Raw genomic sequence first — 72,089 nt, forward strand, 5'->3', positions numbered from 1 at the left:
ACTTGTTTTTTACCATTGTTTCCTCTGCTGTTATGCAGTTTTGTGGATTGCACTTTCTCTGGTTTAATGTTTTGCATTTCTTTGCACTAAGTCTTAGCTTCTATGTCTAAGACCATTCATAGAGTCTTGCCAAGTCTCATTTTTTTCATTTCTGCTCTTTTCTGTATTTCAAACATTTTGCATTGCTGTATGTTATGTGCAATCAGGCACTTTTATTTTATATTATTTTATTTTTATTTTTTTTACTTGTTGTGTCTTTCGGCTTTTCCCGGTTAGGGGTTGCCACAGCGGAACTCCGGTCCGCTAATGATTGGTAGTTGATTTTTACGTGCTGAGTTACCAGCCCTGATGCACAACCTTCAATGAAGGTATGCCCATTCATGCATGTCTCCACGCAGAAGACGCTCTAGCTGAGAATCGAACCAGACAGCGTCTTACTGTGAGGCGACAACGCTACCGCAGCACCACCACCGCAGGTGCTTATTCCCTTCATCTAAACTTTTTCTGTTTACACATATAAAGTGTATCCTAGTTTGTAGCCTGTAAAGTCTGTTTGCTCACTAACCTAGTGGATGACCCCATGCTGTACACCTTGCTCACATATATCAGTTGTAGACTATGGCCATTTCCATATCTAATATTGTGGTTATTCATTCAAAGAACTATTTTGCATTTCTTTAGCATAACTTTCCAGTTGTGACAATGTGGTGCTTTGGCTACAGTGTCTAACTTCTTTCCATTCACTCTAGAATTCTTTATTCTTTAGTTTGTTTGTTCTTCTCTCGGCTTTTCCCGGTTAGGGGTTGCCACAGCGGAACTCCAGTCCGCTAATGATTGGCAGTAGATTTTTACAGTGTCGAGGTGCCAGTCCGACGCCCAACCTTCAACGAAGGCACACCCATTCACGCATGTCTTTCGAACACCACTTGACCATGGGGAGGACATGCAGATTCCACACAGAAGGCGCTCCAGCCGAGAATCGAACGGGAGAACCTCTTGCTGTGAGGTGACAATGCTACCGCTGCACCACCACGGCTTATAATTCTTAATTCTTTAGTGATGCCATGATTTTCTTTATAAATTAGATCAAATGGACAGGTCAGTAGCATGTAGTTTGTGTACTGTATCCATTCAGCTGAAAGGGAATGACACTCGCCGTCTTAGAGTCTTCAGGAACACTAATCTATTTCAGTAATTTGTTAGAAATCGTAGCGGTATTACCAGCTCTATCTCTCAGTTCTTCAAAGACTTTTAGGATAAATTCCATTGGGACTTGCTACATTGGGAACATTCATTTCTTGAGATCTTTGAGGAACATTTTTTTTGAATGATGTAGGATCTCCTTATTATCATGACATTACTGCTACTTAGATTTGGTGAGTTATTATTTTCTTTCTTTGTCAGTATTGAACAGAAATGTGATTATAGTAGCTTTGTTATTTTATTATCATTCTTATTTGCCATCAGACAATTTGATTAGTTTTACTTTTGCTTTTTCATTTTCTGACCTCTTCATTCTCGACGCAAATGGCTATATTTTCCTCTATTTACATAGGTTCATAGGTTCAGAGGTGTGTACTAGACTACTGGCCCTGGAGCCTTTACAAGCCTAGCCCATTGGATTACCCTGGCATTGTGACACCTGACCTCAGTTCCTAGTGCCTCTGTCAAGTAGAGCCACTGGAATTATCCCCGGGGTGAATTTTCTATTTCCCATCCACTCATGACGATTTCTCTTGAAGAAGGTCAGCGAGGTGCTCTGCTTGACATGTATGAGAAGTCTATTCCATAGCATGGGCAGTCTATGGTTTATGAACCTGTCCATCCAGCATGTTCTGTTGATTGTGGTAATGAGATTGAGGTCTCTGGATTGTGTGGTGCAGAGGGATTGAGACTTCTTTAGATGTAGCATTTCTAACAGCGCTGGGTCAGACATGGCTTTGTAAGTCAAGCAGAGATCACCTCTAAGTAGACGATATGAGACAGAGAATAGTTGGAGTTTTTTGAGTCTGTCCATGTAGGACAAGTGTTTAAGGCCTAGGATCCTCTTTGTGAGGTACTTTTGTGGCCTCTCCAGCTGTTGCAGGTGTCAAGTGAGGTACATGCCAAATGGGGCATTGTACTCGATGATTGGCCTAATGAAAGAAGAATAGAGAGAGACAATGACCTCTTTCTTCCTGGATGAAAAACCCTTAGTAATGAAATGTGCCACTTAGAAGAACTGTCTGACCACAGTGGCAATGTGGTGATCAGAAGAGAGGCTGCTGTCAACCTGTGTTCATTCCCAGATCTCTTATAATGCCTTCTGTGTTCAGTGGACTACCATCGATGTGGTAATTCATGGGAACCATGTTTTTTCCAAAGGGGATTACGACACATTTTTTGTCATTGAGCTTAAGGCCATGGTTCTGACACCAGTCGTAGGTCTCATTGAGGCCTTTCTGTAGGATGTCAACATCACTTGGGGAGTTAATAATAGCTCCCAACTTGCAATCGTCTGTGAACTTTGTCAGCTAGAATCCCTTCGTGTTGGCCTGGACTTCAGAGAAGTAGATACCAAACAGGAGAGGACCCAGGACCGAACCCTGTGGGGCTCCACTCGTGACTGGTCGGCAGTCTGACTTGGAGTCAGCTACTTTCACATTGTGGGTTCTATCTGTGAGCCAGTTTGCAACCCACCTAGTGATATAGGGGTTGATGCCTAGCTTAGTGAGTTTTTCTATGATTCTTGAGTGGGGAATGGTATCAAAGGCCTTGGCCAGGTCAAGGTTGGCTGTATGAACCACCTTGCCTTCATCCACAGCTCTAGTGACTGACTCAAAGAAGTCGACTAAGTTGAGCAGGCATGATCTATTCTTCACAAAACCAAACTGTGTGAGATCCAGAGTTTGGAGATTCCCTATATCCTTGTTTATTGGGTCCATAAAGATGCGTTCCATTGCTTTGCATATCAGACTCATCAGGCTAATGGGTCTATAGTTCCCAGGGTCTGTAGTCGCTCCTCCTTTGTGGAGAGGGATGACTGTAGCAGTGTGCCGTTTGATAGAGACAAAGCCTGACGTGAGGCTGTGCTTGAACAGGGAACACAGGTAAAGTGCCAGTTCACTCTATAGTTCATGTAGAACACAGCCAGGGATATTGTCAGGTCCCATAGAAGCTGTATTCTTGGCCTTGGACAGTGCTGTTTTAACCTGTGCAGCAGTAATACATGGTGCCTTGCAATCTACTGGTATTGTGATTGGTCCTGTGGGGGGGTAAAGTTGGCACTAAATTTGTCGGCTAGTATATTGGCAATATATGTTGGCTTAGTATAGGTGGCACCATTGTGCAGTAGCTCAGAGCAAATCTGGGTATTGCCGTGGAGATTCTTTACATAACTATGGAAGGCCTTGTGGTTATCTTTACTATCTGCTGCAATTTTGTTTTCATAGCTAGCTTTAGAGAATTTGATGAGGAATCTCAGCTTTTTGTTGAGTCTGATAAGGGAGTTTTTTCAGTCTTGGGACTTCACCTTATTCCACATCAGTTTCCTCCTTCTGTTGTAGAGTTTATTTATGGCAGGGGCCTACCAGATTGGCTTCCTCTTTTTGGAGAAGAGCATTGTGGTTCTTTCGGGTATGGCGAGATCCATGCATTTGTGTACTTGTCCGTACAGTGCATTGGTGTATGATTCAGTGGTCATGCAACTATTCTCCATTTGCATGCGTGCCGTGAAGTTACCACCTCTGTTTTTAGAAGCCCAACGTTAGCTTTGGAGAAGTTTTTCATGGTGGTTTCCTTTGCGGGGGGTGGGAGGGATGTGGATTTCCAAGGTGATTAGTTTGTGGTCAGATCTAACCAGTGAGGAGTTGACTATTGGTGTAGAGCAATGGTTGCCCATGTTAGTAATGACCAGGTCAAGGATGTTGCTACCTCTAGTGGGGATAAGAATGAGCTGGACCAGGGCATTGGAATTGATGAATTCCAGGAAATGTTGGGCAAGTTTATTGGTACATGAGTAGTTTTCCCAGTTAATGGAGGGTTAGTTGAAGTCACCCAGTGAGAGTGTTAGGTTGGACCTTAATATTGTACAGGGTGCTTAGGAACGTGGAGTGTGAGTCTTGCATCATGGTTGGGGACCTATAGCAGGCTGCTACCTGAATCGCTGTCTTACCCAATGTTAGCTGCACCTGAAGTATCTCTGATGCATTATGTTGGGCTACCAGTCTGGAGGTGCGCGCATCCTTTATGAATATGGAAACACCATCACCTTTGGAGCTTCGGTCCAAGTTCTGAGGCTGAAAGGTGTAGAATGAGTTATAGGCTGGCAGTGCAGGGATGCTTTTTGCTGCCTTGAACCAGGTCTCTGTTACAGCACAAATGTCGATGTTCTCCATTTTAAGGAGTGCTTCAAGTGAGTGCATTTTGAGATTTAGACTTCCAGCGTTGAGCAGCATCACCCTCAGATTGCATTTGTCTGTAGCTGTTATGGTGGTAACATCTCTGCTTTTCTGATTCTTTTGCCTTACTTTTTGTGTATTTTTTTGATCTGGTTTGCCACCTTGTTTGAGAACCATAGTGTTACCATTATACTTTGGTTTTCATATCTGTTTCACATGTTGACATGCTAGTAATATGATGTCCTTTTGGTTTCCTGCAATAGCTTCTTGACTGTTTGCTAGTTCTTTTTGAATCACTATCTTATTTTGTAAAAGCCTGCTCTGTTGAAGTCCTTAATCATTGCTGCTATGTTGCAGTCAAGCTGTTTGTGAATTACACTGGAGATTGATTATTTATAAATGGTAGCCCATATCCAGATCAAGAATTCTGTCTCCCTTCCAATTAGAAAACTGTAGGTTTTGGATCACTGCATCTTTGGAAGGTCATAATGTTAGCTCACTGAGACTTTCTCCTATCAAGGTATCGAGAATTGACTTAGTCTTGAGTATGGCTGCATTAAATGTATTCAACTGAATACCTCCATATCATCTTTGTTATCTTAAGAATACCACATAAATAACATAAATAAAGAAATGATGTAAACCACCCAATGTTACAGGCACCTTTGCATAAAAATATTCCAAAGTATCCACGAAGTAAACACAAAGTCCATGAACTGCAAAGGTGAGGCTTCAAAACAGCAGCTTCGGCTTAGTAAAAATATACTCCAAAACAGCAACTTCAGCTTGGAATAATGTATACTTAAAATTCTCCAACAACAAAAGAAAGATCTGAATTCCACTCGGCTGCAACACAATTTATTAGTACACAAGCGCTTTCACAAACAGCTTCTTCAGGTGTATAACAACCATTAAAATACACACACCTTATATAACACTTAAAATCAGTCACATGACTCGAATTAACCATTTTTAAAGGCATATATACACATTACAAGTGTTACTTTCTTAATCCACTCTTGCACATTCTAAAACTTATATAGTATAAAAAGGTATATGTTAAAAAATACTTAAAGTTCTAAAAAGTTCAACATTCACCTGTTCAGAGGTCTCTTTTTTAATATTGGTCTTATAGGAACAGAATCATTCAGTCCATGCCCTGAACTAGCCCTTAACCTAATAATCCATTCAGCTTCTTTTTCCTCAGTCCTTGCTTTTATATCACCCCCTCTTATATCAGTGAATGTTTTACATAAGACTACGAATTTAAAAATATGTTGTACATTGGTAACTGACACATGCTTCGCTAGTGCATTAAAACTACTCCTTTTCTTAATGTGATATAGATGTTCTCTTATCCTATCTTTTAATAGACGATCTGTTTTCCCTACATAAAATTTGTGACATGCCTGGCAAATAGCCAGATATACTACATGTGCTGTATCACATTTCGCATAGGTTCACAGATAAAACATCTCCCCTGTGTCAGGGTGTTTAAATTGTGAATCATTGCAAATAAAACTACAAAAGTTGCACTTGCCACATGGTCTAGTGCCCTTTTCATTTTCTCTACCTTTCAGTTCTCTGTCTATACAGAGCCTTCTTTTTAAATTCTTCTTATTTTTAAAGCTAAATTGTGGATTTGTGCCTACTAACTCTTTCATTTTACAATCTGATGTTAATATATTCCAATGTTCATTTATAATATTAGTGTACAGCCCAACATCTCTTGAATAATTTAAACACATCCTTACATTCTTGTGAGTCACTTTCTCTTTCCCATTCACTAATTGTTTTGAGAAATATGGTTTAGCCTTATTCTCTCTTTTTATTCATCACTTCTTCCATGTTTTTAATTACCATTCTGTTATCATAGCCTCTATCTAATAATTCTTTCCCTGTCAAAATTAGTTGTTTCTCATATTCTTCAGTTTTTACACTTAATCTTGACGCCCTTAGGAACTGGTTTTGTGCTACATTTCTGAATATAAAATTGGGATGCATACTATCTCTACTTAATAATTTGTTTGCATGGCAGGTCTTTCTGTACATTCTTGTGCTAATCTTGCCTGTACTATCTTTCTCTACATAAACATCCAAAAAACTGATACCATCAGTAGAACAATTCATGGTAAAGTTAAGAAATTCTGTAGAGTTATTAATGAATTCTAAGAATTCATATAACTGGCTTTCCGTCCCTCTCCATAAAAGAAAGAGATCATCTACAAATCTCCTATAAAACATAATAATTTTATCAAATTTTCCTTTTATAACATTTTCCATTTCCCATTTGGACATAACGGTATTGGCATAACTGTTAGCACAAGGAGTGCCCATTGCCACTCCATTATTTTGCCAATACATATCTTCCCTAAATACAAAAATGTTATTTTCAAGCACTATTTTTAACAGTCTTTGTAATATTCTTATGATTCTACTTCCAAATTCCTTATTCATCTCTAATAGATGTATCACATTTCTAATACCAACTGGATTAGGTATAACTGTAAACAGTGATACTAAACCTAATGGGACGAAAAAGTACTGTTCTGATACATTTGTTTCATTGGTAAATTCATATAAATCTCTGAGAAAATGCTCTGTATCTTTCAAGATATACTTTGATTTGTATATCAGGGCCTTCAACCTTTTCTCAATGAATATTGAAGCCGGTTCAGTACACCAATTTTTTCCGGCTACTATTGGTCTCATTGGGGGTCTGATGGAATTTTTATGAAGTTTAGGCAACCCCTGAATCTTCAGAATAGTTGGAAACAACTAATTTTGACAGGGAAAGAATTATTAGATAGAGGCTATGATAACAGAATGGTAATTAAAAACATGGAAGAAGTGATGAATAAAAGAGAGAATAAGGCTAAACCATATTTCTCAAAACAATTAGTGAATGGGAAAGAGAAAGTGACTCACAAGAATGCAAGGATGTGTTTAAATTATTTAAGAGATGTTGGGCTGTACACTAATATTATAAATGAACATTGGAATATGCTAACATCAGATTGTAAAATGAAAGAGTTAGCAGGCACAAAGCCACAATTTAGCTTTAAAAATGAGAAGAATTTAAAAAGAAGGCTCTGTATAGACAGAGAACTGAAAGGTAGAGAAAATGAAAAGGGCACTAGACCATGCGGCAAGTTTTATTTGCAATGATTCACAATTTAAACACCCTGACACAGGGGAGACGTTTTATCTGCGAACCTATGAGAAATGTGATACAGCACATGTAGTATATCTGGCTATTTGCCAGGCATGTCACAAATTTTATGTAGGGAAAACAGATTGTCTATTAAAAGATAGGATAAGAGAACATCTATATCACATTAAAAAAAGGAGTAGTTTTAATGCATTAGCGAAGCATGTGTCAGTTACCAATGTACAACATATTTTTAAATTCGTAGTCTTATGTAGAACATTCACTGATATAAGAGGGGGTGATATAAAAGCAAGGACTGAGGAAAAAGAAGCTGAATGGATTATTAGGTTAAGGGCTAGTTCAGGGCATGGACTGAATGATTCCGTTCTTATAAGACCAATATTAAAAAAGAGACCTCTGAACAGGTGAATGTTGAACTTTTTAGAACATTAAGTATGTTTTTAACATATACCTTTTTATACTATATAAGTTTTAGAATGTGTAAGAGTGGATTAAGAAAGTAACACTTGTAATGTGTATATATGCCTTTAAAAATGGTTAATTCGAGTCATGTGACTGATTTTAAGTGTTTTATAAGATGTGTGTATTTTATTGGTTGTTATATACCTGAAGAAGCTGTTTGTGAAAGTGCTTGTGTACCAATAAATTGTGTTGCAGCCGAGTGGAATTCAGATCTTTCTTTTGTTGTTGGAGAATTTTAAGTATACATTATTCTAAGCTGAAGTTGCTGTTTTGGAGTATATTTTTTACTAAGCTGAAGCTGCTGTTTTGAAGCCTCACCTTTGCAGTTCATGGACTTTGTGTTTACTTCATAAATAAAGAAATAGTGATTTCTTACATATTCTTCCTAGTAAGGAAGTGGTCTGTATACAGCCCATATACAGAATGTGCTACCATTCCCAGCTTCTAAAACAGCACACAACACCATCCACTTCCCTGTATGTTTTGCCACTTTGATCACTTTCACTGTATAGAGACCTGTATCAGTGGCAGCTGCTGACTTCAAAGCAATTGCAGGGGGAAGTTCACAAGCTAAAAAAGCAACAAAACCACAAACTGAAGTAAAAGCCACAAAAGATCAATGGCTTACAAACCCTGATCTGTTCAGAACAGCAAGATGCAGATCTCCAAAAAATGCTGTATAATAGGTAGGACCATTAAAAACCTCTTTAATAAAAATTGTTTAAAAGAAGATAAGCGCTTTTGTTTTGTTTCACTGCAAAACTTCATCAGATAAATCCATGGAAGTAGGGCCAAGAATGTATGTAAGACATCACTCCTTAGCAGCCAATCAAAGTGTCAAAATTGAGCCAGCATCCCTTAAAGCCAGACTTGTATTATCTTTGTAAAGCTTTTAATTTTAACAGACTGGAAGTAGAAATACATTCATTAATGCCTGGCCAAACATCAGCTGCCAAATACTTCTCTTCTTTATAGAAATAAATGCCACGGGCTTCATCTAGCCCCTTGGTGGATCTGCTTGACAACCACAAAATAAAAATAATGGTCATGGAATTCTGTTACATGTTTAGCCAGGGTGTTCGTGATTTTACCTTTCATATATCATAAAGATGCTCATGCAGCCTTTCTTTTAAGACACATTCAGTCTTTCTAATATAAAATTATGTCAATATCTGACAAAGAGCAGTATAAACCACACTTATGCTGTTACAATCATATTTTCCTCTAACCTGAACATGATGTTTTTTTATCCAAAAAGAGTCATCCACTTGAATCCACTTACAGAAAGGGCATTGCTCACATTTAGTCATTCTACAGATGTTACTGATTACATTGTAGGACTGAAAATCTTCCACACAGAGAAGTTTCTTACACTGTTAAGTATTGTACCTTCCAACATATTTTTTAAGTTCTTCCCTCTTCTGAAAACCACCAAAGGGAGTTCTGGAAGTAGTTGTAGAAGTTCCCTGTTTTCTTTAAATAAATCCTAATTCTTCTTAAGTATCCATCGTATAGTCTGGTGGTCTTGGTTAAAGTCGGTAATAAAGGTGGTCCACAGACTGGCAGTTCCATTGTTGTCTTCTTCTCCAGTTTCAGTGATAACAGCACCATTGTTATTGAATATTGGGATGTATTGATACATTTTCCTTTTTGTCACAACTTCCTCCTCAATGTCAGTTAAAATCTCTTTTGGGTAACCCCTTGCCAAAAACATGCTTTCCAAAGTAGCACACTCTTCCCAAAAGGTGGGGGAGGCAAACTGAAATGGAGTGGGGATATATTATGGCAGGTAAGTGACTGTTTAACTGTGTTCAAACTACAGTTGAGATCAGACACTTTCCTCCCCAGTCTGCCTTGGTATCCATTCATTATTGTGACTTTATGGACAGTATACAGCTCGGATTTCTGCCTGTGATCAAATACAAGTATTAGACTGTGGTGGTGGTGCTGCGGTAGCGTTGTCACCTCACAATAAGACGTTGTCCTGTTCGATTCTCAGCTAGAGCGTCTTCTGTGTGGAGACATGCGTGAATGGGTGTACCTTTGTTGAAGGTTGTTCGTCAGGGCTGGCAACTTGGCACGTAAAAATCTACTGCCAATCATTAGTGGACTGGAGTTCCGCTGTGGCGACCCCTAACCGGGAAAAGCCAAAAGACACAAACAATCAAATACGAGTATTAATAGTCACATAAATGTATTTTAGCTTATTTTACACAAACGCATGCACACTAACTTTGCCAAGCTGGATCAATGGTTGTTTAAAATGATAGCCAGGGTCAGTCACACAGACTGCAGCAGTATCCAGTCATTACAATTACTTTATTCTATATACCACAGATGTCTGGTTGTGTTTAAATATAATAATAGTCACAGTAATGTATTTTAGTTTGTTTTATTGGCTCTGTGAAGTCTGATCAACAACTATTTAAAAAGGCAGCCTAGGTCAGTCACTTTCATTCACAAGCTGCCTCCATGCTTACTAGTTACAAACCTTTTATTGACTGAGTAGATCTCAAAACTATGATTGTGATCAAATGAAGCAATACATACAAACATAATGGTCACAGTAATTTATTTCAGCTCACTGAGATCAGACATATCCAGTGTACTAGTGTGACCCTCTGCAACACCCCCCACACACATAAACACATGCACAAACTTGTCCACCAGCTACTTTACTGACTCTGTATACTTCAGATGTCTGATTGTGATCAAACGAATGAATAAATGGAAAAATAATGACATTATTATATTTTAGCTTATTGTATTAGATGCATGCAGTGCAGTAGTGTAATCTACTGCAAACCCTCAAAACACACACACATACACAATATTAATTGTATTAAAAATACACACACACACACACACACACACACACACACATGCACACACACACTGTATCAAAAATAAACTTGCCTTACCATCCTACAGCATTCTACAGAGTGGCTGGCAAGAAATTGTGGATACAGTACTGTTTCATAAAAAATACTTATTTAATTAAAAAAAGTTTTCTCCCACTTCTACACTTGCAAAGTTCCGTCTCTTAGCAATGCAGTTTTTATTCAGGCTGCCTCAGGCATGTGTTGCAGCCTGAACTACTAGGAAAGGCTGATCACTGTTTCACATAGCAGCCCAAACAGCTCCCACTGAAACATCATTTGCAACCCCTGAAATGGTAGGAGGAATTTCAATAAGGCATAATCACCTTATTCTCTATAACTGCATACACATAAGGGCTGTGTTACTTTAAAAATAGCTTGGCTGAGTTATCTGACATTTTTATAGAACTTGGAACTCCATGCATGCATATGTGCATGCGCTGGAGTTCTGAGTCCCAGACAGGAAAGTTGGCTGTTGTTAAAAGAAAAAAAGCAAGCTTTTAAGATTAAATGTTAACACAAATAAAAACTGCAACATTTTTTTTATTTGGATGAGCCATAACCCTGCAGTCCAGTACCATGAGATGTATGTTTTCTGGTCTATCACTCCTATAGATTTATAACCTTGTAAGTTTACATGTCCCCCATCTAACTGAAATTTACAACATTACATAGATGTGTTCTGATGCCGAGGGACTGAAATAAGTATGTAGGATAAATACAGCTGTATGTGTGGCCATATGACAGTAACACTATGATTTAAAACAGATAAATTAGACAGAAGATGGAATGTGTATCACTTTAACATACTGGCTTTCAAGTTATTAAAAATTATGCTATAAACATCTTGTTGGCATAAAAATGTGGCACTTAAAAATCAGAAAATGTTATCTTAGAGGGAATGGCTGTTCATAACTTTCATAATATCTGCTTGATAGCACAGGGAAACAGACTATCTAGTCTGACTTTTAAGGGCATTCTGCATTCTACCTCCTCTCCACCCATATCTTCTACTCATCCCTTCAACACCTCTCACTTTTTCGCCAGAATGTCTGGGTGGATTTCCTTTCCAACACCTATTTTGGTAGTCTGCTATAATGGGTCTGCAACTGTCTCTGTGAAGAAGTGCTTTCGCAGATTCACTGAATAGCTAGTCCTATGATCTATAGCCTATGACCCTCCTCTTCCCCCATCTGTTCCTCCTGCTCTGGACAACCCCATTCACATCTCATTGACTTGATCTTGTGCATCCATATGTCACCCTGTCTCTCTTGATCTCAAGTGAGAGGAACTCTAGATTCTCTAGTCTTCTAATCATAGCCCTTTCTGGCCATCCCACAGATCATTGTGTTGACTTTCCTCTGAATTTCTTAAAGCAGCCTGAAGTCTTTTTCCTTGTATGGCCTCCAAAACTGCATACACAATCATGGTGTAGCCTAACCTCATGGTCACATTACCACTTTGCTCCTGGGGTCTGTCCTTCTGAAGATGCATTTGTTCATTTTGTTAGCTGCTTCTACCAGCCTCTCACTGTACTCCCAGTAGCTCAGTCCAAGTGTAATAAATATCCACAAATGTTTTTTTTTTGTTTTTCCTTTTACATTGACATCATTCTGCCTCACAGCTGATGTTTCACACAATGGTTGCTGTGACCCAGGTATTATACTCTGTATTTGTCTGCATTGAGCCTCTGCTGACACCTTTCAGTCCACTTGGTCACTCTTTCCAAATCCTTCTTTATACCCATCACCTATTATTGTATCGATTTTTGTGTCATCAGCAAAAAGATAAATGCATCAATCTTCTCTTTTCCTTCAGATACAGCTGAAATGAACATGCTCAAGGGTACTGGACAGGACAACCCCCTGCAGAACCCCATTAGTCACATTCCTTAATTTGCCATTGTCCAATTCAGTACAATCTTGTGTGTCTTACCATTCAGTTTCCCTAGTCTTTATCCTACCCCAAATCCTTCCATTTTTTTTTCATCTGTCTGTGAGGCATCAAGTGAAAGAGCTTGGTAAAGTCCAGATACACCATGTCTACAAGGTACTGTCGTGTGGAGCTCTGCTGTAATCCAGTCATAGGTTCATAGGTAGGTACTAGGCTATTGGCCCTAGGGCCTAAATAAGCCTAGCCAAAAAGTTACCCTGGCTTTCGCCACCCAAGAAAATTATTTTCCTGTGCCCCTGTCAAGTAAAGCCACAGAAGTGATCCCTGAGGTGAATTTCCTATTTCTCATCCATATAACTGAATCCGGTTAAACTGGCAGCTCCTTCTGCCAAAAAGAAAAAATTACAGTTATATTAATGGAGACTGTTGTCGTCTAGGAAACAACCAGCCTCTCCGTCAGGATTCTCTGTATGACTTTTTCTACCTCTGTTTTTAGGCTAGCAGACCTGTAGTTCTCTGAACTTTTCCTGCACCCCTTATCTAAGTGGGTACCATATTACTGTATTTCAGCTCCCAGGCACATTCACAGTGTTCTTTTAAAAACTTTTATAACTCGGTATCTATATTGTTCTTGAACTGTTTTCACCCTGCCTTATAACATAAAATAACATAACATATTAACTTCACATTAATATAACATAACATAAATGTGGGGAAGGGACAGAAGGTAAGGAATTGAGATATGGAGGTTTACAGACATTGTTGACTGCATTACAGCAAATACCTAAAGTTGCAGAGAAGTCACATTTAAGTGATGGAATTGTTACTAAAGCACATAACACTATTTCATCTAACTTGCAGAGAGCTTGTAAGCACTATTGCAGTTGTATATTTATACCATATTCTCTTCTAACTGCATCCTTGGTGAATGTGGAATTGAGATAAAAACTGGATACATACATACACGTATGCATAATGATGTGTCACCCTAGTGTGAAGTAGAGATAGTGTAAGTGGTATGGCAAGGACTGCAAAGATACATTGTTACTCATAATGTTGCATTTCTGACTTTTGAGGATTTTTTTACATAGCTATAGATAGCTAAATCTATGTACAAAAATAAATAAACAGATATAGCCACACATACATATTTGTGCATAGATAGATATGAAGCACACTGTTCTTCAGGAAGATGTGGCTGAGTACAGAACAAGGTATGTCAGAGAATCTCAATCAGGCAGGTAAGCTTCCCATACCAGTTATAGGCAGTGGCTGCCTCTAAGTGTTATTAAGACAACTGCTCATGAGGAAGTAGTTTCCCAGCCTTTGGGATTAGACAGAGTTATAGAGGTCTCAAGGGATCTACAAATGCAGTCTGGAGGATATAGGTTCATAGATTCGTATTAGGCTAACTGCCCTTGTGGGCGATTTTAAGCTTAGCCAATTAATCCCATGTGAGAATCAAACCCTGCACCTTGTGTCTGTAATCTTAGCCATTATGCCAACATCCCTCTGGTTGTAAAAAAGAGTGTGAGAACTGGAAGTTATTCCTAAGAACTAAAAGGAGTAAGAACTATTTGGAATTACCCTGCCTGCTCGTGCTAGAGAGAGAGAAAAATAGAATTATCATGCTTGTGTTATAAGAAGTAAAAATTAGTACTTGTTCTAAGTACTGCTGCTTTTACAAACCAAACATTGGGAAAAGCCCTGTATCAAAAATATTGAATTTGTGTTTATTGAGCAAAAGCCAATGAATTTTGAAAAGATCCTATTTGTGGACTAACACATATGAGCACTTGCTGAAACACACTTTTTGACTGTATCCCCATTTGAGCTTGAAAGTATTGTTTTTCATTGATCACCAATAAATAAATGTTAACTTAAACTGAAAGCTTGTTACCAGGGACTACTGAAAATGCACATTATTGCACACATGCAAGCACGCACACATATATAGGGTCTATATTGAATCAGCGAATGCTTAAAAAAGCAAACGCTGATTCATCGACCCTATGTAAGCGAAAGCTTACAATCCCGAAACACCCGGAACAGCGATTTTTCCCAGGGAAAAAAATCGCTGGGCCGGTTTTGGGGGTGTTTGCCATTTCCTCCACTGTGGTGCGATCTCGGAGTTGGTATCTTTAAGTAGAGGGGTGTTGCCCCCCACATTATATATTGTTTTAAGATTTTTTTTTTTTTTTTTGTGGAACAGCGATTTTTTTCCCTGGGAAAAAAAATCGCTGTTCCAAGTGTTCAGGATTGTAAGCTTTTGCTTAAACAGGGTCGCTGAATCAGCATTCGCTGATTCAATATAGACCCATATATATATATATATATATATATATATATATATATATATATATATAAGCAAACTAACAAACTAAAGGGTAAAATCGACACACAGACAAACCACTCAGTAAAAACTGCAAGAAAGACCCAGATGAGCTGCGGTTTTCCCTTAAACCTCCTGTAATGAAGGCCCATAGGATATATGCAAATGACCCCTTAAGGACATTAAGTGTTTCAGCTTCTTGGCTTTTAAATGCCAATGGCTTTTTTACTGTCTACAGCAAGTGGGATTTGACATTATTATCCTGAATGTAACCATAAAAACTTAAAAAGTTAAAAAAAGGCATTGGCATTCAGAAACCATGTAACTGAAACACCTGATGTCTTTAAGAGGTAATTTGCATATATGCCATTCTAGGATGTTTAAGGTATTTCACAGTGAAAACTCTAGTTTGGCTGGGTTTTTTCTTGCAGTTTTTTATATAAACAAGAAAACAACAAACAGCAAAAGCAGCGAACATAAAAAACCTAATTCACATAGCAGCAAACTGCCAAAAGAATGAATACTAAAACGTTAAAGTAAAACAAAACATCCTAGATCACCTTATGTCAAAGAACACTGTTTTAGCAAAAGGGCAAGTCCCCTACCCACCCTACGTATGGGGGGGGGGGATAATCCCCCTACACTCCCACAGTTGAATATAGCAACTTCACAGTTGCATCACTTTTGGGTAGGGTTACCACCTGTCCCACTTTGCGAGGGACAGTCTTTGGGCAGTTGTGTCCTGACAAAAAATATTAAAAATGGCAAATGTCCTGAGATTGTAGGACATAATTATGTCCCATATTTTATGTAATAGTTGCATAAAATAGTTATTTCTATATCTAAAATACCTAAATGTTACAAGAAACAGAATAAGCAACTAAACTGCTACAAGAATAAGCTTTTATTTAGGCAAAAAAGTTAAGTTCTATCCTTTGTACTGACCATGGGTATGTGTCGGACTGTAAAATCTGATGTGTGTCCCGAAAATGTCACACTTTGGCCATTTGAAAAGGTGGCAACCCTACTTTTGGGAAAGGGATGAATCTTCCCAAAAATGGAAATCACTGCTAATGCAGACTTAAAAACCAGACCAGCAATGATTCCCCATCACGAATACAGCACACTGCACATAAATAATTATTCCAAAAAACAATGATGCCACTGCAAACCTCTACTACACAACTATGTGCTAATAAAATAAAAATGAAAATGCAATAAACGAAGTGGCTAAAAGATAAATTTAATAACAGGTTAGCGCTTTCACATCAATGATGCTTCCTCAGACCTCTATATATACATATATATATATATATATATATATATATATATGTATATATATATATATATATATATACACACACACACACACACACACACACACACACACACACACACACACACACACACAAATTCATCAATTAGCCAATAATATAATCCAGCCCTTAAAGTCAACTCACATTGCTTACTAAAACTATAAAATAAATACACACACACATATATATATATATATATATATATATATATATATATATATATATATATACACATATCGCAATGGTAAAACCAGCATTCTAAAATTATACATATGTATAAATATGCACCTATTAAATAAACTAAGAATATATATAAAGAGAAATACACTTCATCTTAAAGGTCTAGCTTTTAAATATGGCTTAATATATGCCCTATCATTAAAACCAGTGAATCTATCAGCTTGCAGTTCCAGTATCCACTTCAATTCATATTGTTCTGTCAAATTTTTCCAAGTCCCCTAGTCTTGGGCTTAAATTTAAGCATTCTTATCACTATAAAACTAAATGCATGGGTGTAACTAAACATAGCTGAATGCTTAGCAAGTGCACTTCTTTCTACATCCTGGTTTCTAATTGCTGCTAAATGTTCTATAATACGTTCCTTTAGCATCCTGTTAGTCATGCCCACATAGAATGAACTGCACAAGTTACAAGTAGTTAAATAAATTATGTTTTTCGTTGTGCAATTAGCTGATACTCTAAATTCATATTTCTTATTAGTTTGGGGATGTATACATTCATTATTTAATGCTAATAATGTGCATATACTGCAACTTCCACATTTCTGTAGCCCTTTCATTTCCATGTCATTGTAATTATTTGCATGACATAATAATCTTTTCAACTTCTTTTTATTCCTATAGGTAAATTGTGGTTTATTTTTAATTACTTGATTTATCTCTGTATCTGCTTGTAGTATGAACAAATTATTGTTAATAATTCATCTTACACAATCAACATTGCTAGGGTATTCCAATGTTAACTTTACTTCATTATTATCATACTGTGCTCTAGATGTGTTTTGGTGGTTTAATAAAGGTCCATACATATACGGTCTGGCTCTATCTTCCCTTAATATTTGTACTTCCTGTATCCCTTTACATATTTCCTTATTGCTATATCTGCGTTCAGATAATTCCTCACCAAATTTATTTATAGGTTCATAGGTTGGTACTAGGCTATCGGCCCTAGGGCCTATACAAGCCTAGCCATAACAATTCCCTGGCTATTTCTTCCCACACTATTTACTTCCCTGGATCCCTGTCTAGCAGGGTGACTGACATGATCCCTGGGGTGAATTTCCTTTCTCCCATCCAGTCGTCAAGGTTCCTTTTGAAGAGGGCCAAAGAAGTGTTCTGCCTAACATGTATGGGCAGTCTATTCCAGAGTCTGGGGAGTCTCTGGGTCAGGAACCTGTCCCTCCAGCATGTTTTGTTTATTGTGATGACAAGGTTTAGATCCCTGGAGCATGTGGCTCTGAGAGATTGGGGTTTCTTTAAGTGTAGCATGTCCAACAGCTCTGGGTTTGACATGGCCTTGTATGTTAAGCAGAGATCGCCTTTGAGTAGACGATATGCGACAGAGTATAGCTGGAGTTTTTTAAGGCGGTCAGCATAGGGCATCTGCTTTAGGCCTGTGATTCTTTTAGTGAGGTATTTCTGCAGCCTTTCCAGTTGTTGCAGATGTCTTGACAGGTACATACCAAATGGGATGTTGTATTCTATAATGGGTCTAATGATGGATGAGTACAGTGGGACAATAACCTCCTTTTTTTCTGGATGAAAGGCCCTTAGTGATGAGGTGTGCCACATAGAAGGATTTCCTGACAGTTGTGGTGATGTGGTTATTGAAGGTGAGATCACTGTCCACCTGTGTCCCTATGTCTCTTATCACACTTTCGGTGTTTAGTGTACTGCCACCTATGTGGTAATTCACGGGTACATGTTTTTTCCCAAAGGGGATAACTATACATTTCTTGGCATTGAGCTTGAGCCCATGGCTCTGGCACCAAGCATCTGTTTCTGTAAGGGCCTTTTGTAGAGTATCGACATAATTTGGGGATTCAGTAATGGCTCCCAATTTGCAGTCATCTGAAAACTTTGTTAGCCAGAGTCCCTTAATGTTGGCCTGTACTTCAGAGAAGTAGAGGCCCAAAAAGAGAGGTCCCAGGAGTGAACCCTGAGGTACTCCACTTGTCACTTGTCTGGAGCTGGATTTGGAGTCAGCTACTTTTACAGTGTGGGTTCTGTCAGTAAGCCAGTTGGCAACCCATTGAGTGACGTAGGGATTAATGCCCAGCTTAGTAAGTTTATCTATGATTCCAGGGTGGGGGATGGTGTCAAAGGCCGTGGCGAGGTCCAGATAGACTGTGTGGACTGCCTTACCCTCATCCACAGCTCTGGAGACTGATTCAAAGAAGTCAATCAGGTTCTGGAGACAAGATCGACCCTTCACAAACACAAACTGGGTGGGGTCCAGTATTTTAAGGTTGCCAATGTCTTTGTTTATAAGTTCCATGATAATACGTTCCATGGCTTTGCAGATCAAGCTCGTCAGACTGATGGGGTGGTAGTTCTCAGGATCCAAGGTGGATCCCTCCTTGTGGAGTGGGATAACTGTAGCTGTGCGCCACTCAGTAGGCATGAAGCCTGAGGTGAGGGTATGATTAAACATGACACTTAGGTGAGGTGCCAGTTCATTTTGTAGTTCATGTAGTACACAGCCCGGGGTGTCATCTGGTCCCATAGATGCTGTATTCTTAGCTTTGCAGAGTGCGTTTTTTACCTGTGTGGCCATTATTACCGGAATTTGGCAATCCTCTGGTACTGAGATGGGCCATTTAGGGGGTGAGAGTGGGGTGAAGTTGGCACTCAATCGATCTGCCAGGATATTGGCAATATCCTTGGGATCAGTATATTTAATGCCATTCTGTTGTAGCTCAGAGCAGATCTGAGCATTGCCATTTAGATTTCTTGACATAGTTATAGAATGCCTTGTGGTTGTCTTTGGAATCTTTGGCAATTTTATTTTCGTAACTAGCTTTGGAGAATTTTATGAGGGATCTCATCTTCTTACTGAGGCTGGTAAGGGAGTTTTTTGCATCCTGGGATTTTCCTCTTTTCTGCAACAGTTTCTTCCTTTTGTTGTAAAGTTTGTTTATGGCAGGGGACCACCAGATTGGCTTCCTTAGCATCTTGGTTCTATTTGGGATGGCATGATTAAATTTAACTTCATCATTATTTAGTCTTGAAATTCTCATGCCTTGCCCTTTGATTATATTTTTATATATGTGAGCAGGATGCACGCTATCTCTTTACAATATGTTGTTCTTACGACATGATTTCCTATGTAATTCTGTTGAAAAATATTCTTCCACATTCTTCTTTATGGTTATGTCAAGAAATTATATTTGTGTACTCAAGATTACATGAGTAAAACTCAAAAATTCAGTTGTGCTGTTAATATTGGCAAACAACTGGTGCCGAAAAACTAAAACTAAATGCCAAGAAATGCATTATAGTATCCTCTGGGAAGTCATCCATCCCTGGTAATTATCATATTGACGACATACCCCTTAGAGTTGACCCAGTAGTCAGCGACTTAGGGACACAAATGGATAGTAATCTAGCCTTTGATCATCACGTGTCTACATTGGTGAGGAAACCATTCTATGTTGCACAACTTATAAACAAAGGTATGGCATTTAAGTCCAAAGAAATCATTGTTCCACTGTATTCAGCATTCATCAGACCTATCATTGAGTACAGTGCCCCCTTTGGTATGTACCTAATTAGGCATATCCAACAATTAGAACATCCTCATAGGTTCCTCACTAAAAGATCACAGGGTGTAAGTGATATGCCGTATGCAGACCGCCTCAAGGCCGTATCCCTGTATTCTGTCTCCTACAGGCTTTTGAGGGAAGATCAATGCCTGGCATACAAGACATTGTCAGACCACACTCTGATGGACCTCCTGCATATCCACAAAACAAACAGTACCAGAATTACCCGTTCTAAAGACTTACACCTTGCCTGTGATATAAATAGGACCTGCTGGAGAGATAGGTATGTATCCCAGAGACTATCCTGTCTATGGAACAGGCTCCACATCCATGAGAAGCAAAGTTCCACCCTAACCTAATTCAAGTGCAGCTTGGACAATTGGATGGGAAAACAGAAATTCATCCTTGTTTTGGCACCTATGTCTCTAATGCAAACGGGTAACCTGTAAATGGCTTGTTTAACAGGCCCATGGTTACACTTATCAAGGGTATCAGAACTTGTCAGAGATTTGGGATGCATGGCTAGGCTTAAAAAGGCCCTTGTGGTCATTAGCCTAGTAAACACCTCTGAACCTATGAACCTGAAAACCTGAAAAAGATAAATGTGTATATCAGAAAATGAATGAATGATCTAGAAATATTACATGTAGTTATACATGTATATACACATTTGTACTTTTAATTACTCAAAAAAACAGTAAAAGTTAATATATTTTTATATTTTTTACGTCTTTCTTTTTTAACAAAAGACTATGTAAATTGATCCTTCACAGATCCTTTTTAAACATGACCTGGATCTCAACTGCAAATGTAACACATATTGACAGTTTAGCATTGTTAGCAGCATAGCAGGTTGTTTTGGAAGAACAGGAAAAAAGTGTATGTAATGCACACAGACACAAAGAGAATGTACTACATGAAGAGAATAGTCAAAGGTTAGGACTGAACCCTGACATTCAAGGCCAGGAGACAGAAGCCTTGACTACTGTACAATAGCTACCTAGAATAACAGAGCAAATCACCATCATCATCATAATCATTTTCTAAACCACTTTACTTGGTGAAGGTCATGTGGGAGCAAGCTGGGCAGTGTAGACCAGACTTCCCCTATCCCCAGCAGCAGCCTCCAGCTCACGTTGTAGAATATCCAGGTGTTCCCAGAAAAGCTAAGAGATTTAATTCTGCCAACCTATCCTGGATCCAGGACTGCCTGTCAGTAGCCTGCAGCTGGTACATCTCACATGGAGCGTGCCTTACAGGGTTAGCACACTACCTCAGCTGATTCACCATGAAAGTACAGTGAATGTAACCTAAGGTCTTCCATGATTGCTCAGTTCATCACTCTGGTATGGACAGATAGCCCAGCTAACCTGCAAAGAAACCTCGTCTGCTGCCTTTGTACACATCCTTTGGATTTTTATTACTCAAAGCTCTGGACCATAGGTTAGGTTGGGGATATAGACTGCAAAACTAAGAGCACCATCCTCACACCACATATTTAAACCAAAACATATAAATAAGAGTATTTAGTTTATCAAAAACACTACAAAAATCATGTTCAAGCCAACTCTTAACAGCAGTCACTGTTCAGTATTTCAGTGAAATAATCGCACACTGAATGACTTCATTATCTTTATTCAATGAAATATGACCATCTCTGAGGTCACCGTTACAGATAAAAGTGGAAATATGACCATCTCTGAGGTCACCGTTACAGATAAAAGTGGAAATATGGCCATCTCTGAGGTCACCGTTACAGATAAAAGTGGAAATATGACCATCTCTGAGGTCACCGTTACAGATAAAAGTGGAACAGAAAAAGTAAGATGCACTTCTTCCCACCCAGTGTTATTTACAGCAGTATTTTGTCATCACTTTCTTATATAAAATCCCAAAAATCATCCAAACAATTTGCATCTCCTGGCTCTTATTCAGTGAACTGTGATTGATGATTCAGTATCATTTCAGTCTGTGTAATGTCATTGCAGTGTGTTTTACTCTGATTAGTGTTTAGTAGGATGTTTTTCTCCGTGTGTGTGTGTGTGTGTGTGTGTGTGTGTGTGTGTGTGTGTGTGTGTGTGTGTGTATCTGGAAGTACTAACTTCATTTTATTATTGTATACCCTATTCATGGTCACATAAGTACTATTTCCTAAATAAATAAACTGCTTCTATATGTTTTTAAAAGTTTTGCACAGTGTAGGAGTCTAGGTCTGTTTTGAATAATGTGGATCCCTTATATGAAAAACGGTTATGACTGTTGCACTCATTTCTGTAGCACATTTACACGATTAAGACAGTTATAGTTTTCGGATGCAATGATGATTTATTTTATTTTTATATAACTGTGTACATATGTGCTTGTTAAGTTAGTGAACTGATCCATTGTGACCCCTTTTTGAAGAGGGCCATTTAAACACAGTTGAAGAAAAACACTTCCATTAGCAAAGCTGAAGTATTCTGATAAAAAGCCTTATAGTTTTGACATGAGCTGCACTAACCTTTTTGAGTGCTGCTGTTACTGAGTTTATTTTATCCAAAACTGAAAACTGGACCAAATCAGATGAACAAAACAGCCTCTAAAATGAACCAAGGACACAGAAACCAAAGTTAGTGCTTTCGTCCACTTTCTGAAGAAATTCATAAGAATAAAGTAGACAAAAGCGCTAACTTTGGTGTCCGTGTCCTTGGCTCATTTTGGAGGCTGTTTTGTTCATCTGAGTTTATTTTGTGTCAATATATTATCATTATTATTTATTTGATATTTATTGCTTATTTATTGCTTAGGTGAAACTAACTTGATATAAATATCTGTTTCATGGGTTATCTGCCAGTTCTGTGACTTGCTAGAACTCATGTTGCATGCTTGTGAAATCTTTTAGGTCTAAAATCTAAACCTGCAATGTGTAGATCACTTGAAGCTTGTTTTCTTCAACAGTTGAGTGCTTTAAAATAGTTGATCTTCAACAATGTAAGAGTCTGTGTAAAGGTGTGCTTAAATATTTGTGATTCTGAGTGTGATGATGCACTATTTTGAACTTGAAGTACTACTTCTGAGGAGCTGTGAAACTGTTCTTTTTGTTTTCAGTACCAAGTTCCGCACTACTGTTACGGTTCAGCTTTCCTAAATAGACATATCTTCAGCTAACAAAGGCCTATTCAACACCCTGGCATGCTTTTGTTAAATGAAAGAAAGAAAGAACCGTCAGATTCTGTTGGCTGAAGCTAGTAATGGAACTTGGCAGCAGATAAAATTCCAATAGCATCAGCTTGCAGCCCACAGTTAACATTTGTTTTGATACTGACAACCAAAATGCACTTTCCAAATTGAAGTAGAATCATTTCCATCCTAGTCTGATTAAGTCAATAGCTCCTCCATTAGAAACTTATACTGAGTTCTCCCCAAATGTTCATATTAGAAGAGTTTTCACTTTTTAGATGTGGTAACTTATCCTATCATAGTCTGAAGTAAATTTGATGTGTGTGTGTGTGTGTGTGTGTGTGTGTGTGTGTGTGTGTGTGTGTGTGTGTGTGTGTGTGTGTGTATGTGTGTGTGTGCGTGTGTGCGTGTGTGTGTGTGTGTGTGTGTGTGTGTGTGTGTGTATACACACACACACACACACATATATATATATATATATATATACATACAAATATGCACACACACACATATATATATATATTTATATCTATACACACACACACATATATATATATATATATATATATATATATATATATATATATATATATATATATAATTAGTTTGTTTATTGTAATTATCATTTCCTCAGCAGTTGTGACATATTTCAAAACTTGCAGGTTAACATGCAGTGGAGAATTACTTGAAAAATTTGGAAAAAAAAGAGCATCTAGTAGTTTATGGATTCTCATGCATTTTCTGTTGACATTCCTCTACGTGAATATTTCAGGAAGCTGGAATCATATAAGGAAGTGTTTCATAAAGTTGGGATCCTCTTTAAAATTTTCATAACAATGAAGTCCATTGTGACACATGGCCTCTTGATTGCTTCTGTCTCACTCTCTCTCACACACCTACCTACCTACCTACCCATAATGTAGTATAAAAAATTCCATTCCTAATTATTTAGTTAATAGTAGATGACAAACTAGGTAAAGTGTCTAGACTGTAACCATGACAACCACAGAGTAACAAAAGCATAAATCATAACAATAAATGTAAATGTGTTCTTTTAAGTCTTCTTCTTCTTTCGGCTTTTCCCGGTTAGGGGTCGCCACAGCGGATCACCTGTCCGCTCATGATTGGCAGTGGAGTTTTATGGTGTTGAGTTGCCAGCCCGGCGCCCAACCTTCCACAGAAGGCACACGCACGCACTCACACCTAAGGCCAACTTAGAGTGTCCAAGCCACCTACAGCATGTAATGTGTTCTTTTTAGTACTGGGCAAATATTAGGGATGACACATGCAAGTGTAAGATTTACCCCCTGATTGTGTGTTCTGAAGACACCCCCCTCCTCCAAGCAAAATCTATGGGAATCCCTTTCAGGTCAGGTTTCCAAAGTGAGAAATATTTTGAATGCACACTAACCTATATACTATAAAGCTGGTATTTTCTGGATGCGGTATAGTATCTTAATGAGCACGTTTTTCATCTTCAATTAACAGCTAAGGGCAGAAGCTACCAGTTTTCAGGCACTTTATGAGAAAGTTATATAAATTGTGCACACTACCTCTCAACTGTCCAGATTTTTGCCTCCTATTTTGGTCTGTTCAAAAAAAATGTGGTTTTCTGGCAAATTACTGGGATGATTTGAGGACTGAAGTCATTAAATAATGACATGCATTTGAGTTTCAGACTTCAAATCCTTCAGAAAATGCATGTTAACACAAATCCTGTTGTTCTAGCAAGTTCCCATGTTTATAAGAACAATATTTAAAATATGTCCACATTCTTGGACCTCTGTCTGCCCCCCCAGCATGTCAGGCTTTGTCCAGATTTCTAGCAGTAAGAAGTTGAGAGGTATGCGCACTTAATGAATTATGGTTACCATTAAGTATTGATGCAGGATGTGTGCTTGCATCTATGCATATGTTGTTGGCTGCTCATTTTGTAATACTTGGGACAGTGAATCACAAGCAGCACCACTGCAGACCTGGGTTCATTTAGAGAAGCCTAATGGAACAGCTATTACTAATGTAGACAACATTGGACGTGTAACAGGAAAGAGTGGTGGCTGGAGAAGACTGAGAATTCAAGGTAAGATGCGGTTACCCTCAATATTTTTATCCACGCAGTTTCCGAAGCGTTATCAGACAGAGCACATAACTGACGAAGAAAGTGCGACACAAGGGGTAGTTTACTTATTTGGTTGAGAGTACCGTCCGAGTCTTTATAATGATATTTATGTACACGTATTGCTTTTCAAAGACATTGGTTCGTGTCCATAATTTTCATGGCTAGGTATATAATATTGTCATTTTCTAGATATACGTTCTTTTTGTTGAAACTCTTACCCAAATAATTTCTTGTATGTGTTCATTGTATATTGTAGTTAATTTACATTGCATGTATTGATGCATTCCAAAATGTTAAATATCCCACCACATACTAGTCTTTTAAGCCCTTACTTTTTCACTCTGCTAAAGTGTTTGTATCCTTACTGCGAGAACAAACGCGGTTTAGATTTTTAAGGAAACTTGTGAATGCAATGTCAGCGCAGACGAACGGCATCTATTTAGCACTTTTACTACATGACACAGCCCGCACTTTTGATCCCATTATTAGTATGTTCAATGACTGTCTACACCGCCCCCCCCCCCAAAAAAAAATTCTGGCTGTTCTTAATTACTGGTACCCATTACCAGAGGGGTTAAAGAACAGCAGGAAAGTGAATCTAATCAATACTGAATGACAAGCAACCCTTCTGGCACCACCCCGTATTGTGTTACTTTGACTAGAAGAAGTCTGCGTGTCAAATGTGTCTGTATGCCCAAGCAAAAGTCCCTGAGAACAAAAATAATGTAACATTATCATGCACAAAAAAAAAAAAAAACTACTGACCCCAATACAGTTTAAACACGTACAAGCATAAAATGTAAGTTTTTCCTTTAAACATGTCTGTTAAATGTTCGACTTAAAGCTTATACCATTATGCTCTTTTAAGTAGCCGGTAATTGTGAACTTCAGACCCCCCCCCCCCCATCTTCTGTTTTCCTTCACATGTCCACTTTGCTTTCACACGCTAGTATTTCCATAGAACTTCTGAGTGGACAAATAAAGTAGATTAGGTAAACCAGAAAGGACCAAACTATGTAGGCTGATGAGTTACATAACTCTCAACCTCTTCGCACAAGAAATCTGGACAAAGCCTAAGTAACGGGGAGACAAATGCCCGAAAAATAGAGACATATTTTAAATATTCCTCTTATCTAATTAAAACATTGCTAGAATAACAGATCTTGTGTTGGCATACATTTTCTAAATCATATTAAAGTCTGAAACTTAAATGTAAGCCATTACTTAGTGACTTCAATCCTCAAGTGATCCGCCAGAAAACCACACATTTTATATAGAACAGATAAAAATATGCGCCAAAAGTCGACATTCTGCTAAAATCTGGACTATTGAGAGGTATAGTTACTTCAAGATAAAGAAGTGTTCTAGATGTGTACTTGTGCATTTTTCTGTTCTTAATTGATAAGACCCAGTCCCCCTACCCCAAAGTCCCAGATTGTCTTGACAAGTAAAGACAGGTGATAAGCCTTCAGAACAGTTTATTTTGTGAAGCGTGGTATCCCGTGGGGACACAAAGAAATTTACAATAAAAACATAAGAAAGGCGCCGTTTTGCTGAGGGGGGCAATGTCAAAAACACATTCTTTGCCTTTTTTGGCTGTAATAATTGCCAAGGACTTTGTTGAGAAACTCCGGTCCAGATTTTGTGACAGGCTGTGCATCCATGAAGGCGGGGAAAGTGATCTAAGCGACTTATAAGCAGGGAGAAAAGCTGTTACCACTTCATCCATTCATAAGGTGATACCTGATTTCACAACATATCCGTGCAACTTTCTGGAGTTCTAATCTACATTTTTCTTTTCATTTGAAAATAAGATGTTTTGTTAAGTGCTGCAGTTTTGCCAGAATAAGGATACAGCTGACTTCAAACATTACTGGGCTTCACTTGCCACCCTTCTGATAAGGAAAACATTTCAGCAGGTCAACCTTTGCCCGCTTCATCGGGACTGCAGGGTACGAACCTACAACTTTAGGGTCATCCAGAGGGAACAGTTTCGCAGCCTCATCTCAGAGTTAGGGAGATCGGGTAGGTGCTTCGTGTTTTGGAACAGCTCTGTGCATTAATTTTTGAGCCTCTTGTTGTGCCGTTGTCCTCTTTGGCGTTTTGATATGGTTTTACAGAACTTTTAATGGAAACTTTTAAACCAGGAATTTTGGAATTCTCTCCATCAACTAATCGGCATTGCAGCGCATAGCACTAGGGAACAGTTTGGACCAAATGGTGAGAATGTCTAGTGTTACTACAAAAAGTAGGATTTCGTGTGTGTATTTTATCTAGCTATCGAGACATTCACACGTATACAGACACACACACACACACACACACACACACACACACACACACATTGAGGATTGATATTAGAAAATAATGACAGACATTTGAGTTTCAGACTTAAAACCCTTTAGAAAATTCATGCGAATGCAAAACCTGTTATTCTGTCAAATTTCTAAGTTTGTATGAGCAATATTTAAAAATTGTACCTATGTCTGGGCCTTTGTCCCCATTTATTAATAGCTTTGAGTAGATCTCTTGCGCTAAGAGGTTTAGGGCTATCACACACACACACACACACACACACACACACACACACGTACGTTTTGGCGGAAACACTTTTTTGTGTGGTTATGTGGATAACTGTAGTAAACATTTGTTGGGTAATGCATCTAAGTGTAGACGTCAATCACCAGGAAAAATAGACTATGCCTTTGGGACATGGTGTCAAGTTCTGTCAGAATTCAAAGGTGTGTCGTACTCCAGAAGAAGCTATTGACATTCATTTAGAGATGGTTTTATCTGTAGGGTTGTCACCTTTTCAGATGCTCAAAGTGGGACAATTATGGTACAAACATCAGATTTTGCAGGTCAAAACATACCCACGACCAGTACAAAGGACAGAACTTCACTTTTTTGCCTAAATAAAAGCTTATTCTTGTAGCATTTTAGTTGCTTGTTTTGTGTCTTATAACATTTATGTGTTTCAGATACAGAGCAACTGTTTTATGCAACTGTTACATAAAATATAGGAAATACTTTTGCCGTAATATTTCAGGACATTTGCCATTTACACATTTTTTTTTGCAGGACACAATTGCCCAAAGAGGGACTGTCCCTCGCAAAGTTGGACAGGTGGTAACCCTATTTTATCTGTGAACTGACTGCTACGTTGTTGGCATTCCTTTGGAGATGATGATGATTCCAAATGTTTTTTTTTATTAGTGAACCGACTGTTACGTTATTACGTCATACACCCATCCTGTATAGCTAGCGTAGTGTTTGGATAAGTTAATTATCACCAGATTAACAAAGGAACAAAACAACTAAAATTAAGTGGATTAGTGGATGAACCGACACCAACAGCCCACATAACTTACAAAACAATTTAAATGGTCAAGGTGCTATCTTTAAATTATGGCTGTGTGTGTGTGCGTGTGCAACTGTAAGTAAGAGAATAGTGGTAGCATGTGCAAATTAAAAGTATATTTCAAAGATGTGAAAATATTTTCGTACAGTCTGTCTTACTGTGGATAATACTTTTTCGTGAGGAATTAATTTTCATAACTGTACTCAGCTCTCAGTCGTCCATCCAGAATGTGGGATACTGACTACCTCCTAAAGTATGGGATAAAAATGTGGCACAATGACGACCACAGAAAATGACTACCTCCACGTGGAAAGAAAAATGTAGCAAACTGACTACCTTTTGCAGTGCCGGACAAAAGCGTGGTATACTGATTACCTCACACAACGTGGGACAAATTGTGGCACATTGACTACCTCACAAAACGTGGAACAAAAATGTGGCACACTTACTACCTCACAATCGTGGGACAAAAATGTGACACACTGACTACCTCATACTACGAGGGACAAATATGGAATACCTACCAACAACTTCAAACAGGAATCTCGTAACATGATTAAAATTGCTATTTTAATTCTTTGGATATTTAGTTAAAGAAAATCTTAATGAAGATGTGAGATACCCTTTCAACGTGGAGCAGACTGTAACGTAAACGAGTTTTAGTCTCAAAAATGAGGAAGGTTCCTATTATGTGATACATTTATGAGGCATGCCTGTACTTTTTGAAAGTTGCGAGTGACGGGCACAAAGTACCCTGGCTTCAAGTTAACGATTTTCTAGTTTTACTTATAAAACAGACACATACTGGTCATTGGCAGATGGGCGCAATAGCAGATGCATCAGCCCTCAGAAAGGCAAATGCGTGGTCCGCGTATAACTAAATGGGAATCAGGGTTATCGTGCTGTGTGTACAGTCTTTCCCCATCTGTTAGGTGTACATCCCTTGTGCTGGAACTTTGCACTTGTGCTGGGACAGCCGCAATGGAGTCATTCGGGAGTAGTTTTCGACCTTTTTAATTCAGTGTCAAGCTCTAAAGTAAAAGTATACCGTTGGGTGAACGCATTTGCAATAGATATGATTTTTACACTCGAGGTGAGATTTTTGCACTCCCTGTTATACTAATGAAATGACCGTGCCTGATTGGTCGATAGGTTGTGGGGTTATAATGGTTTAACCACATGAGTTACGTATTCACGTGTAACGTTTAGAGCTGTGTTGGGAGTTTATTGTTTCCTGGTTTGTTTGGACAGCATATTAGTATTGTATTGTTTTGCTCGCATGGGTTTTCGTTAGGTGCACCAGTATGGTCCCACGTTCTAAAGATGTGCCTCTGCGTCACCTGCCTGCACATGAACATACTTTTCATCTGTTATTATTCAGGTGTATCTATGATTTTGCCCTTAGAGTTAGCTTTGCTCCTCCCAGATTTCCAAAGTTCGTCATTAAGTCAGACATGTTTATGAGTGCATACTCTATTAAATACATAAACCAAGTCTATGCAAATGATATCTACTGCTAACTATACAGGACTATTATAGAGATAGCTGCTATAGTGAAAAAATAAGAAAGCGCTCCTTTCTCTGACCATCTGCTGTAATTTTTAAAGGCCGGCGCTATGCTTTTCATACATTCGAACCTCTACGCACAAAAAACCTGAACAAAGTCAAAAATAATGGGTGACAAAGGCTCAACACAGGGACATATTTCAAATTGTGCTCTTAGGAATTAAAAGAAAAACAGAATGAAAAGGTTTTGTGTTAACTGTTTTTCCATGAAGGATATGAAGTTGGATACTCAAACGTCTGTTACCATTTAATGACTTCAGTCTCCAACGATTTGACAGAAAACCTCAAACTGTATGAGGAAGAGACCAAAAATATGAGGCAAAAAATGTGGGCATTCTGCGAAAACCTGGACATTTAAGAGACATGAATGCTCCGTGGCTCAGAAGTTTGCGTGGAGCACGTGTTTCTGCAATATGCTGGCGTCATATACAATACAGTTTCAGCTTCTTTGCTTTGCACCTAACGTGTGACTGGCCTGGCTTGGAAGGATGAATGAAGATGTATCCATTTATTCGTCAATTCCTCTTTTCTTTCTTTTTTGGCTTATTCTTGAAACGTGTAAAGAGGGATGCTTTCTGTTAACTTTTTTTACATGACTCTTAACCAGTGCTCTTCAAGGTGTGGAACACTGCCTTTCATAATGAAATAAATAAACAAAATGAGGAAACTTACAACTTCAGTTAGGAAGCTCGCATGATAGTTGAATATGTTTACTTAAAGTGTTATTGTTATGAATTAACGTAACTCTACTATTTACCCACGGACATCAATTAAAAATCATAACACTGAATGTGTGACAGGCCCTCACTGTGTGGAACATGGACATAAAGACTCAAAATGAGGAACATTCCTCATAATGAGGTACAAACTCTTACCCCGGAGACCCTATTAACCCAACATTCTTCGGAAGTCTCCTCACTACATCACTGCTCCCTTGCATACTCGAGTGCTGTTTCTGGATGTTACATTTTGAGTAGTTTTGTAATGACTATTTTCTTATGGCTGCTCACCAGAACACACAACTGAAGGATGTGTTCCTCAATGATTTTTTTTTCTGGTGAAGTAGTTCAGTCATTAACTCTCCCACCCACTGTGTGTGTCATAAAACGGAAGTGTTTAATGCATACTTTTTAGAATGAACTTCTCAAATTTGGCAAATATCCAAACTGAATTTTTTTTTCTCCTGACAGAAGCAATGCATTCTGTCAAGTTACCTTACATATGTATAACAAGTCTTCTTTCGGCTTTTCCTGGTTAGCGGTCGCCGCTCGACGTACACATTAAGTATTTATCGACGTATTGCTGTAAGACAGAGCATTTGGAGAAATTGCCATGTTATCTACAGTGTTTGTCGGCTTTTCCCAGTTAGGGGTCACCACAGCGGACCTACGGTCCGCTAATGACTGGCAATATGTTTTTACGTGCTGGCTTGCCGGGTCTAACGCACAGCCTCCAACGAAGGAACGCCCATTCACCCATGACACACACACAATACGCTCTAAGTGAGAATCGAACGGGCAACGTCTAACTGGGAGGCGTCAACGCTACCGCAGCGCCACCACCGCAGTCCGCGCATTTTATCTACAATACGTTGGTAAAATGAATGGCTGCTGCTCTGTGGGGAAATTAACTTCTTGTATTGATACTTGGAATAAAGTAATAAATTCGGCACTCTGACATAGGGGAAATCATGGTTAAGAGAGCTGATGTGCATTTGTTCCCATCTGAGAAATACTGTTGCCTTCTATTGTGTGCTGTTATTTATATTGAGGAATACAGCAAATATAGTAATACATCATCATTGCTGCCTTGTTATTGCCTAAAATTGTTTACAACCAATAAAGTTCTCTTAAAAAGAGAAAGTGCATTAATCTCATCCAATTGCTAACACTATTAGCTCTTCACGTTTTGACCTTATCCAAATAAGGAGCCATAAGAAAAACTGGGCACCCTTTTTTCATTCTTTGTTATCTCAGTATTCAGTACTTAGCAATAGTACATTTTATGGTTCAAGCTTCATTTGCGTGGAAATTGACAACTATACAATAAGTGTGCATGCTTTTTAGTGGATGCATCCTTAATGCTGGCTGTATGAACCTCCACCTTGCAAACAGTTTCTTACTTACTGACTCAGTGAATGCAAATCACAATTTATTTAAAATTTTTATGACTGAAGTCATCCCCAGCTGGAATGTGTGAAAAAAAGATTCTCAGTATTGTTTCTATTTGGTCTTTTTTTTTTTTGAGCTTTGTTCTAATTTAGTTAAATGACCTTATTCCAACTGCCAGATTATGAATTGGAGGTTCTTATTCGGCAACATCATTTTGTAAACCCGTTGTTTTACTACGTTTGGCTGTAAACAAAGTTCTATCTCTTACAAAGTAAAACAAAAAGGAAAACAATCTGCTCACCTGTACGTGTTTTATATCTAAAACATGTACTTTTTGTAAGCAAAATAGTTGTACTGCTGGTTTAGTTATTAGCTAAGTGTTAAAGCAAACATGTTAATTTGTACTCTGAAAACAAAAAAATGGTATGTGGTACAAAGTTAGCAAGAAGCGTGTTAAGTTTTTTGGACTGAAATAGAATGGTCCTGAAATGCTTCCACCACTGAATTCCTTGTGCAAAAAAAAAAAAAGTCTGACCTGAAATAAAACTAGTAACTTTAGCAGGAATGGATGATATGTTGCTAGGTTGAATACATGGTCCATTTCTTTGAAAACTGCACAAATTAACACTGTGTGGTTAAAATTATAGCAATTTTATTGGGCCAAAAAATTTGCTGACATCTGTGAAGGTCACTATATTTTTTGCTAAATGATCTAAACAGAGGGTTAAAATGTGTGCCTCAGGCAATCTAACCTTTGATGTAAGGTGCTTACGAGCAATCAAAACATGATTGCTCAAAAACAGATTTCTCATTTGCAACTGTTTTCTCTTCTATATGGAGCTCCACTCCTGACTAACCTACAATCTTCCCTCAAAACACAACTTTCCTCATGCTACAATAAAATAGCTAAATTCGCTAATGGCCACAAAGCATCTACTCACCATTGTTCTTCTCTCCACAAACTAGTATGGTTAGAAGTACCCAACCGACTCATCTATTCCCAACTCACTCTTGCCCACAAGCTCATCTTTAAACCCTTCCTTTGTTCATCTCTTTCCCCTGCTTTTAAAATGCACCTCCCCAACAGAGAACTCAAAACCAATAACCAGAACCTACTTGAACTATAACATACCATTATGTCTCCCAGGTAAAAATCTCCTATCCTATAGTTTAGCACGTCTCTGGAACTCCCTACTACCAGCTATTCGTACCACCTTCAACCACTTTACATTCAAAAACTCTCTTTACGCTCCTCTACTAACCCAGTGGGAATGCTCTTGCACCCACCCTTCATAATTCAATGCTCTTGCACCCACCCTTCATAATTCAAGACCGCCTTACTTCCTTCCTCCTCCTGCTAATAAGCTTCCTTTTATCTGTCTCTCCTATTGTAGTAACTTGCATCCTTTAACTAGCTGCCTAATCTCAAATCAAAATGATTTTTGTATCCCTTACCTAGCAACCTAACTCAAAATGCCTAGGCAATTTCATCAGTAATGTCACTTGAAAGATATACTCTTAATGTGTAAATACTGAAACATGAATTACTTTTATAGTAGGTACCACCTGTAATGTTCCATTGATTATGTGCGTTCAAACAGTAATCTGTATAATTCTATAAATACTGCAATATGAATCACTTTTATACTATGTACCATCTACAAACAGTAATCTGTACAATTCTGTAAATACTGCAATTTGAATTCTGTAAATAATGCAATCTGAATCACTTCTATAGTATGTACCAACTGTAACAGTCATCACCAGTATGATGCTCTAACTGTGTAATTTGTTTGTTAATATTGTATTATATATCTAAAACTATGTAACCTTGTTTCTGGAGCTTTTCTCCCCAGGACTCCATTGAAAATGGGTTCATCTTGGCCCAATGGACTATCCTGGTAAACCAACTGCAAATAAAATAAAATAAATAAATAAACTGTTGTAGTACACAGTTCACCTGCAAAGAGAACCCCCCCCCCCCACCTGATGGGATGCTGACATGTTATTGAATGCCCATTCACTGAATGTGGTTCATCTGAATGTAAATTGCCATGGGAAATGGGAAATTCACCCCGGGGATCACTTCTGTGGCTCTGCTCGACAGGGGCACAGGAAAATAATTTTCCTGGGTGGCGAAAGCCAGGGTGCATTTTTTGGCTAGGCTTGTATGGGCCCTAGGGCCGATAGCCTAGTACCAACCTAAAAGCACTTTTAGTGATCATTAATGTTGTGCAGCCTTGGGAGTTAGTACATATAAGTTGGGGGTACAGGGATTTCCCTTACATGGAAGGGTGCAGGGTTTTTTTCCATTGGAAAAAAAAAACTTTTTTAGAAAAATGGCCAAAAGTGTTTTTTAGAGATTTATTTTCAGATGAGTGGCATTCTTTGAATGCACATGGTATATTGTGTGTATGTTTGGGTGGAGGGGGTGCTGTTTTCCATAATGCACTGCTGAAGCTCCACATCACTGCTGCTATACTTGTACTGTTTACAGAAGTGTTGTGATGCAGTTTTGTTTTATTGTACAATACATGTATATATATATATATATATATATATATATATATATATATATATATATATATATAAAATATTGCTTGTACACAACGTGGAGGATTATGATCAGTCCACCAATCATAACCTGCTTATTACATGTTTGAAACATGTATGCCAAAAAAAATACACTTTGAGTGAATTTTGGCATCCATGTTGAGAACATATAATTAAAAGTAATGATTGGAGATACAATCATAATTCTTTGTAGTACGTGGAGCTTTAAGTCCAAATATAAAACCAGGTAATCACCACATCAGTACCGGACAGATGAACCACCACGAAGTACAGAACACCAAAATAACCACATAGTAACAGAGCAGGTTTATTACAAAGTTGAGCGCTTTCTTCCCTAGTCAAGGGATTTCTTCAGAACAGAACAGTAAAAACACCCAGTCACATATATACCCCACGCAAATTAAACAATTCTGTTGTAACTACACTAATTATACAACTAATTGTGAAAGCTCAATTTTAATTTAAAAAAGCATCACAAATAAAATGAACATATATACATTTGAGATATCACTACTAAAAATCATGATGAAAATACAAAAATACCAAAAATATGCATATATAAAACTCTTGACTTGAGAAGAAAATAAATTTAACTTCTAAAATGTTGTGCAATTTTAAAATACTAGAAACTGCGTGGTTATTTTGGTGTTCTGTACTTCGTGGTGGTTCATCTGTCCTGTACTGGTGTTGTGGTCACCTAGTATGTAGAGCTTTATCTGCTGCATATACTACTAATTATGGGAAAAATTGCTGAGTGTGTTACTGGCTTTCAAAGCCATAAAGCACTTGGTGAGCACTGTCAGAAAGAAAGTATAACACAGGCACTTGTGTTTGCTCTCAACTTGTCATGTCTTTCAACTGTCCAGATTTTTGCCTTATATGTTTGATCTGTTCCTCATAAAATCTTTGGGTTTTGGTCAAATCTCTGAGGAGTGAAGTCACTTAGTAATGGTATTCATTTGAGTTTCAGACTTTGCAGCCTTCATAAAATGTTGTTCTGCTCACTTTCTGACAGTATTATGTTTCTGTAATAAATCCAACAGTACAGCAACAGTTTGCTTTTCTGTGGGTATGTCTTGATGCAAGTTAATAAGATCTGCAGAGTAATAAAGAGAAAGAGGATGGATATTTAGTAGTAAAAGTTGTTATGGCAGTTAGGATTTTATTGCTAAGCATCTTCTGAACTACAGAAATATAGAGAGGCAGGTATTTTATAACTTCTTAGTTTGGCAACTTTCTTCTCATTTCTTTATGTTGCTAAGATCATATGAATGTCTTTTTAGAGCTATGTATTTACTCCAGATTGATGTTTGACCCAGATGTTATATGCCGCAGACTTTGGAGCAGTAAGGTGCTGTTTCTTCCATTACATTAAATAATTCCTGTATGATCATGAATGTATTAACACCCCAACAAACTCACTCGCACTTCACCATTTCAGATCTCAATCTATAATACAAGCCTACTGAAAGTGACAGCTTGAACTCAAGCTGAATTCCATTAAATTAAAATCTGCAAAGAAAATAATATTAACGAGACACACAAAAGGTAGTTGTTTTCTACAGAAAAGGATATTGTAAGACAAAAAAAACCCCCACTGTTCTAGAAAGGTATGCCAGTATAAACATTTTGAAAGGATGGAGTAATTTTATCCCAGTGCCATATACATATGTAAATATTATATATATTTTTAATTGCTATCTGTGCAGATATTCATTTACATGTTTAATTTCATATAATATTGGAAGCTGAAATGGTTTTTATACTCAGGTTGCAGTAGAACTACAAAAGACACATCAGCTAAAGGAAAAACTTTCAGACACATAATCATCTTTTTTCTTGTAAGTATTTCAACAAGGTGGTGGTGCTGCGGTCGTGTTGTCGCCTTACAGTAAGACGCTGTCTGGTTCGATTCTCAGCTAGAGCGTCTTCTGCGTGGAGACATGTGTGAATGGGTGTACCTTCGTTGAATGTTGTGCATCAGGCCTGGCAAGCTGGTATGTAAAAATCAACTGCCAATCATTAGCAGACTGGAGTTCCGCTTGGTGACCCCTAACCGGGAAAAGCCAAAAGACACAAACATTTCAACAAGGCTATATATATATATATATATATATATATATATATATATATATATATATATATATAGTATTCCCCTGTTGGACTCAAGTCCATTTGTTTCTAGTGGTAGAGAATCCTTTATCTACTAAGTTGAGGGCTGTTCAGAGGGATTGTCACTCAGCCAGGTGCTAAGGTGTTTCTGGTCTCACCAGCATCCTTCGGTGCACTCATGAATGAGGTTTACTGCTCAGCAATGGTTTGGTGAGCATAAGCTTACCCTCAGGATGCCCACTCAATACTACCCCTCCTACAAGGGATTGTGCCTGTGTGGTCATGCTCCACCCTTCCCTCCAGGTTTGGCTGTGTGTGTCATGCTCCACCCTCCCCTCCAGTATGGGCTGTGTGTGTCATGCTCCACCATCCCCTTCCCCCCAGTATGGGCTGTGTGTGTCATGCTCCACCATCCCCTTCCCCCCAGTATGGGCTGTGTGTGTCATGCTCCACCCTTCCATTCCCTCCAGGATGGGCTGTGTGTGCCATGCTCCACCCTTCCCTTCCCTCCAGGTTTGGCTGTGTGTGTCATGCTCCACCCTTCCCTCCAGTATGGGCTGTGTGTGTCATGCTCCACCATCCCCTTCCCCCCAGTATGGGCTGTGTGTGTCATGCTCCACCCTTCCATTCCCTCTAGGATGGGCTGTGTGTGCCATGCTCCACCCCTCCCTTCCCTCTGATATAGGCTGTGTGTGTCATGCTCCACCCTTCCCCCCAGTATGGGCTGTGTGTGTCATGCTCCACCCTTCCATTCCCTCCAGGATGGGCTGTGTGTGCCATGCTCCACCCCTCCCTTCCCTCTGATATAGGCTGTGTGTGTCATGCTCCACCCTTCCCTTCAGTATGGGCTGTGTGTGTCATGCCCCATCTTCCCCATCCTTTTAGGTGTGTATAACCATTTATACCTGCTAGCACCATCAAGTACCCAACCTGCTAGTTGAACTGGGGTCACCTAGACCAAATTCAGGACTTTAAGGTTTCTACAGAGATCCTTAATTTAAACAAATTTTTATCACCAAAAACATCTGTCATGGAAGTTGAAAGTTAATATTAAAGTAAATGAGACACTTAAAAGTGGTGGTTTTGTAAGCAATGTAATCACAAAGTTATGAAACAAACTACTAGAATATGTTCAAGGTTTAAATGCTTAAGAAAATGTAAATGTTGTTTAGATAAAAGAATATGATTTAAGAAATGTAGATATGATATTGAGAAGCCTGTATTTTTTGATTGCTTTTGACAATAATAAATAGTTAATGGTGAACTTGCAAAAGCTACTGCTTAAAAACTAACCATAGACTGCTCAATTTAAATGAAATATGGCCAAACATAAGGCATTTTTTTACTGTGGGGGTGGTAGTACACAACATAGTATGTCTTGTCTACCAGTGCACAGTGAGCTATGCTCCCAGGGATATATAAAGAGGCATAGCAGGAACAACTCATGTTTATATTCGACTGGACGGAGCTCTTTAAAACAGTGCTTCTGCAGGTGTAACCTGAAGGAAGTTACCTACGCCACTGAATGTGAGGACAAACTGCATTCTCTGAGCTATTTGGGTTTGTAAAAATGTTATGTGTGACTTTTTTTAATTACCAAGTGTCTGTTGACTTAGCCAATTTACCTATTACCTAACGAGTACCTGAAAAGTTAGTTGTGGCACATTCTATGCATGCTTTGTTATTGTACTCAGTAGAAGCAATTATTTGGACTAGGAATGCATTTTATTGTTGAAAAACAAATCCTAGAATATACAGGGCCACTGGCCTAGTGGCCATTTACACATTACCATTACTGACCTATTTTCAAGGAGCAACACCCAGTCATACAAGGGGTGTATTTGTGGATATCCACCCAGTTCTCTAAGTCCTTTTGGAAAGAAGAATGTATGTTACATTGCTTAATTTGAAGTAGAAGTTTGTTCCAATGAAGGGGTAAGTACTGACAGATCTGCCCCTCCACCGTGTTTGTTTATTTGTTGAAGCAAGGTTAGATTTCCAGTTATAATGTTAGTGGGACTGTTTGATTTGTGGAGGTAAGAGGTCTTGGACTGATGGATCCCTAATGGCCCATAAAGGTATACAGAGATCACCCTTAAAGAGGGGCAGTGAATAAACGGACAGTGCTTCTAGCCTCTCCTGGTAGCTCTTGACTGTTTATCCCTGTGATCACTTAGTGGAGAATCTCTGTGGTTTTTCCAGTTGTTTGATTTGCCTGGTAAGATGCATTGTAAAAGGGGCATCGATCAAACCTATTATTGAACACATTGCACAATGTAATTACTATCAACTCTCTCTGAGCTCAGTCTGGATAACTCCTCTCTACTGTGGTTTAAAATTGATCTGTCCCTCCAGCAACAAGCTGTTAAATGGCATAACTCTCTCTCCCTTCTCCTCCCAGTGGGACAAGGTGTTCTGCAAGGATCCATTCTTGGTCCCTTACTATTTTCCATCTTTACCAATAACCTCCCCTCAGCTACCCGACAAACTAATATAGTACAGTATGCTGATGACATCACCCTTATTTGCTCAGCCACCTCTCTAGAATTACTCCAAGATAGAACCCAGGAAGCCTTCAGTACTATAGAAAAATGGCTAAATTCCTCCCAACTCATACTAAACTCATCTAAGACCCAACTCAGAGCTTCCACCCATCCAAAATTTTCACCCCTACCTCACCGTTCTCAGTAACATCCTCCAGCAATACTCTTATCACACCAGTAACTCAAGCCAAGCTATTAGGTGTAACTATTGACCAAAACCTAAAATTCGACAAACATATAGCACTAACAATTGCCAAAGTTCATAAAAAACTAGGTTCACTTTACCACTGCAAGAGCTTCCTCACACAGGAATCCCGATCACTATCTCTTGTACCCATCTACTCTCCAACTTACTATACGCTTCTCCAGTTCTAACTAACCTAAACAAATCTGACCTTCTAAAACTATTTACCTGCTACAATAAAATCTCAAAATTTGCAATCAGTGCTAAGTTTCATTCTCACCATTGCCTCTCCCTAAGACAACTAGGATGGTTAGAATTCCCTAACCTACTAAAATACAATCAACTTCTCCTGACCCATCAACTGCTATACCAACCAAATAAACTACCTGCCCTTTCAGGTCTGCTAACCTTCCATAATACTGCGCGTCATTGTCCACAGCTTGTTACATTCTCAAATAAGTTGGCAACATTCATTAAGCAGGATCTACCCTTTACAAAGCCAAACTGCTGGGGGTCAAATTTTATAAGATTTTTGATATCATAATTATTTATCTCAGTTATGATACTTTCCAGGGCTTTGTAGATGAGACTAGTCTGTGCAATGGGGTCTGTATTTTCCAGGGTCAGTGGTGGGTCCACGTTTTGTTAAGTGTCATTACAACATCTGTGTGTCATACTTCAGGGACAAAACCAGTGGCTTGGCTCAAACTGAAGAGATGTAGGAGCTGTTTCACAGGGGAGTGTTTTGTATTATTTATTAGGCAGCAGGATATATTATCAGTCCTTATTGTTATTGTATTTTTAATTTTGGAGAGCACATTCAGCTAGTGTTCTTTAGTTATGATGGGAGGATTTAAGCTTGTGGGACATGTGAGCTTTGTTTAGCTGACGCGGTGTGTGTGTGTGTGTGTGTGTGTGTGTAAAATTAGCACTGAATTTGTTTGCTAGTATGTTGAATATAGCTACTTGATCCACATAGGTACAGTAAGCTCTCAGTTAACTGGAACTCAGGTAACCTGCACTCTCAAGCAGCCAGCAAAAAAATATTGAAGAAATACAGTACAATTTTCATGTGTTGCATTTTCTGTTCCACCCCCCACACAGAAACATACCTTATGTTTTTAGAGTTTTAGAGTTGTAAAAATGAAGACAGGAATAAATTCATTCTCTCCCCAACCTGAAAACAAGTCAAACCAAACAAATAGTATAGGGTACATTATTAGTCAGACCTTTTTTTAATAGTAACTTTCAAGTAACCAGACACTACAGTTATCAGGGATCTACCAATCCCCATAGGTGTCAGTTAACTGAAAATTTACTTTAGTGCCATTTTTAATAAGTTGTATGCAATGCTGGGTGTTATTCCTTAGTTTCCTAACATAGCTAAAGGATTTGCAATTGTCTTTAATTTATGATGCTAGTCTTAAACTCATAGGATACCATTGTTTTCCTGATAGTCTTTTTTAATTCTTTTAATAACTTTTTAATATTAACTTTGATGTGAGTTTTTTTGTTTTCCTATATAGTTTAAGAAGTTTTTTTTTCTTTTATTGCATTTCTTATTTATACATTTATTTATTTCAGTTTGTTGACCGGGGAAGTCCAGTGGGCCTAAAAATAGCCCATTTTTAGTGGAGGCCCAGGGAGAAAAGCTCCAGTAACAATGACAAATATATTAGCATATACACATACAAAGCAATTAAGTCATATAGCTTTATGCAGCATTCCACAGTAAAAAAGAAATCTACATTCTACAACAACAACAACAACAATAATAATAATAATACATAGCAACTGTACAGTCTAAGAGTCATTAACAGTGAATTACAATTGAAATTTTACATTCCACAGTAATAGTAGTAAAAATATAGCAACAATACAGTTTAAGGGTCATTAACAGTGAATTACAATTGAGGACGAGAAACTGTTGGAAATAAACTATTAACAAAATTTGGAGGTTAAGGTGAAGTAGGAGGGCAAATGATGTGAGTGCAGAGATGATGCACAGAGTTAGAAGGTACGTTTTGATATAGGAGGGTCCTATGTGGGGAAGGAGCAAAGGGCATTCCCACTTTGAAGACAGGTAGGAGTGGAGGAGGGATTTAAAGTTAGAGTGGTTATGAGTATTTCTACGGGAGGGAGGAAGAGAGTTCCATAGTTTACCTAAGGAGCAGGATAGCAGAGAGTGTTCAGGTGACCATAAATGTTTGTAGATTTTGAGCAGGTTCTGATTTACTTGTGGATCACCAGACTGGTTTACATTTAAACTTTCTATTTTGTTTGGAATAGCAACTGCCAGGCCAGTGTATTTATCTGTGTGATTATAGGGTTTGCTTGTGTAACTACTTTCTGTGCCAGTATCTCAGGTAATACAGTTAAACTTGAATTTGGAGGACTTCATCATATAATTGAAGAAGGTTTGTACAGCTAAATTCTCAGAACTTTGTGATTGCTGTATTAAACTGTTGAAGATTTTGAAAGAAAAGGTTACCAGTTTGTGATCAGATTTAACTGGAGAAGGGTGTACTAGGAGGCCGGGTTAAGAATATTTTGTTCTCTAGTGCATTCCTTGACAATTTGGTCTGTGGAGTTTTTATTTATGAAATCAAAGAATTTTGGTTTGCAACTTTCCATTGAGATATAGGTATTCTAGTTTATCGTTGGGTAGCTAAAGTCTCCAGATCTAATGGAATTTTGGTTAATTTGAAGTTCATCCAGTGTATTTAGGAACCTAACATGGTTTTCTGGGAGCACAGAGGGGGTCCTGTAACATGCTATGATATGATATGGTATGATAGTTGGCCATATTTAGTGGCATTTTGAATTTCGGTAGTTCAATTTTTAGATCTCTGGGGATCTCCCTAGAAGTAATGTGGTCTTTAACATATATGGAAGCTCCAACACAGCTGCCATTGGGCTGAAAGGTGTGGTAGGTGCAAAACCCAATTATAGAGACAGTGCTTTCTGTACTTGTAAACCAAGTTTCTGAAACAAAGCAAACATGTATGTACTGCAAAAGCAGCAGGGTCTCAAGATCAGGCAGTTTGTTAATTATACTCCTGGCATTGAGCCATTTTGATGTGGTCCAGTGCTTGATATGTTTCTTTTGTTAGATTGGGAGATACATGAGGTGGACTCTGCCTTAAAAAAAAAACACTATGGGGACATCAAAGGCGTTGGTCTGTTGCAAGCGGTGCATGTCATTCCTTGCAAATTAAGAGTGACTGTCTTGCATCTCCTCCCATGACATATACTAGATACCCCCTTAGAATGACATCAGCTCTTTAGCCAATTGTTGAAGCCAATAATGTTTCCGTATATTTTGGTGTCATTTGTGGAAAAGGAAGGATTCCATTCAAAACCAGGATATTTCCTGCATTTGTGGCATGCATGGAGTACTCTGGCATATCCCTCAGGGTTTTATGTGCCAGGTCATTCACACCCAAGTGGACTACTATCATATCATAATCATATTTGTTTGGCTTATGGGTCTTTGCTCCTGAAAAACAACTTACTGTCACCCCGTCTTTGTCCAGCCTCATGAGAGATGAGATAGTGTGTGTAGTGTGTCTGACAATGGATTCACCAATCACCCATGCACTTTTGTTAGAAGGGTGCCCTCAGTTTAGAATGGTTAATTGCCTGGTGACCCTTTACTGTCTCAGTGCTACTAGGTGTTGTTTGATTTACACCAGGCTGTAAGATTCACTAGGTCTTGGATGCTTAGGCAGGGACTTTTTAACAGCATCAGTACATGATAGTTGTTGTGTCTTTCGGCTTATCCCGGTTAGGGGTCGCCACAGCAGAACTCTGGTCCGCTAATGTTTGGCAGTGGCTTTTTATGTGCCGAGTTACCAGCCCTGATGCACAGCCTTCAACGAAGGCACGGCCATTCACGCATGCCTCCACACAGAAGACGCTCTAGCTGAGAATCAAATAGGACAACGTCTTGCTGTGAGGCGGCAATGCTACCGCAGCACCACTACCGCGATATAGCATCAGTACAGGATAGTATGTTGTATATTTGTGTGGAATGCAGTGATGTTGTGTTGCTCACAGGCTGTGTTTATGAGAGGGAGAATACTAACTGGGTTAAACACTTGCATCTCTCACACAGAGATAATGACAAGATAAGCAATAATTCGTTGTCTTTGAGCATCATGCCTGAGTAAACCAAGGACTATAAGTCTGGCAGTTGAGGGTGATAAGGCTGGCTGACCTTCCACTTTAGTCGAAGAATATAGGAATGTAATATTATTTGATTTTAAGAAAAAGTTTAAAGGGAAATAATATATGTCAGATATTACAGGAGTGTATCTTGGGGACTTATTAATAAATGGCTTTTATTTGTAGTGTAGAAAGGATAAGTGGCATTATGGGAATGTAATTTAAGAATACACTTAAAATGGCTTGTAGTTGTAGTATAAGACGGGGAAAAGTAATAAGATGAATAATAATAGTTTCCAGTTGTATAAGATGGCACCGGGTATGAATCGAATTAGTTCGCAGTACGTGAATTCAGCCACAGTATTGCAATGGTGTGAGAACTACGGTTGTAGGGAATTTCACACTGAAAGAGCCTGCATCTATCTAGTACAGTGTTGTGAGCTGCTGCAATGAGAGTCAGTCAGTGCTGTTCTTCCCAGAAAAGAAAACAAAAGAACCAATAGAAGATTAGCTAGGAATTCAGCCAAAGTGTGTACTTCCAGAATACAGTAACAGCTTAATTCCTTGCCACAGAACCACCCCCACCTATTCTCATAAGCTAACACTTGACCAAAAACTAGCTGGAAAACTTATAAAATGGCAGCAAAATTAAGGAAAAGCAGAGAAAAAACAAAATCAGATAGCAGAAACACTTTTTACTATGCACTAACAGCTACATGACTATATCAACACAACAAAACAGTTATTAACTAAATAAAGTACAGTAAAATTGAAAAAAAAAACAAAACTGTATAAATCACTAGGCAGTTATAAGTGCAACAAGAAACAAGTACTTTGCTGATCTTTAGATAAGGAATCGGCTCAAAACTCCAACTTTAGTATTTCAGAACACGAGCTCTGTGCACATCCTTCTTATGTTCATAAATTCTAGATAAGTGTTAGGAGTGATGACTTTTCTATATTTTACATACAGGCAGAAAATTCTGTTGTATAGTGGAAGCAGGTGTTTGGGACATAGAGAGTACCACTACAGGGACATTTTACTTGTGTTATGCCACTACAGGATTATTTACCTACCCTCCTTCCCTACTTACCTGCAAAATGACAAGTGTTGTTTCTGATTACTAATCAGTCCTTAGACTCCTGTTTTGGGCAGCAGTATGGGGGTCTAGTCTCTGTATAAGTCTGGTAAGTGACCAGCAGGCAACGATCAATCCTATGAACAAAATGTATGTAGTAGTGCAGGGTCATCTGTGGTGCTTGCCTTCCTGTTGTTTTAATTACAATATAAGGTTTCTTGTGTGGTAATATAAAAATGCTAAGGTTCTGTCTTCAGGTTTACTTTGAGAAACTTTAAAGCAATTTTCCTTTTATAGACCATGCGCCTGCGAAAAACAAAGGAGGATATATTTTTGTGTGGCTAATAAATTTTATTCTTGGAAACTTCCCTCTTTTTATATGTTATAATATGGATTGGAAGGTGGCTGTGTGTGTGTGTGTGTGTGTGTGTGTGTGTGTACAAATCTGTGCACAGTTTCAAATTGCATTACATTATTAATTCCAGAGGTGGTTTTGATCCCTAGATTCTCTTTTTCCTTTTTTTTTCCAAGATACATGTCTCCAAACACTTCCCTGATTTATCTCCATCAAAGTGTACAGGTTTGCATGGTTTTGGCTTAAATCCAAGCTGTGACCTATCCATCTACCTTTTGGCTGCAGCAGACTTCCTTGGAGACTCTCCTCTTTCTCCATCTTTTATAACAGCAGAAGACTTGGCATATTCATTGAGCAATTCCACTTTCATTTTCTGCCTATATGCAAAATATATTAAAAATGACAACTTCTAACACTTGTACTTGTGGCATAGAAGCACTTTTCCAGACAGACCCTTTGTCAGTCCATCAACTAGTTTTCCTGTCTACTTCACCATCTCACATCCCACTCCCACAACCTGTCATTTCCCCACAGCCTTGTGAGAGACCCTGTGTGCATGTGTGTGTGTGCTTGTGTGTGTGTGTGTTTGTGTGTATATATATATATATATATATATATATATATATATATATATATATATATATATATCTAATGTGTGTGTGTTTGTATTTTTTGAAGTTTACATAAAACTTGTGTCTATGAAATTACATTTTTACAAGACATTTTAATTCCACTTTCTGTTGCACACCACCATCTTCAGCTTGCATATTAATTGTCTTTTCATAGTAGCAATGGATAGGGATGTATTGGTGCACATTTCTTACTGGAATATAGTGGTGTTGCACATTTTTTACTGAGATGTTATAGTCCTTCCCATGAGCCTGTGTTAGTGCTCTGGGTAACATTTGACTGCAGTTATATAAGTTGCTCTTCTCAAATACTGTATACGATGTGACAACTGTGCTGAAAGATTCCTTTGCATCTGAAAGCCACACATTACCGAAGTCAAAAAAAAGATGATGTCTTTTGATCAGTTTATTACTTGGGAGTACAGCAAAGAAGTGGTTTATATTTTATGGGCATTTTACAATTGTGAAGTAATAACATAATCAAAATTAATGTAAAAGTAATTACTTGCTTCTGCTAGTACCTACTACTTCTGTTACTTCCACTGTAGTTTTTCCTACCATTTCATCAGACCAGAAAAGGTAGTACTCATAATTTGACTCAAACCCATTTTAAAGACCTGTTATTGTTTATAATATTCTGTCCGTGTTATAGGTAAAAGAGTAATAATCATGCACTTGTTTGTATGCAAAGAGATCCAGTTTTGTGACATAAAAAAAAAAATCTGCCATCAAGTTCTCTGCAGCTCTCAAATGTATTAACCCTACTTGTTTTTACAAACTATATTGTATGTATTTTTACTTTGTAATCTTTATTTGCATTTTGTAACCTATATTGTATTATACTGTTCTTGGAGCTTTTATTCTGTAACCTATATTGTATTATACTGTTCTTGGAGCTTTTCTCCCCGGGCCTCCACTGAAAATGGGCACTTCTTGGCCCAGTGGACTTCCCCCGGTAATCATACTGAAATAAATAAATAAATGTATGATGTGAATTGTTCATGAATGATATGCTGTGTGGGAACATATTACCAGTGGTACTGTATGTGGCATAGTGTGTGTGTGTGTGTGTGTGTGTGTGTGTGTGTGTGTGTGTGTGTGTGTGTGTGTGTGTGTGTGTATATGTGCATATGTAAAATGCTGAGAGGGATGAATGTGTGTGTGCGCTCATGTGTGTGTGTGTGTGTGTGTGTGTGTATGCACGTGCACACTTATTAAAAGTTTTATGAATGTGGAATATATAGTGACTGATGTGGTATATGATGTATCTGCAGGCACACAGAGTTAAAATATATTAATGTCAGAAGAGATGTGCAGAAACATCCCCATTCCCTGGAGTGTTATGGGAGTATAGAGAGACCACTAAAGGAGTAGCATTCATTATAGATTCAAACAGTGTTTTTTCTTCTTCTGAGCTGTCCTCTGGACTAGAAGCTGAGTAAAAATGAGTGATATGTGTTATGGGAAAGATAATGCTTCAGGAACAGTAGTTGCCAGGAATTGAAACTACTATAATAGTTTAGGCAGTCTTTCAGTAAATACAAATCTTGATTTATAGATGCTTGCTACTGAAATATCTTTGTAAACCATTGCAGACCTTATTTAAGTTCCACACTGATTTCACTGATTTACTTCTGCAATGTGTCACACTGACGATAGCCTTGGATGTTTCCCAAAGTGAGTACTTTTCTAACATTCTATACTTTCACTGCCTATTCATAGATTAATCACCCTCTTCTTAAAGTTTCCTTACATTGTTTTGAACAGTCTAACTCTGTATTCAAATTTTTGTGTGTTAAAATTTCATTTACATCTTTTGCTAGTGTGCTAGAAATTTCTCAGGCATTGTTTCTGATGTGGCTGAATAAAGCGGGCTCAAGAGGAATCCTGGTCAGCATGCTGTTAAACACGTCTTAATGGTGTGTGTCTGTGTGTTTGTACAAGCATGCAGCTGAATATATTTGTGGCATGGTTGTAATAAAGCTTCTATAGAAAGAAAACTGGTTTAAGGCCAGATTCTACGTGAAGGCATTTGCAGCCATGTAGATTAAAGCTTGATGTTTTCTTCAGTAAAACCAAAAATGTACCAAGCCTTGTGTTATACTAGGAGTATGCCATCTAACTAGTGCTGGTGTAAGGGTGTATATTTTTATGAGTAACTCTATAAAATAGGTACCAATGATGTCTACATACATCTAATTGAATGCATATAGTGTAGATCTATGCTCCTCTTCCTAAGAGATAAACTTACTCATTTCAAAAAAGCAATCTCCTTTATGGTTATAGAGGCAAGAGTTTTAAATATACCCCAATTTCTTCATTTATAAAGGTGCAGAATTTGGAGAGAGGTTTGTGTGTGTGTGTGTGTGTGTGTGTGTGTGTGTGTGTGTGTGTGTGCGCGCGTGCTTGTGTGCATGCATTTTTAAATGTGAGTTTGGGCAGTAGTGTGTGATTTGAGAGCAAAATGTGTTTTATTGATTTACAAACCTATGTTAATGAGCTAAAAAATGCAATGGAGGCAGATGCCTCTACACTTCAAATTAAAAACTACTCAGTCAGTATTTTTCTTCTAAAACATTTAACTATAAGGTGGGTAGTAGAAAATACGTAGTAATGATTTCATATTTTATATCTCTTTATATTTGTAGGTTCTGAGTAACATATATTGTTAGTAAATTTGAAATACTGTTGGGAAACTTATATACTGAATTTTGTTTGACACGTTGTTGATGTTGGTATATAGTGCTAGGTGTAGGTTTTTAGTGAATCATGTGTGGTATGTAGCTGGGTGGAAAACTCTGTTTCATTTTGTTCTTGGGCATAAATAGATTCCTAATGCATTTAAACATTTGATGGTGGATGGTTGTACAGAATAGCACAGAAATGATCATGTGGGTACTGTTTTTTTTGAAAACACAAAAGACTCGACAGTTGGCATGCTTTATTGATACTGTAGACTAGCTGCATGTGATGACCATGTAATACCTTGTAGTAGATTTGGTAACAGTAAACAGTTTTCTGTTTTTTTTTCTCCAGCTTTTCTAGATTTTGGCAGGAGCAAATGAAATGAGTTCTTTGATTTTCCCCACCTTGAGTATGAAGGATCGAGAAGCTGTTGCTGTCTTGCACTATCCAGGTTCTGGAATTGTCACCAACAAAGTTAACGGTTCATCCCATATCAGCACAGGTCTTCTTACTTCTACTCCTACAACTCAGCCACCTCCATCTAAACAACCAAGCTTCAGCCTGCAGACAGCACCTCACCTTTTAGCCAGTATGCAACTGCAGAAACTCAACAACCAGTATCACCATGGCATCACAGTTTCCAGCAATGCTGGTGACGCCACATTGCCATCATGGAGCTACGGCTCCCAGATGCTGGGACAGAACATTCTCCCACCTAATGTTGGACCTCAGGGGCCTGGTGCCATAGACTTGGATCCCATCGATGAAGAAGTGTTGATGTCACTTGTCACTGAGTTGGGTTTGGACAGAGTCAGTGAGCTTCCAGAACTGTGGCTTGGACAAAATGAGTTTGACTTCATTTCCAACTTTTCCTCCAGTTGTTGACCAAAGAAAGGATAACCATTTGGAACCATTCTAGGTGCACAGTGGCTTACGATGAGGACTGCTTAAACTTTGAATTAACTGCATATTGTTCTGTAGTGGGTCTTGCCTCTGTAGCTTGCCTTAAGATGTTTTATGACATTTTTACGTAACATCGTACTGGAGTCTGTCAATGTAAGGATGATTTTTGTGGAACTTGTCAAGGGCTCCTACATTAGAAATAAGTGCAGTAAGGTTGCAATGTGGCAGTTGACTGTTCAAGTTCCCTCTACGCATAATACATTTATGGAAGTACAACTAAACCTATACAGTCTGGCTTTACATGTGAGTTTTAAACTCTTTGTATTTCTTTTTGTCCTTTTCATATACGTCATCTTCAGACAACATGGATGATGATATGCAACCAGTACTGCAGTTTAGGGAACCAGTGGTAGCTTGAGAGAGACATTATCCTGCACCACAGCGACTGAGCAATTTAGTTTGGTTATGCTACTAGCAAACTTAAGTCCTAGGAGTGAAGGACTGCATTTGTTACGTTGCATCTTTTCGTTCCTGCTCCACATTTCTTCTGAGTGGACCCATTACCGATATTTTGTGTAATGCATTTTGCTTTATTGTTTCAAAGAGTGAGCTTGGTCTTGTGCCTTTTTTCTGCTCCACTGATGGTACATAACATTCAGGGGAGGTGGGAAATGGAATGACTTGAAGCTCCTTCCCCATTAAAGCTGTGAAAATTGTGTGAACAAGATTGTCCCTTTGCTTCATCTGTTGGTCAAAACATAAACGACAATGGCTTGTGACTTCATTAGTATAAAATAGCATTAGTGCAGTTTGCAGATTACTTGCTGCTAGTCTCTTCTTTGCTGGTGCTTATAAATGTGACAACCAAGGGCTAAACACTAACCAAATGCATGCTGGATCATTTTGTCTGTAAATTATGCCGCAGAAATTGCAGGCTTTTAGCATGTACAGTCTCACACACTTCTGGAAGGCTCATATTAATAGAAAAGTGCACAAACTAATTTGTAGAGGGAGCAAAATATTTTTGTATGTTTTAATATAGTTGCAGCTTACTTTGCTCCTCAGTTGTATCATCCTATTGATTGGTATTTAATAGCTCTTGAATCTGCAGCCTATGTCACATAGTTGCATGCAATGTAATTTTGAACCATTTGAAAACAATGTAAAACAGCTGCTTTCAGAGATTCAGAAATCTGCATGCAGTTGTGATGTTTGCCTACAATTCTGCATGACATTTTTTAGACCTATTGCTGTCTTGCTCCTGTTCTTTGTATCCTAGGGTTCTCTAGTGACATCCTTTTGAAAATGTACACTGTCTTTGTGTCCCCTTTTCCAGGACAAGACTAGATCAGGGATTATTGGCTTAAGTTCAACAGGCCTTTTATGAAGCACAGGCTATATATATATATATATATATATATATATATATATATATATATATATATATATATATATATATATATATATATACATGTACATATGTATGTACATATATATATATATATATATATATATATATATATATATATATATATGTATATGTGTGTGTGTGTGTGTGTATATATATATATATATATATATATATATATATATATATATATAGCAGGCTTTTTCTGACAGATACTATATTGTTCTGTTGGGCACTAACTGTCAAAGATAGACAAAGATGTGGAAATTCTCCTATACATAATGGTCTGCATACATTATCATATGTTGTCACACAGCTGGGTGTCAAGTGACAGCTGTCTGTGAAGGAGAAAAAATTGAGGATCTTGTATCCATCCCCCAAGATGACCACTCAGTAACTCTGTCCTTGAATGAAAATGAGGAACCATTGCATGATTCACCTACATAAACTGGCTCAATATCTCCATACCAGTTTGTCTGCACATAAGCACTGTACTTTCATTTACCTGGGAGTCACATACAAGAGCAAGCTTGTAGCACCATATGCTCTAAAGTGCCTGAGGTGCTTTGCCAAATTGTCAGAACGGAACACAGAACATCATTGCAATCATTCATGATCAGACTTGTTTATTATCTGCATTATTTTTTTCCCTTAATTTCTGTGCTATGCTCTTGGAATTTTTGTAATTCTTTGACATCATCTGAGTAATACAAAGCAAATGTTTTATTGAAGGGAAAGGATTTAAAAAAAAATAAGGAACTCTACTTGACCCATAGCAATTTACTGAATGTAACATGTTTTTAATATTTTTTTCCATGGCAATGTTACTTTGATTTTTTTTTTCAGTTTTGAAGAATAAACAAAGAGCTTTCCACACAGCTGGCATTCTTGATGAGTATTTCTTGAGTGCATAGTGTCTAGTCTGACATGGGTGTGTAATTGCTGTACAGACTTGTACAAACTGAGATGGAGTTTTTGGTAATCACACAGCACTAGTGGATTGTATTACTAATTTATTTTTACAGGTGTTTAAAACAGATGTCCTTTCTGAAAACTTTGTTTCAGTGTGGGGCTCAGTATGAGACTGAAAGAATGCAAACTTCCCTTTCTGGGGTGGGGAGAGTTCTTTCACATGACTGATGACGGTTCAATTTTGTGCCCATAGCAGTGGGCACAGGAAATTACAGTCTACTACTGTAAAGTTCTGACATTTATTTCATATGCATTTATAAGTCCAGAAACAGCTTAAAGCCACTGCCATTTACTAGATTCATTTGGTATGTCAGCTGGCAGTAGAATGTGTTACTAAATGATAAACATGTACTTGTTTCTTGTAGTAAAAGATTTTGCTCTTCAGAAAGAATAGATGTAACTATGATTAAGTGAAAACAGGACTTTGGACCTAATGACTTCACATTTGGAGAAATGTATGCAGATTATATCAGGGCAGGTAGAACTGTAGACTTTAAAGTTATAGCATGAAGACTGAATGTGAGTATGCTTACATGTATGGGGATGGGGTCAAAGTTAATTAAACTGGGGGACAACTGACTTTGGGACAATGGCCAGTGAATGGTGGCATGATGTGTAATATCACCAGTGGTTGGGGATTAGTGGATATGGCAAAAAATATTTCAAAGTCCAGAACTATTCATTGCTTTGTTTCTTGCATCATTCAGGATTGAAACACGAAACTGACGTTTTGTTTGATTACCCAATCTTGGTACTGTAATGGCTTGCCACTATAATAATTTCCACTGTCACTTCAGAGGCTAAAAGCCTGGTCTGACAGCCCAGCACAAGGAGTTGTAAAATAATTGTCTTGTTGGGAAGAATTGTAGTGGTTGGTGGTGTGGCTGGGTGGTGCAGGCTAAGCAATGTAGGGGAGGTCTAGAGCGCTAGGATAGCTCCAAAACAGAGAGATCTACTGCACTGGGATATCTCCATAACTGAGAGATCTACTGCAGTAGGGTACCTCCATAGCAGAGAGATCTACTGAACTATTATAGCTCCATAACAGAGAGATTTACAGCACTAGGATAGCTCCATAACAGAGAGGTATACTGCACTAGGATAGCTGTATAACAGTGTGATCTTCTGCACTAGGATAGCTCCATAACAAAGAGATCTACTGCACTAGGGTAGCTCCATAGCAGAGACATCTATTGCACTAGGATAGCTCCATAACAGCGAGATATACTGCACTAGGATAGCTTTATAACAGAGAGATATACTGCACAGACATCTACTGCAATAGGATAGCTCCATAACAGAGAGATATACTGCACTAGGATAGCTCCACAACAGGGTGGTCTTCTGCACTAGGATAGCTCCATAACAGGGTGGTCTTCTGCACTAGGATAGCTCCATAACAAAGAGATCTACTGCACTAGGGTAGCTCCATAGCAGAGACATCTACTGCACTAAGATAGCTCCATAACAGGGTGGTCTTCTGCACTAGGATAGCTCCATAACAGAGAGATCTACTGCACTAGGGTAGCTCCATAACAGAAAGATCTACTGCACTATGATAGCTCCATAACAGAGAGATATACTGCACTAGGATAGCTCCATAACAGGGTGGTCTTCTGCACTAGGATAGCTCCATAACAGAGAGATCTACTGCACTAGGGTAGCTCCATAGCAAAGAGATCTACTGAACTAATATAGCTCCATAACAGAGAGATTTACAGCACTAGGATAGCTCCATAACAGAGAGATATACTGCACTAGGATAACTCCATAGCAGAGACATCTACTGCACTAGGATAGCTGCATAACAGAGAGATATATTGCACTAGGATAGCACCATAACAGGGTGGTCTTCTGCACTAGGATAGCTCCATAACAAAGAGATCTACTGCACTAGGGTAGCTCCATAGCAGAGACATCTACTGCACTAAGATAGCTCCATAACAGGGTGGTCTTCTGCACTAGGATAACTCCATAACAGAGAGATCTACTGCACTAGGGTAGCTCCATGGCAAAGAGATCTACTGCACTATGATAGCTCCATAACAGCGACAGGGTGGTCTGCTGAACTAGGATAGCTCCATAACAGAGAGATATACTGCACTGACATCTACTGCACTAGGATAGCTCCATAACAGAGAGACATACTGCACTAGGATTGCTCCATAGCAAGGTGGTCTTCTGCACTAGTGTAGTGCCATAACAGAGATATCTACTGCACTAGGGTAGCTCCATAGCAAAGACATCTACTGCACTGTGATAGCTCCATAACAGAGACAGGGTGGTCTGCTGAACTAGGATAGCTTCATAACAGAAAGATCTACTGCACTAAGACAGCTCCATGACAGGGTGATCTAAATCGTCCTCTGGTCTCCAGTCAGACAACTCTGTGTCCAAATGGCAGATTTCTAGCTTTGAGCACTACTTTGGTAAGACCTGTTTTGGAAAATAAAGCTAGGGACATAGCATGATAAAACTTTTTAAACCAAGAGTAGTAAAAGTAAAGGACTCATCTGATCAACTTATTCATTTATTTATTCATTCTTTCTCTGATACATGCTTTTACATTATTCAGGGCTGAGAGTGAACAAAACATATCCAAACACATGCTGACATAAGGCAGAGAACCGTTTGGGACCTGAAGCAAGTTCATTGCAAGTGGTGCCCTATGATATGTATACACACACATATACATGTACTCACTACAGGCATTCCTATGGGTAACTTACAAAATCGCCAGTTTGCCCAACAGCACATTTATGGGATGTGGGGAGAAAGCTGAGTACCCAATGAACTTTTGTGGACACAGAGAGACTTTTGAAGACTGTACCTAGAAGGCACTCCAGCCTGGAAGTAAACCAAAGACTGAGTGACATGAGGCTGTAACACTAACCACTGTATTGCTGTTTCACCCTGATCAAATCACAGTACAGAGGAATGTCTTGTAGTCTGATGCTTTGGATATGTTTCGGTTGTAAAGTTTTTCTTTCTTATTTGGCTTTGTTTTAGATGAATATTTTTCAGCCACCAGAAGACTTGATTTTGTCTTTTATTTTTTTATTTTTGTTGATTGTAATTTACCTTATACTCAATCTGCTGTTTAAACAGATTTGGAAAGCATATCCCACATTATTTGATAGAAACAACATATTTTCACAGACACAGTACTATATCACTACAATGTTATTCTGTAACTTTGAGATGCATGTTCAGGTGAACTTCACATTTACCATTCACTTAGCCTTTATACATTAGACTTATAGGAGACAAGTGACTTTGGCATTTAGGCCATTAAGACTGAGCTTCATTTATATAGTCTACGTTTGTTTACAGGAAGGTGAACTGGTGTACCAATCATTTCATCCATGACTCATATATTAATAACATTTTTTTCCTGGTACACGGTATGCGCTAACATTATAGTTGTGTGAGTAAAAAAAAAAAACATTAAAATTGCATGACCGCTTGGCATTTCTCTAGTCACTTTATCTACATTTATTTTAAACAACATTGCATACCTACATTTTGAGATATTTCCTTTATCATTTACTGTCGTTTAAAGTAGTGTGCTCAGATGAATGTGTTGGCTTGTTGAGGTAAGCAATATGCTAAAAGCTGAATGTTATTCAGCGTTGCCAGTATTGCATGGCAGTGTAATACTTAAGAAGTACATGCTAATTTCAAGTGATTGTTCTATTATTGTCATTTCTGTGTAATGCTTCTTTTTTGTGTTTCTAAGAAGTTGGACAGTTCATTTTTGAAAGTGTTGCTATTTGTCATGGTTATTAATTTGTTAGGTAGTAGGCTTCATATATATGTTGTAATATTTTGAAATGCTTGGCTGTCTGTGGATGTGTTGTGCCTGTATGTCTGAGTAGGTTGTGCCATGCTGAGTACAAAATTATTTTTTTTGCAAGGTTGGGGTAGTAATAAGGTGAGTTCATTAATTTGTGAGGAATGTAATTAAGTGGTTGTCATTTACATTGGTAACAAGTTTTTCATTTTAGTGATATGTACTGGTATTGTCTTGGGCTGCTCAGGTGTACAGACCTCCATACTTGTGTGATTGATATTTGTAGGTGTTTGACACTGATCGGTAGACCGAAGATGTAACTAGGAAGGTAGTAGTCCAGTTTAGCTTGCATGACATTTTTTGTCCTGTGTAAGTTAATGGTAGTCTAGTGCATTTATATAAGTCTTGTAGCTTTTGGTTTACCTGGGATACATTACGTTTGTGTGTTTAGTAAAGGAGAGGATGAAACTGACTCATATTCTGAGGGATTTAAATGTTTGCTGCTGTGGAAGAGGTTTTCCTGAGTTACTGATTTGTTATTGGTGAGTCTGTTCTTCAGTACTGCATAACATCCAGAAACATTTGTGTGTGTGTGTGCAGGGGGGGGGGGTCATGAATTAAGTAATTTTGTTTATACCTTTTGAAGTGCATTTGTGAAGCTGTTTTGAAGGTTTTCTCACATAATCCATTTTGAAGGATGGTCCATTTGGATCACATTTTCATTTACAGATTAGCTTGAATTATGGTGAGATCCATATTGATGTGATTTGATAAGTAATGCAATAGGAGTGGTCCTAGTATGTACCCTTGTTGTACACCTTTCTGCAATATGCTGCTGTTGAGACAATTGTATGCCTTTTAACTTTGCATGCTCCCTTAGGTAGCTAACAGTGGTATTCCATGACAGTCTACCATTAAGTATGTTTGAAAGTTTATTTGTCTTGTGCCATTAATGGCTGTATAAAAGTCTGTGAAGCATGATCTGCTGAGGTATCTAGTCTGATTTTGTCAGTTGTTGTGTTTTTTCACTGACCCTAATGCCATGCTGTAGCCTGGCTTAAATCCATGTTATTTTTTACTTAAAATTTCTTATTTGGACATGTATTTCAGCAGTAGTCTGTACATTCTGTTTTATGCACTGCTTTGCCGAGTGTTGGTACTGGAGTGTTGAGATGGGAATCTATTTTAGGGTATATAATTTTAGGTAAGGACATTGAATTTTACATTTGGAGTGGTATTAGTCGTTGGCTTGCAAGATGTGTTGGTTGCCTTACTGATGAAAGGTTCTATAAGTCTAGGAAAATAAAGGTGAAGGGTCTCAGAACCTGGAGATTTTGAGTTTTTGTAGTTGACAGCACACTGTTTAGTACATATATTTTATTCATGTCCATGTTTATTGACCATAAGCATCAAAATAGCAATATTGGTGAGTTCTGCTGTATATGGTTGCGCAAATTTAAACTTTAAGTGATCTAGGTGTATATCCCAAAGTATCCCCTACATATATGATTTTTTTCAGTGTATATAAGATCATATTTTGTTATTGTGCTTCAGTGATTTAATTAAATTCCTTGGATATTTCTATACACTTGATCTGTGTTTGTAGTTTTCCATAATTTTGTTAAACAAGTTTAATGCTTTATATTTTTAATGAAAATTAAAAGGTTCTGTATAGCATATGTGTATTTCTTTTGTTATATGTCGTGTAATATTTTATCAGCATAAAGACAATAGACATCTGTTTTCATCTCATAAAGTGCTAACAGAACTTTGTTATATATGTTTTCAGTCTTCTGTACCAGGTATACATTTCATATTGACATATTGTTTATTATGTTCAACAATAGTTTAGTGAAACAGTTCCTGAAGTAGGTTACATTTCTTTACTGTTATTTTTTTTAAAATATAGCTAGACAATGGATTCATTGGAATATATTTAAAAGCTTCGCTTTCTTTGTAAAACTTCCTACTTCCACGCCTCTTTGTTGATTTATTCCAGTAATTGTAGCTGAAATAGCAATTGTTTTTGTATGGCCAAGTTCTTGCAAACTAATCAAAATGACCAAAACAGCCTAAAATAATCAAAATGACCAAAACAGCCTGCTCTCTTTTATTTTATTGTGGTGCACTGCCATTTACTTAAATTAGATCTCTGTGAAAAGTGCTGCTAACATCCAGCAGCAATAGCTGAAAACTTTATTTTTTTTATTTTCTGCATGAATGTCTCTAGGCCTTGGAAAGTGTACACTTACACTATATTATTATCAAATAAAACTGCACAAATTGCTGTATCTTTTTCAGTACTGGGTAGGAGTATACAGCATGTTGCATTAAATAAAGATCAGTATACCAAAGGACGGAAACACTGTAAAAATCTCCTCCCACAAATTTCACTGTCCATCTGGCTCAGTTTATTAAAACTGTTTTCATTCAGTAGCAATCTATACAATCCACACTGTATTAAAAATGAATATGAGTATGTGTGTGTGTGTGTGTGTGTGTGTGTGTGTGTGTGTGTGTGTGTGTGTGTGTGTGTGTGTATATGTCTATAGATAGATACAAGTCAGTTGGCTGAATGGTTTTGTCGAGTGCAGAAGAATTTTGCTGCACATGTTGTCAATGGTTAAGTTTTCTATTTTATGCTTTAATCAGTTTACAGATGGACACCTTACAGATTATTGAATGTAGCATAAATTATAGTGATTCACTTTGGTCATGGTTATGTGACAGTGGAGTTAGTATATGTAAGTTAGGAGGTATGGGGCAGAGCCCCTACATCAAGGGAGGTTGTGCAGAGCCCCTACATCAAGGGGAGGTTGTGAGGGGAAAGCCTCCCCCAGGTAAAACATAACTTTAGAAATATTTTGGTCTCATAATTTATGTGATGAATCTGTGTGGCAGGGTACTATTTTTAATTGCATTTTCTGTGTATGATGATTGCAGATGTAAACCATGTGGTTTAGATGTGTGATCATTATATATGAGTTTCATGTGTTTGGTTGCACATAGTTTTTGTTGACAGCTGGCAGTGCAATGTTGTGTGGTTGAATATCTGGGTTATTGAACTGATGTTTTATTGGACGTGTGTTTTGTCATAACAGTAAGTGGGATGTATAAAAAAGGTGTGTCTGTGTGTGTGTGTGTGTGTGTGTGTGTGTGTGTGTGTGTGTGTGTGTGTGTGTGTGTGTCTGCAAATGTTTGCAGGTTAGGGTTAGAGTAAAGGTTAGGGAAAAGTATAGATTTAGTGTACTTGTGATTGTGTGTGTTTTAGGGTTAGGATAATGGCTAAGTAAAAGGATAGTTTTAGTGGTGTGTATGTGTGTGTGTAAGACTGTCTTGTTTTGTGGTAGTTTTATGGAATTTTTTTTTTCTTAATGTGTAGGGTTAGGGTGAGGGACAGGGTTAGGGTTAACACGTATTACTAAGGTGGTGCATGAACCTGAAAATTTAAACCTAAATTAAATAATGTTACACTAAAGCATTAAAAACATAAAACTAAAACATTCTCATTATGTTGGCAGAATAATACTGCAAATTTTCTCAGCACTATTTTTGGAGATTATGATTTACCTCAGAACTAAAGTAGAGAACCAACCACGAACCAATCAAGACCACTCATGAAAATCTGTGTGACCAATGTAAGCTCATATTCAGCAGGAATATTTGCAATTATTGCAGCCTGTTGAACTGAATGGAAAACAGTAATCCCCGCAAAATTAATTAGTGAATATGTGGTGTTCTGCTTGAGAGATAAATTGAATATCATGTACTGTAGGATTACAGAATATATTCATGACTCATTGCTTTGTAAGTATCACAAAGCATGCTCTCTAAATGTAAGTACAGTACAAGACACACAATAAAAGATGAAAAGGGACCTGAAGTGTGTCTTATTTCTTCTACATACAAGTTTGGTTTCTAATCATTTTTAACACTGTGATACATTTATGTTTTACAGTTGTTACAAATACTCAATTTTGGCTTTTATCCCTACTTAAAGGCAATCAAAGATACTATTTTTTGTTTTTGTGTGGAAGAAGCTATTTCGGTGCTGTTTAATCTTCCTTCTCTTCCCCAGCACTTTGCCTTGATTTTATTCCTTTTTATTTCTTACTTAAAATCGACTGTGTGGACTAATAGATTCCACTGTAATACCTCAAAACCCAACAGCTCAGCCTAAACACAAAATTGGCTGACCCTGACTATAGGAAGTTATTTATTATACATGTGATATAAACCCACATGCTCTACTGTTAAGTAATGTTATTGTACACAGTGTCAAACACATGAAAATGGTAGTAATGTGCAAATTCCCCATGCACCCTCTTACTGTTATTCTGGTATATGGTTACTGCAACTCTGTGCAACAATGATCATTTAGTGTGTCACTCTTTGTGTGAAACAGTTAGAGATCTTTGAGGCAATACAATTTAGTCAGTCATAGAGCTGAATCAAATTTGATTGACATGCTTATAAAACTTATTGCTATTTGTCTGCAAATGAATCACCTCCGGAAAATATGCTACCTTTCCTTTGAAAAGCCTTTTCATAAATTTACCTAGTGTGAAACTGAGACTCACTGGTCTTTAGTTGCCCACTTCTTTCCTACACCTATCTTCTGTAAGTTTTCCATTTTCTAGGCATCCTTCATATTTCTGGGAAAGTTATATGTTATTTTGTTGAAGATTCAATGAAAACCACTGCAAAGTTCTTTTTAGAGCCTTTTGGTGTAATTCATTAGAACCCTGATTCTTATATTTCTTTAGAATAATGAGATACATTTCTATATCTTTTCTAAACATTTCCCTAATGATCTATCTCTCTATCTATCCCCACATCCCTGACTTGCCATTATATGCAGATGCCCTATAATTCAGTTATAAGTACAACTTTACAGATCAGTTTATTTGTCCTACTTGCTCATTTGTGCTCTTAAATATCATGCCTTCTACTACGGAGACCTCGTATCTAGTACATTCATTAATCCTGCTCCAATGTGTTTAGGAAGTGTCATGTGCTCATTTTCATCCCTGTCAACAACTCCTCCTTGTCCATGCTGACCTATGAAACTGTTCAAACTATTTATAGTTAACTTTGTATATTCTTCACAATGTCTTTTTTCTGCGCTTGTTTCTCTTTTACTGCTGCGCTTTCCTATAAAATATATATTTGTTTTTCTTTCTTTCTTTCTTTTGTGGACGCATATCAGATTGCTCACTACTCCCTCCTTAAAGTAATGCCACATCTCCTTTACTGTCCTCTTTTTCCCTGCTTCCCATGCTACATGTTAACTTGAAGCTCAACTTACTTAAACCTGACATTCAGTGGTCTAAATTCCTAGTTTTGGTGCCATTAACCTTTATCTTACTAAGGATGATGAACCACAACATAGCTAGCCTTGTCTGTGCTTGCATCATTTCTGCTTTATCATTTTATCACCATGTAAGAATAAGGAGCAATACATTTCCTTTATTGTACTGACTCATGTTTCTTCTACCTGTACCAACGTTTCTACTTTGTTTTACTTTCAGAACCTTAAATAAAATAATCCCTAGTCTACATATGGCATATTATTTATTTATTTGTTTTTATTTGTTTTTTGGGACAGATCACTGATCTGTATGGATCTTTTTTCAGATTCAGCCCGGGAGCACTGTCTGGCAAAATGTTTTGCTCAGATTTGCACAATAGGCAAAGGGAGGCTGAGCAACTCAAATCCTGGACTGCAGGAAGTATCTTGTTAATAGCTTATAGCCTTAATCTTTTGCTAACTGCCAGACATAATAAAGCTGTACATAATTTTAATTCTCTTTGTTTTGCTCATGTTTTTATCTAACCTTTGAGCATGGCACCATATTTTCTCCCGTGGCATCCTGTGTTCTAAAAAAGAGAGCGACTACTGATCAGTGGCTCCTAAGACAACCTTCCAGTCTTCAGCACGCCATGTTTTCTGTCCCTTATACCAAGCAAGTAGCACATCACCATTAGTTGTGCCCACACATCACAGACCACCATCTCATAGCCAGATTACTGTCCTGTTGCATTCTGCACAGTGAAGGCATTCCTGTAGTGTGCCATTTAAAGGCAAAGGCTAACCCCATAGTAAATGTAACCTCACTGGCTGTTACTAGTGTTCCTCATGCAGATTTAGAAGTGGGTGGTTGAGAAAAACACTACTGGAAAGAAAGACAACCAAGTTAAACTGTTTTCCTTGTGCCACAGTTATAATTTCAGCTGTGCACCATGTCCCATGCTAAACTGATAATAACAGAAGCTATCAAACCAGTATTATCAGTTTCTTGAAGTGTGCTCCTTGAGTTATAAAATATTAGCTGTTTGTCTGCCTTAACATATTTGTGTTTATACATATAGTTTTATAATTTATGCATCATTGGGTTGGTGAGCAATAAGAATCTGCTACTCTGGCCATAACGAGGACAATGATTGTATATCTGAAACATACACAATAAAACTGCTCAACTGTGATTCTTAAAACTCAGTGGTGAGGACAGGGATACAAATAAAAATGTTGTTTTGTACATTTAAATGAGATGATTCACCCGCACACATTACATGTAACTTAGATGTTTAAAAGTACCAGAATTTCAGAAAAGAGAATATTAAGCTTACCTTTCTAAAGTAGTGGTCTCAGTACAACAGATCCCCAGCACCCTGGTGCTGCCAACATGCTTTTGGTTACAGTGATTGGAGTAATCAGAACTTTTTAATAGGAGAAATAGATCACATCTATCCATAGATCTTTTTTACACACAATACGTATAGCATAAAGAAAACTTTTTTGTTTCCATGCCTATGCTTTGTTCTCACTCCATCTACAGCAACATTTGTATTTATTTTGCTTCTGAAGATGCCTCAGATAACAATCTTCTGATGCAGCAAGAGCCAGTAAGGAAAGGGCTCATTGTTGCTTTATCCTGCATCCCAAGCACCCCCATAGCAAAGCCATTTTACCTTTCCTAAAATGACAGGAAGAGAAGGTATCACAAGACATAACTGCCTTTTTCTTAAAGTGGGAGTTGGGCTATTATCTGCGATGTTTTTATTCATATGAGATGGAGATTTCCTTTTTTTAAAGAACTTGGAATACAGTGCATACATAGTATGGTCTGAGTGCTGTATGAATTCTGAAAAAGTAAAGAATGGCATTTTACATGAAACTGTGTTAAAAAAATCTACATAAAAACTGAAGGGCTGTAGCCTTCCAGCTTAGTACGGTGAGCTGTCTCACACTGAGACTGAATATATATTGGAAAAAATCAAATGGAATTTCTTGAACAGGTGACTAAAGATGCATCTTGTTGTCAGATTGCTGTTGAGACCCTCCAAACCCCATTACTATGTAGAAAGCAATCTAAGGATATTCCAGAATTGCATCTCTTTGGTGATATCACTTCAGCCCATGTTCCAAATGACCCACCCCTTCCAACATGGCATCACATGTGGGATGGTGAGTGTGGGAATTCAGTCAGATGGACATCTCTCCAAAGATCAAGTCAATGCACCACTTGCCTGTTAGTTTGGTACATGGGTTTAAATAAACAACAAAGGCAGTAGGTAGTAACTTCATTGCTGTGGAAGACCCTCATCAATGGTGGGCGGGGAAGGGTTTTCCATCTTTTCATAATTGTCTTCACGCACACACTTCCAGTGTAGCTGCTTTTTTTTACTCTGCGTTTTAGCCTGCTGGTGCCCTTTAAAAGTGTGCAATTATGTCTTGCACTATTCTCCAAGTAACGGTGCAGAAGTGATATGTAAAACAAGATCCTTTCCTTGCTTTCTGTGTCTTGCAGCATCCTGTTTGCATTTTTGTTTGTCCTCCTCAAGTTATTGTGAAATTGTTTGCTAACCTGCTTATATCACCCACATCGCAGTATTTGTTGCTTATTTCTTTGTTAACCAGATGTGCTGAGCTGTCTGAGCAGTTTTTCCAGCCAAGAGCATACATTATGGACACTACTCATTTTACAGTCAAGGAAAATTCACAAAATTACAAACATTCATTTTACACTTAGCTGATTTCTATAATATAAACTGATTTGGTTTGCAAATTCTAAGGCATATACAAGTCAGATGCAGAGTATAGGTGGCTTATAACACAACACGTAGACAGCCTACAATAGCAGATACTAATCACTGAAACGTTTAATTCACAAAAGTCACTGTGTCCCTCAAGTCAATATTCAGTAGTTGATGGTTGCAGAAAGCTGTCATATTAATACGTAAAAGTCACTATGTCTCAGTTCACTGTTCAGTCGGTGATTGTTGCAGAAAGCTGTCATATTAATACATAAAAGTCACTATGTCTCAGTTCACTGTTCAGTCGGTGATTGTTGCAGAAAGCTGTCATATTAATACATAAAAGTCACTATGTCTCAGTTCACTGTTCAGTCGGTGATTGTTGCAGAAAGCTGTCATATTAATACATAAAAGTCACTATGTCTCAGTTCACTGTTCAGTCGGTGATTGTTGCTGAAAGCAGGAGCATACTCAGAGACATTCTGTTGTAGCACTGACATCTGGAAGACTTTGTCAAGTACTTATGCATGGTTGAAAGTGCTAAACATCTTTTTTATTAAATTCGTGACTATTTTACCGTTGTGGTTTATTCTGGTTGTCGACTTAGTGCTTTAGTGTTGTGTAGTGTGTCATGCAACTTAGTTTTAAACAGGGAGAGATTTACACATGTCTAACATTTTTGGAAACTAGCTCCATGGTAACAAATGTTGTTTGATGAAATGCTTTTTCACCCAAAGAAAAATAAATTGCCTTTTATTCTGAGGGCCTTGCCACTGGACATTTTGAGAGCATAATGTAGTGTGGCTGTGTCCAGTCTACATGCACATAGTGTCAGTCTCAAAAAATCCCAGCTCTGCTTTTTCATCTGATGCATGGGCCATTTCTCCTGGCCTCTAGTTTTTCTTTCTTGGGTTTTATGAGGCCCCATTCTTTAATTTATCCCAAGTATCATACCTCAGTCATGCCTGTTTTACATTTAGCTGCATTTATGGTAAAACCCGTATCTCTTCATAAGTTCAAAATTGCCTGCAACTTGGGAATGTGAGAGTCTCGTTCAGTACAATAGTTCCCATTATCTTCCAAATATGCTGCTGCATAGGGATGAAGAGGCTTTGAGATTCTCTCCGCAAGTTTCTGGAATGTAGCCAGTGCCCATGAAAACCAAAGGGTAGTCCCACTTACTGAACAGGTCTTTTGACACAGAAAAAAATGTTAAAACTGTTTTCGTTATGGCATTTGGGGACAGAGAGAGATTTGCCAGTACCCTTTGGTTAGTTTTAAAGTGATAAGGTAGGTAATGAACGCAGACTTGTCATGTTTTTTGCCCAATGTAATATAAATTGCAGGAAAAATATTGTTTTTTGTACAACTGCCCACATGTAGCAGTCCTGTTGTCCAACAGATTTAAAAGGATGGTCATAAATAAAATGTTCTTGTATAGCAGGATCAGTTTCATTTTCAAGAACACATCCGAGATATTTATTAATCATGACTCTGTCCCAGTTTCACAATAAGTGATTAATAAGGTTTGGGTTAAGAATATTCATTTAACTCCAGAGTTATATCTTTGGTGATATGCCCTAATTATGGATATACCAGTAAGAGAGGTATTTTATTGGATATCTTGCTGCTTCTGTCTAAGAAAGCTGTAACTAAGTATTGGAAATCAGTAGAACTGCCCATATTAGTAGATGTAATCCATCTGGTGAAGGATTTGCATATGTTGTAAAAGAGAGCTAGTTTAGGTAGATCAGCAACTGAAGTTCATACAGTCTGAAGCCCTTGGTTGAGTTTTATTATGCAGGGGTTGATTTAGAGGTTTTTGCTCATCTTGATTTGGACATGTCATTATTTGAAACTGTTGCTATACTCACACCTGTATCTGAGCTGACAGCTTACTTCTATCATGTTTTTCATGCCTTTTAACCTTATTTTTGACTGTATGTTGACTATTGTATATATTTATGAGATTTGACAGTTTCTCATGTTTATTACATATTTTGTATTTGATTTGTTTTGTCAATAAAAGATTTTTTATAAAAAAAATCAAGATTCACTATAGTTCATTATGTACCACTGCTCTTGTGACAAATTATTTTTGGATGTGTCAGACATTTTAGAGAAAGAAAGCATAGTTTATTTTCATAGGTTCATAGGTAGGTACTAGGCTATTGGCCCTAGGGCCTATATAAGCCTAGGCAAACGGTACCCTGGCTTTTGCCACGCAAGAAAATTATTTTCCTGTGCCCCTGTCAAGCAGAGCCACAGAAATGATCCCCGGAGTGAATTTCCTATCTCCCATCCAATCATCAAGATTTTTCTTGAAAAGTGCTAATGAGGAGCTTTGTTTGATATAGATAGGTAGTTTGTTCCAGAGTATGGGAAGTCTCTGGGACAGGAATCTATCCCTCCAGCATGTTCTGTTTATTGTGGTGACAAGGTTTAGGTCCCTAGAGCGTGTAGCTCAGAGGGATTGGGATTTCTTTTCGTGGAGCGTGTCCAACGGCTCTGGGTTTGACATAGCTTTGTACATTAGACAGAGATCGCCTCTGAGAAGGCGATATGCGACAGAGTAAAGCTGGAGTTTTTTTGAGACGGTCTGCATAGGGCATCTGTTTGAGGCTGGTAATCCCCTTTGTGAGGTATTTCTGTGGCCTTTCCAGTTGTTGTAGATGTCTTGTGAGGTACATACCAAAAGGGCATTGTACTCTATAATGGGTCTAATGAGTGATGAGTAGAGGGGAACAATGACCTCTTTTTTCCTGTATAATACATTACAACTTAAGAGTCTAAAAAGAGACTTAAACATGAAATATTTGTTATAATGATTTGTACTGCCCTGTAAAATTGCAATTGCTATCTCACTGTATATGTATGATTAATTATTCTGACCCCTTTTTATTGAATGTGTCTCTGGAATTACAGATACTTAAAGAGTTTAACAATTTTACTTTATCACTTTGAAAGCAATCTAGCTGAGTCACTTGTGGTTTTATTATCAAATAAAGTATAGATTTTATTTGGGGTAATTACATCATTGGTAGCTATTCCTTTGAGTAATTGGTTTGAAAGAACACCATTTACAGCCCTTGCGTTTGCAGTCCCATCACCCCAGAAGAGTTACCATCTGAAATCTGATGAACCGGATGTGCCAGGTGAAGTCAGTAAGATTAAAAAATAAACAGAGTCTCCTCATCTTTGGAACAAGGAAAAGAAAGAAATGGAACCCCCCCTTTCTTTTTTCCAAAGAGGGAAGGGCCATATGTCCATTTTAAGCAGTACAGGCTTGGATTTTTCTTGGAGTTATGCAAAAACTGATTGATCTCCTAAGGGTAGACTTGGCCAAAGAGTGCCTAGGAGCTCAAAGACATGTCCTTTTGAGAGTCACATATATAGTCCACTTACCCTTGGTGACGACTCTCTGAATTGGTACAAACTCAGAGAAATTGCCTCTGATGGAGTTCTGGGTTGAAGCCAGGGCCGATGTAGAACTAATCTGTAAATCCCATCTCCAGGATGAGGTACTAAAGGAGCTGCAGGAGGAAATATTGTCTGATGCCTAAGTACTCTTCTCTTGGGATGCATGGCTGGTCTACATGAAAATGTGGCCAGTGAGCCATTGCGAAGACCATTCACAGTAGCCGTTGCATTTTTCTCTTCTGTAGGTCTCATGCAACATCCTGAGATTCCTGCGCAAAGATGACCTCTCTCCAGGAAAAAAACTGTTCACAGTAGTCAAACTCTTCCATGAAGGATTACAGTCAGAACCATGCAATCAAGTGTCACATACTGCTGTTCTAACCATAGTGTCTACATGCAGTCAAATTATAGCAGACTATAAGAAATACCTTTTAGAAAGTCACTGTAAGAGTCACCTTCAAAGACTCCTTGACCCCAGAATCAAGGTTCTCTGCAAATGTCTTCACTGTTTGGTCAGTAAGAGTTGACTAGAAGTGGATAAGTGAGACAGATAAAGAAGTACTCTAAGGCTTGAGTAGGAGAGGAGAAAACAGTGTTGGCCTGCACTGTTGCAGGTAAATGCTGGTAGGTGAACTACACTTCCGTAGTGCAAGGTGAAGACAAGATAAATGTGGCACTGGCCTGCATATCACTTGTACCATTATCAAATTATATTTTTTGTGCATTCACCCCTCCACCTTCTTAGTCATATCCTGCAAGGTATTTTACAGCAAGTGTAGATCCAGTGCCATGCAAATGACTACAGACTCACTAGGTAAAGGATGACTTACAGAAGCTTTCATAACTAGAAGGCATACAAGGATTGAAGCCTGTATGGGTCTGAGTGCAATCACAGACTATTATGAGGAAAGTCAAGAACCTGCTCCAACTGAGTGGCCATCAGTATGCTCAAAGAGGGATGGTGGTAATCTCCGGAGTGGGTGTCAGACTAGCACCTCTCCTGTTGATCTTTCTGTAGTTGACAGAAAGCTGAATGGTCCCAGCCAGTGAAGGGGAGCTACCCACAGAAGTTGGACAAGGCTGTGGCTGTTATCTAGCCTCTTGCTATTTTATGATCTCCTTCCTCTTTTTGGCTCATGCCTGTGATCAAATCAGAGAACATCCTGCTGATTCCTGTATAGGCGTTTTTGTTTATTTCAGCAATCCTGCATAGACTGAGGATTGCTTCAGATGTGTCCCTTCTTCTGCATCTGTAAGAACTATTGGGTTACAGCACTAGCTGTGTGGATAGTGCTGCAGGTTGTCCTATGTCTCCAGAGAGTAAGGAATGTTTGTGTACATCATGCTTAGTAATTAGATGGCCTCAGGTACATTTCTGAAAGCTTTGTTTTCTTTCTGACATAAAACACAGGTTCACTCCTACATGCATACTAGGACTGACATCCAAAGTATGTGACTGTCAGAAAAGAGGTAGGGAGAACACGTCTGAATGTTCTTTCCTTTTCTGGTGCATGCTATCATGGCATGTGCTGGCAGGAGGTGCACTGACCTGGATCATGCTATCATGGCACATGCTGGTAGGAGGTGCACAGACCTGGAGCATGCTACCATGGCATGTGCTGGCAGGGGGTGCACTGACCTGGAGCGTGCTACCATGGCATGTTCTGGCAGGAGGCATGCTGACCTGGAGCATGCTACCATGGCAAATGCTGGCAGGAAATACACAGACCTGGAGCATGCTACCATGGCACATGCTGGCAGGAGGTGCGCTGACCTCGTGCATGCTACCATGGCACTCCTTATAGCATGTGCTATGGTAGCATGCTCCAGTGGCACATGCTGGCGGAAGGTGTGCTGACCTGGGGCATGCTTTCATGGCTTGTGCTGGGAGGAGGTGCACTGACCTGGAGCATGCTACTGTGGTAAGTGTTGGCAGAAGGTGTGCTGACCTGGAGAATGCCACAGTGGCAGGTGCTGGCAGGAGGTGCATTAACCTGGAGTATGCCACCATGGCAGGTGCGAGCAGGAGGTGCACTGACCTAGAGTGTGCCACCGTGGTATGTACCAGCAGGAGGTACACTGACTGCAGCATGCTACCTTGGCACCTGCTGGCAGGAGGTGTACTGACCTGGAGCATGCTACCATGGCAGTTCTGGATAGCACGTGCTATGGTAGCATGCTCCAGTGGTACATGCTGGTAGGAGGTGTGCTGACCTGGAGTGTGCTACCATGGCGTGTCCTGGCAGGAGATGCACTGACCTGGAGCATGCTACCATGGCACCTGCTGGCAGGAGGTGCGCCGACCTGGAGCATGCTACCATGGCAGTTCTGGATAGCATGTGCTATGGTAGCATGCTCCAGTGGCACATGCTGGCAGGAGGTGTGCTGACCTGGAGCGTGCTACCATGGCATGTCCTGGCAGGAGGTGCACTGACCTGGAGCTTGCTACCATGGCAGGTGCTGGCAGGAGGTGTGCTGACCTGGAGTGTGCCACCATGGCAGGTACTGGCAGAAGGTGCATTAACCTGGAGCATACCACCGTGGAAAGTGCCAGCAGGAGGCTCGCTGACCTGGAGTGTGCCACCATGGTACGTGCCAGCAGGAGATACGCTGACCTGGAGCATGCTACCATGGCACCTGCTGGCAGGTGGTGGACCGACCTTTCATCGTGGATGCTAAAGAGTTAAGGAACTACAGAAAGGAGAGAGGATGTCAGGAGAGGAATTCCAGCTGTTACCCTCTGTAAAGTCTTCCTAGGTGTTAGGATTTATGGATTATATCTGAAGAAAGGTTTGAACATATGTATATGTATGCACATTATATATATATATATATATATATATATATATATATATATATATATATATATATATATATATATGCATATATATCTGTGTCTGTGTGAGTTTCTTTCTTTAAAAGTTACTATATAAAGCATATGATACAGAGTTTTTGGCCAACTCATTTTTTTTCTGGTTACTATTTTTATTTTACTGTAACAAGCAATTTTCTATGCTTAATTATCTTGTCTGCTTAAGAACAATGATATAAATACATACATAAACGAGCACATATCAAACAAAATATTAGCTGCACAATTCAGATTTTTGCTTTGTATTTAGAAGCATTCATTAAATCTAGAGCACAGTGTTTGACATTAAAATACATTTATTGTGAGAAGTAACTTCTCATTGGTATTTATAAAATTCAGAGATAACTAGAAATACTAGCTGTAACCCCTTGTGCAAATCTGTGGCTGGGTTCTCAGGTTTCTGCATTTTATCTTGCTCCCTTACTTTTGAAATTGTTAAAGTGAGTTTTGGTTGACAGCTTATGTGCATACTGGATTAAAGGACGTTTTCAGAAATGCCCCTTTTGTAGACAGGCAAGCAAAATGATGACTGTAAGAAAAAATGCTTACAGACATACTAGGAAAGACATTTTCAAGAGCAGATTAAGCACTGATTAAAACAAAGTAAAACAGTTTGAATACAATAGAACATTTGTTCACTTCTTAATTACAAAAGTCACTGTTGGTATAGTTAGGCCAAAAGGGGAAACAAAGACTGCTCTGTATTTTTTTAACATGCCTGAAACAATGCACTGTGCTACAGCTTTATATCTTGTGTGCGTAGTTCAAACTTTTTGATGTATTGCCAAGTCCCAGTAAGAAAAGAACAGCTCTCTACATTTACTGGCCAACTTTATACCCTGAGGACCACGGATTGTATCAAAACACCACTCAATGATGTAACGTCCCAACTATAAAGTATTCTATGTCTAACACAAGTAATATAGTTTATAGTGAAATGAAAATATGCACATTCTTATCAGCTAATTTGTTTTAACAGTCTACAGGTCAGTAACTACAGTATACTCATTCCTTATTCATGTGAAACCTGCTGATCTGAGTGACAAATCAGCACCTCCAAGGATCTCTGTTGCTTTCTTTAACATTACAATCTCTGTGACCTGAAAGTTGATGCTTGATTGCCTTTAGGCCAAGAATTATAATCTAATTATGTTACTCTGCAAACCTGCTGCTTCACAACAAAGCCCACAGAAAAAAAAGAGATTTGGAAGCCTTGCACTTTCCACTTACATTACTTTTATGTGGCAAGCAGTTATGCTGCATTTACAAACAATGGTCTTGAGCAAGTGGTTCTACAGATGAGACTGGAATTTAGAGAATATAGTGGTTATTTTGAGCGATCTGTAACACGTCTGCATTTACATGGTATTAGAGTCACAATAATATTGAAACTTTATTGGTTGCCACTTGCCTGCACTATGAGAACCTTTTCTTATAAATTGATCTTTTTCTATATCCATTCCTTTTTTCTAGCCAAGAGACCTCCTTGTAAATGACACTCTTGATTTTCACCTTATCATCATCTCTATGACCCTGTTGCCTTTTCTGCCACTACTGGGATGATCGTCCTTATCACAGTGCTGCGATGAGTTTGTTATTATAGATTAGAAACACTTGGGAGAGGTGGGGTAAGTTATCTGTTAACTCCAAATACTGGCCCTCCTACTGCAAGGAACATGTTTGAGTAGGCTGTAGGCACCCCTGAATGTGTAAGTCTAAGGCATGGCCAAGTTCCAAGCAGGGTACATGTGTGTATTTATGAAATATGGTGGCATAGATCACTGTCATCTATCAAAAGGCAATGCCTCTCCAAGGAACCCCAT

At 38.3% G+C, this 72,089-nt stretch overlaps 1 protein-coding gene across 5 annotated transcripts; it reads left to right on the forward strand.

Moving 5' to 3' along the window:
* Window positions 1–25,343: 25,343 nt before the first annotated feature.
* CITED1 (Cbp/p300 interacting transactivator with Glu/Asp rich carboxy-terminal domain 1) lies at window positions 25,344–51,157 on the forward strand. Of its 5 annotated transcripts, none has more exons than XM_044057037.1 (2): window positions 25,344–25,456; window positions 49,213–51,157. In XM_044057037.1, exon 2 carries the CDS (start codon window positions 49,243–49,245, stop codon window positions 49,744–49,746), a length of 504 nt encoding a protein of 167 aa, XP_043912972.1. In that variant the 5' UTR covers window positions 25,344–25,456; window positions 49,213–49,242; the 3' UTR covers window positions 49,747–51,157. The 5 variants fall into 5 exon arrangements, with proteins under 5 accessions (XP_043912972.1, XP_043912968.1, XP_043912969.1 ...); XM_044057033.1 differs by lacking the exon at window positions 25,344–25,456 and adding an exon at window positions 27,214–27,520; XM_044057034.1 differs by lacking the exon at window positions 25,344–25,456 and adding an exon at window positions 27,527–27,715.
* Window positions 51,158–72,089: the final 20,932 nt, after the last annotated feature.

This window comes from Protopterus annectens, chromosome 15.part0 (genome assembly GCF_019279795.1).
Source record: "Protopterus annectens isolate FY-2018-M chromosome 15.part0, PAN1.0, whole genome shotgun sequence".
Classification (NCBI taxonomy): Eukaryota; Metazoa; Chordata; order Ceratodontiformes; family Protopteridae; genus Protopterus; species Protopterus annectens.

Coding starts and splice junctions, on each gene's coding strand:
- CITED1 (XM_044057037.1), top strand. CDS start 49,243: ATGAGTTCTTTGATTTTCCCCACCTTGAGTATGAAGGATCGAGAAGCT.